Here is a 61593-nt window from a genome sequence, read left to right as displayed (position 1 = left end):
GCTGAAAATATGTTTGTGTCCAGGTATCTTAAAATTACATATAAAGCTTTCATAATTTTGAGTTCTGCTAAGCTCTCCAACCCTTTCTACTGTCTGCCCTTTTCTCTGGCATTCTGAACTGCTGGTGATGTCTTCCTCTTTGATTCCTGTATTTTAGACAGGTATTTACCCTGTTGTGTGCATCTCTCCCTTGTCTTACTATGGGCTTGTATACTCCCCCCATTTTCTGCCCTTTAGCCCCTTTGAATCTGTCTGACCTCAGTGTTGCTGTCTCAGTTCAGGCATTATCTCTACAAAATCCATTCCTGACACCTTTTATCTACATGCTTCTTTAAACCTGGGTACCTAGCACTTACTGGGTACTCAGTAAATAATTACTGAGTAAAATAAAGAGTGTTTACACAGAGATGATTTATGAGATTATCCCACACAGGGACTCCTGGGAGCTCAATCGGTTGAGTGTCCAACTCTTGATTTTGGCTTAGGTCATGATTTCAGAGTTGTGAGATCAAGCCCCATGTGGGGCTCAGTGCTGGGCATGGAACCTGGTCAAAATTCTTGCTCCTTCTTCTCCTCCTTCCCCCTTAAAAAAAGAGAAATAGAGAGATTGTCTCATACAGTTTAGTAACAAAAGGAATATATATACATAAAGAAGTATCTTACAGTTCATGTGGTGAAGATGCACTAGAAAAATCTGTATAGTACTAATGTAGCCCCAAAGAAAGTGATCTATCTATCTAAGGAAGGGTAGCCTTAATCAAGGATGACTTTACATAGCAGTCTGTGTCCTATAAGATGTGAAGAAATTTGTCAAGTAGTAGAGGAAAACATTTTAGGAATCTTTCCATTCATCAGGGAAATACACCCCTAGGAAGGTTGTACACTGATACAGGCATAAAAAATACTGGTAATTTTGGAAACCATGAATAATGTTGTAGTTGAAGCTTAGGGTGTTGTTTAAGAGATACTACAACAAGATAAAGAATAGTCTTTTGTGATTTTATATCTTTCTGCTGCATTTTTTAAAAATTTACTTGTTTGACAGAGAGAGAGAGATTACAAGTAGACAGAGAGGAGGGCAGGGAGAGGAAGGGAAGCAGGCTCCCTGCTGAGCAGAGAGCCTGTTGCGGGGCTTGATCCCAGAACCCTGGGATCATGACCTGAGCCAAAAGCAGAGGCTTAACCACTGGGCCACCCAGGTGCCCCTCATTCTGCTGCATTTTAAAAATTTGTTTCTGATTGTTTTGTTTCTTGATATTACGTGGGCGAATTTGTGAATGATTCTTTGAGATGTTTGTATGCCTTTAACCTAGTGACATTTAGTATTTCCCAAATGGTTTGCTGAAATTTTTTTAATTAATTTTTTATTTTTTATAAACATATATATTTTTTTTTCAGCATAACAGTATTCATTATTTTTCACCACACCCAGTGCTCCATGCAATTCGTGCCCTTTATAATACCCACCACCTAGTACCCCAAACTCCCACCCCCCACCCCTTCAAAATCCTCAGATTGTTTTATCCCCAGGGGTACAGGTCTGTGAATCACCAGGTTTATACACTTCACAGCACTCACCAAAGCACATACCCTCCCCAATGTCCATAATCTCACCCCTTTCTCCCAAACCCCCTCCCCCCAGCAACCCTCAGTTTGTTTGGTTTGCTGAAATTTTTGATAATTAAAAGTATTTCTTAAATATTCAGCTAAAGATTAAGTTTAATTTAAACTCTTAATTGATAAGATGTTGTTTTCTATCTTTATGAAAGTTAAAGTTTTTATCTAACCATTCTAATTTGTCCATTTTAATAAAATATATAGATTTTTCAGCAGAACTAGACTTAGAAATGACAACAGAAAAAGAGGAAGAATGTTTTAATGAAAGTGAAAATAAACACCTGCAGGTATATACAAATTTAAATTTAAATTTCCAATTTTATATTGTTTTCCCTGCTTTAAGAATGTAACATAGTTCAATTGAAATGATCTTCTGAACAGAATGTATTGAAGTTGATAGATTATAACCCAATATTTAGTTTTTGTAAAATTTTATAAGTTACCAAATTTAAAATATTGTTAGAATTTATCGTAGCTTATAGTTAAACTTTATCCTTGGAATTGGACCAAAAAAATTCCTGAATATTGTTTGCTTCTTCAATTTTTGTAAGTTTTTACATGCTAAAAAGGTAACATAAAATACTGAACCCTATGTTTAAGCAGTTGAAATTATGAGCAGTATAACAATGATGACTACTGACTTAGACTCATGTAGAAGGAGTGGTTCTTGGTCGTTCTTAATGTGCAGTTCTCAGTGGTTCAAAATGTGCAGTTCTGTATTGCCTGTCACTAATGCCAAGATTAAAGATTTATTTTGCCTTGTGATCTCTGTGTAGTTGACTTCAGAGAGTAGGGTCATAAAATCAACACAATTGCCCATTGTAGAATCACACCTTCCAGGATGGGACGTTTCTAGTTGGGTAATAAACAGGCACATTTTCAGTTATTTCATTTCAGTATAGGGAATCTGTAAATATTATTAACATTTTTTCTTATCTACTCTCTGTGGACGTAACAATAGCTGGATACAGGCAGATAATTTATAGTGATGTATAATACTATCATAGTATATAATTTGAATTAAAATTTAGGAATTTGTTTTTCTTTTCTGATTGATGCTTATTGATTTTGGCTCCTAATAATAAGTTTGCCTATTCTCGAGTTATTAATCTTTAAAAAACATCCTCAAAGGCATTATTGGGGCTCACTGTTTAAGGTATGGTAAGATAAAATGTTTTTAAGTTTGTAACATTGAAAATCATGTAATTCATTTTTTGGTAGATGTAACAAGTAATGAATTGTTTAGTTTAAAAAACTGACAAAGTTAAGTTTATGGATTTGTGTTTTTCTTCTGTTTCAGGCTAGGGCAAGTTATTTTTCGCTTCTTGGTTACAATCCAGTGATTTCTTTTTTTATTATCGTATGGTACTCACCATACAGTACATCATTAGTTTTTGATGTAGTATTCTGTGATTTGTTGTTTGTGTATAACACCCAGGGCTCCATGCAACACATGCCCTACTTAATACCCATCATTGGGCTCACTCAACTCCCCCACCTCATTCCCCTTTAAAATCCTCAGTTTGATTCCCAGAGTCCATAGTCTCTCATAGTTCATCTCCCCCTCTGATTTCCCCCCCCTTCATTTTCCCCTTCCTTCTAATTCCTCCATGATATTCCTTATGTTCCACAAATAAGTAAAACCATGTCATAATTGTCTCTGTTTGACTTATTTCACTCAGCATCATCTCCTTCAGTTCCATTATGTTGATGCAGATGTTGGTATTCACCATTTTTGATGGCTGAGGGATATTCCATTTTATATATGCATATTTCCATCACTATTATTTATAATATTACTTTGATTTAATGTATATTACTTAGGTATAAAATATATAAAAAATTTAGTTTTATGCTAATAGTAACTATGATATTTATAGCTAAAATCATTAATTTATTGGAATTCTTGGCTTCTCATATAAACCCTATGTATATTTTCTGAATGAAGGGATGGAGGGTAAATTGAGATAAATATGCATGTTGGCTATTTTTTTAAAGAATATTATTTTTAGAGAGAGAGAGCATGAGTAGGGGAATGTGTAGAGGGGGAGGGAAAAGGAAGGATAAGGATCTCAAGCAGACTCTGAGTGCAGAGCCTGACTCAGGGTTGGATCTTAAAACCTTGAGATCATGACTCGACCTGAAACCAAGAGTAGGACACTTAACCAACTGAGCTACCCAGGCATCCCAGTTTTGGATCTTTTATGTTAAAATAAGGGCTAAATCACCTTGAGACTATGATGGAATTAGTTAAGTGATTTGTAAAGAAAGTTTATTTCACATACTATATCTACCTGTATATCTATGACAAATTTTAACTGTTATTTAAATTAAAATTTGAGTTATTCATGTAGGAAAAAATCATTGTATTTAAAAAGGCCATTTCTTTTGAACATTTTTTTTAAGTTCTCTTAAGCTGTTGACGTTTTTTTTTTAACAGAGTCATCCAAAATCCTAATGAAAATATGTCTTTTGGTTGTGGAAGAACGGTATTATACTGAAAAACAACTTTGTCGAGAACAGGATGCCAGAATATTTTTCAGAGTCCATAGTCTGTCATGATTCACCTCCCCTTCCAATTTACCCCAACTCCCTTCTCCTCTCTAACACCCCTTGTCCTCCATGATATTTGTTATGCTCCACAAATAAGTGAAACCATATGATAGTTGACTCTCTCTGCTTGACATTTTTCACTCAGCATAATCTCTCTCAGTCCCGTCCATGTTACTACAAAGGTTGGGTATTCATCCTTTCTGATTGAGGCATAATACTCCATAGTGTATATGGACCACATCTTCCTTATCCATTCATCCATTGAAGGGCATCTTGTTCTTTCCACAGTTTGGTGACCTTGGCCATTGCTGCTATAAACATTGGGATATAGATGGCCCTTCTTTTCACTACATACCCAGGAGTGCAATTGCAGGGTCATAGGGAAGTTCTATTTTTAATTTCCTGAGGAATCTCCACACTGTTCTCCAAAGAGGCTGTACCAACTTGCATTCCCCCCCACCAACAGTGGAAGAGGGTTCCCCTTTCTCCAATCCTCTCCAACACATGTTGTTTCCTGTTTTGTTAATTTTGGCCATTCTAACTGGTGTAAGGTGATATCTCAATGTGGTTTTAATTTGAATCTCCCTGAGGGCTAATGATGATGAACATTTTTTCATGTGTCTGATAGCCATTTGTATGTCTTCATTGGAGAAGTGTCTGTTCATATCTTCTGCCCATTTTTTGACATGTTTGCCTGTTTTGTGTGTGTTGAGTTTCAGGAGTTTTTTATAGATCCTGGATATCAACCTTTTTTTTTTTTCTTTTTCTTTTTTAAAGATTTTATTTTCCATTGGACAGACAGTAGTAGTAGAAACAAGTAGGCAGAGAGGCATGCAGAGAGAGAGGAAGGGAATCAGGCTCCCCACTGAGCAGAGAGCCCGACATGGGGCTCCATCCCAGGATCCTGGGATCATGACTTGAGCCGAAGGCAGAGGCTTTAACCCACTGAGCCACCCAGGCGCCCCTGGATATCAACCTTTTGTCTGTATTGTCATTTGCAAATATCTTCTCCCATTCCGTGGGTTGCCGCTTTGTTTTTTTGACTGTTTCCTTTGCTGTGCAGAAGATTTTGATTTTGATGAAGTCCCAAAAGTTTATTTTTGTTTTTGTTTCCTTTGCCTTTGGAGACATATCTTGAAAGAAGTTGCTGTGGCCGATATCGAAGAGATTACTGCCTCTGTTCTCCTCTAGGATTTTGATGAATTCCTGTCTCACGTTTAGGGCTTTTATCCATTTTGAGTTTATCTTTGTGTACGGTGTAAGAGAATGGTCGAGTTTCATTCTTCTACTTATAGCTGTCCAGTTTTCCCAGCACCATTTATTGAAGAGACTGTCTTTTTTCCACTGGATATTTTTTTCCTGTTTTGTCGAAGATTAATTGACCATAGAGTTGGGGATCCATATCTGGGCTCTCTACTCTTTTCCACTGGTCTATGTGTCTGTTTTTATGCCAGTACCATGCTGTCTTGGCGATCACAGCTTTGTAATAAAGCTTGAAATCAGGTAACGTGATGCCCCCAGCTTTATTTTTCTTATTGTTATAGTTAATTTTTATATTTTGTTTTATATTTCCTTAGTGATTCAGGATCTTTTCTGATTCCATACAAATTTTTGGATTATTTGCTCCAGCTCTTTGAAGAATACTGGTAGAATTTTGATCAGAATGACATTAAAAGTATAGATTGCTCTAGGCAGTATAGACATTTTAACAATGTTTATTCTTCTGATCCAAGAGCATGGAATGGTCTTCCATCTTTTTGTGTCTTCTTCAGTTTCTTTCATGAGTGTTCTGTAGTTCCTCGAGTACAGATCCTTTACCTCTTTGGTTAGGTTTATTCCCAGGTTTCTTATGGTTCTTGGTGCTATAGTAAATGGAATCGATTCTCTAATTTCCCTTTCTTTATTTTCATTATTAGTGTATAAGAAAGCCACTGATTTCTGTACATTGACTTTGTATCCTGCCACGTTGCTGAATTGCTGTATGAGTTCTAGTAGTTTGGGGTGGAGTCTTTCGTGTTTTCCATATAAAGAATTATGTCATCTGCCAAGAGAGTGTTTGACTTCTTCATTGCCAATTTGGATACCTTTTATTTCTCTATGTTGTCTGATTGCTGTTGCTAGGACTTCTAATACTATGTTGAACAAGAGTGGTGAAAGTGGACATCCTTGTCTTGTTCCTGATCTCAACGGGAAGGCTGCCAGCTTTTTCCCATTGAGGATGATATTTGCTGTGGGTCTTTCATAGATAAATTTGATGAAGTTCAGGAATGTTCCCTCTATCCCTATACTTTGAAGCACTTTAATCAGGAACGGATGCTGGATTTTGTCAGATGCTTTTTCTGCATCAATTGAGAGGACCATGTGGTTCTTCTCTCTTCTCATATTAATTTGTTGTATCACATTGATTGATTTGCAAGATGGAATTCTAAAGAATCACCTTTGCAAACAAAAGGAGATAGAAGTGGGTAACAAAAGGAGTTCTGGGATATTTTCTGTAGTTATTTTGAAGTACACTTGTGTATGTTTTTGTACACATATATATTTTATTTTCTGAAATTATTGTTTTATTTATGTGTATGTACATATATCTGTGTGTATGTGTGTATATATATCTATACTTCATGTGTGTGTATATATATATGTATACATATGTATGTATATATATATATATCTGTGTGTGTGTTTGTATATATATATTTTCTCCATGTATATATGTATATATATTTTAAAAGCCAACACTGCAAGCATAGAGGATTTTTAAAGCATAAATATTTTGAAATTGAGATTCAATTAAGTGAATTAACTTGACAGTTAGCTCCAGATTTCCCAAGTGAATTGAATAAAAAGTACAGTATCTCAGTACTTTTTATACATATATATAAGTATATATTTATAAGTAAAAATATATATGTTTATACATATATACTTTTATATATTTATACATTTATGCAAACTACACATAGTAGCTTTATATACATTTTAGGTTGGCATAATTTTATTCTTATTTATATAAATTTGAATTTTTAGTCTGAAATCATGTATCCTTATGACCTTTTAATCCTTTGCAGGCCCTTCCTTTTCATTAAATCATAATTTGGGCCAATTGTGATGAGCTTTAGCAAAACTATATTTGATTTAATCTTCCCACTGCTATTTATAATTTTGTAAGCAATTTTACAAATAATTTGCTCATTTTAAATCTCAGTTGCTATCATTTGGGCCTAAGTTTATCGAACACAAAGAGAGTTGTATCTCTGTAATTTATTAATTGGGCATTGGATCTCCATTTTCATATTAATGAGGGGTGGCAGGATTCTTGTGTAGCAGGAATGGAGGTCAGGGAGAGAGGTGAAAGCCAGGTCATCTAGGGTCTTGAAGGCCCTTAGAATGACCTCACTTACGTTCTGAGTTAGTTATCTATTAAAAGGATTTGAGCAGAGGATTGAACATGTGGGGAATTCTGACATTAATTGAAGCCTATAATGAAAAAGAAGGAAAACATTTCATACTGTAGAATTTACCAATGTTAGTCCCACCTATATACCCATTTCTTTTTGAGACTTCAGTCGATTGGGAAGCTTTGGGAAAATTCACCCACAAGGAAAGGATAGTGGGGCTGAATTAATTAACTAAGTAACATAATACTGACTAGGCAGAGAACATCTTTTTGTGTCTTTAGCCAAATTCATTAAACAGCCATAATGTGTACATGTTAGGAAAAGGAGATGAATTGATGTTTGTAGTGAAATTTTCCAAATACATAGGTTCAAGTTATATATTGTTAACATAATTTAATAGTAAGATGATTTTATAAATCCAGTAACAGAAATGTCTCATTAGGTTGCTGTGAGACAACTTCAAGAAGAACTGGCCAATACCCTAAAGAAACTATCTATGTCAGAGGCTTCACTGGAGGTGACATCACATTGTCGTATGAATTTAGAAGATGAGGTAAAAGACTTAAAGGAAAAACTGACTCAGAGTAGGAGTCAGGTATGTATGAAATGTCACATGTCAAGTTGATCTGTAGGTGGTTAAATAATATGAAGTGTTTTAGGATACTTATTTCCATGGATCACTTCCTTCCCTTTTTCATTATAATTAATTTAGTATAATTTTAGTATCTTCACAATGTACTTATTTCTTAAACTTTGACTTTCATTCTGTTATTTGTTTTATATATTTTTTTCTTATAGTAGTTACCCTTAGGAAAGGTGAAACTTATACATCATTCTTCACAGAAATTGGGACTTTTTTCCTACTAAATAGTTTTTTTAAAAGACTTACTTATTTATTTGTGGTGGGGGTGGTTGGAGAGGCAGAGGGAGATGGAGAGAATTTCAAGCAGACCCCTGCCCAGCAGAGAGCCCCATCCTGGCTTGATTCCATGACCCATAAGATCATGACCTGAGCTAAAATCCTGAGTTGGATGCTTAACCAGCTGAGCCACCCAGGTGTGCTAATAATGTTTTTTAATGATCCCTCTGTTACCATCATGAGCTAAGCCATGTAAAAGCAGAAGATAATGTTTAATAGAATGTTTAAGAAAATTGTCTTATTTTTCATCTTCACTCTTTTGAATGGATACAGAATCTGTACTGATTTCAGGATAACTTGTACAGAAAAGTGATTTCACAAACCAGTTGAACTTTGGCATTTCCTTCATTTTCTTTTCCTCTTCAGTATATAATAAATGCACAGAAGTATTTAGTTCATGTATACTATATACACCCAAAAGAGAGAATTAAGAAAATTATCTAGGCCTTGCCATTGGATTTTTTTAAAGCTGTATTGAGATGGAATGCACATTCCATACAATTCACCCATTTAATATTTGTAGTTCAGTGTTTGGGCATATTGATAGAGTTGTGCAACCATTACTGCCATCAAGTAGAACATTTTAATTACCCTGAAAAGAAACTCTTAATCCTTGCCCCCAGGCTCAGGCAACCACAAGTCTACTTTCTGCCTCTATAGAGTTGCCCATTCTGAATATTTCATATATGGGGAATCACACAATGCGTGGTCCTGACTAGCTTCCCTCGCTTAATGTTTTTGGGGTTCATCTGTGTCATAGCATATATCAGTGCTTCATTCCTTATTATCAAACAGTACTCCATTGTGGGCTAAAACCATTGTTCATTTATCATTTGATGCACCTTTGGGTTGTTTCCACTTTTTAGCCATTAATAATGCTGCTGTGAACGTTCAATTAGTTATTGTCTGGGCATATCTTTTTATTTCCCTGGCATCACATTTTATCCTCTCAGTTAATTGTGTTGATTTCACCATCTCTTAGTCTTTTTTTTTTTTTAATTGACTTTCACAGAAACCACACTCTAGGAACAAAGGAACCAGCTGGTACCATTTCCCTCCAGTGCCCCTCAGCACAAGCACAGAGCCATCTGCGGGATGCAGTACAGCTCTGACACTGGCTGCCTAATCTGCTTACACCAAGCACCATCCCCTCGCACTCCATTGGAACTGCCCTGCTCAATCATTCTTGCCTCAGTTCCACCACAGCAGGCCTTTACCCCAGAAAATCAGCACAGGCCCCTGCCCACACCTCATCTAACCAGATTCAGGAAGGCATGAGTTCCAGTGGAGGTGGTGACAGGTCTCATTTCACAAGCACACCAGGGCACACCTAGTTAAAAGTTGCTACATTCAGGCCAGGTACCAAACACTGCCCACAGCAGTGAGGGAGTGCCTTTGCAGATGTCTGGCCTGAAGGATAGAGCAGCCAGAACTCAACGGCAGAGTGCATGCTGCACACACTAGACATACCCCCCTAAGCACGAGACCCTGGGTGCTACATCACGTCTTTTCTCATAAGTCCATTACTTTTGGGAGAAGATGACATAACTGGCTTTTCTAACACAGAGAAGCTGGCAGAGACTTAGATAAAATGAGAAAACAGAGGATTTTATCTCAAATGAGAGAACAGGATAAAGCCACGGGTCCAGAGATTGAAGTGAGACAGATGTAAATATCATGGCTGATGGAGGATTTAAGCAGTGACCATAGGGACACGCACTGGACTTTAGAAAAGAACGACAACATCAGTGAGACCCTTACAACAGAGATAAAAGAGTTAAAAAAGAATCAGAGTTGAAGAGTGGAATAAATGAGTTAAGAAACACACCTAATGCAATGAACAGTAGGCTGGAAAAGACAGAGGAACAAATTAACAACTAAGAAGTCAAAGTAATGGAATGCAATGAAGCCAAAGAAGGGGGAGAAAGAAGAATTATGCAAAATGAGACCAGACCTAGGGAACTCAGTGACTCCATCAAATGTAATAACATTCAAGTTATAGGAGTCCCAGTAGAAGAAGACAGAAAAAAGGTGTAAGAAAACTTGTTTCTAGAAATATAGCTGAAAATGTCCCTAATCTAGGGAAAGCAACAGACATCAAGATCCAGGAGACACAGAAAACTATCCAAATCAACAATAGTAGGCTAACACCAAGACCTATTGTAATTGAATTTGCAAAATACACTGATAAAGGAAACATCTTAAAAGCAGGAGAGCAAGTCAGTAACTTTCAGGGGAAACCCCTTAAGGCTAGCAGGAACTTTTTCAGCAGAAACTTGGCAAGCCAGAAGGGAGTGGTATTATCTATTCAACGTGATGAATGAGAAAAATCTGTAGCCAAGAATAGTCTATCCAGCAAGCCTATTACTCAGAATAGGAGAGATAGAGTTTCCCAGATAAAAACTAAAGGAGTTTGGACTACTAAACTAGCACCATAAGAAATATTAAAGGGTACTCTTTGAGTGGAAAGAAGAGACCAAATGTGACAGTATAAAGGCAGGAAACACAAAAGTAGCAAAAATGAACAATTTATATAAAAAATAAGTTAAGGAACTCAGGAAAAAAGGATATAAAATATAATACTTTACCTAAAGCATGGGGAGAAGAGAAAAGAATGGGCTCAAACTTAAAGACCAGCAGCTTAATATAGACTTCTATATGCAGAAGAGGTTATACACAAATTATATATCAAAACCCACTAATAGTGGTGCCTGTGTGGCTTAGTTGGTTAAACATCTGACTTGATTTCAGCTCAGGTCATAATCTCAGGGTTGTGAGATTGAGCCCTGCACTGTACTTTATTCCGGCCATGGAGTCTGCTTAAGCTTCTCTTTCCCTCTCCCCACTCCACTCATGCCCTCTCTAAAAAGAAAACAAAGCCACCGATAAACACTCAAAGAGGAGAAAGAAATGAAATATATCACTAAAGAAAACCAGTAAAATATCAAAGACACAAAAAATGATCAGAGAACATCTCTAGAAACAACCACAAAGCAAGTAGTAAAATGACATATACATGACTATCAATAATTACTTTGGATATAAATGGGGTAAGTGTTCCATTCAAAATACATAGGATGTCAGAGTGGATTAGAAAGAAGAAGAAAAAGAAGAAGACCCATGTATAAGCCACTTGCAAGAGTTTCATTTTTGTCATAAGGACACCTGCAGATTGGAAGTCAGTTGATGGAAAAAACATGTATCCTGCAAATGGATATAAAAAGAAAGCCAGTATAGTAATACTTACATTGGACAAAACAGAGTTTAAAAGAACGACTGCAGTAAGAGACAAAAGCACTATATCATAATGAAGAGGACAATCTGACAGGAAGAAGAACTAACTATTGTAAGTATTTATGCACCCAACATGGGATCACCCAAGTATATAAAACAATTAATGACTAACATAAAAGAAATAATTGATAATAATACAGTAATACTAGGGTCCTTTAATTTTATTATATATGTTTTCAATGAAATTTATTTCTTTTATTCCCAATTGCAAAAGTATCCATGAAGTCAATGTACAATTCAGATATTTTAGGAAGGAATAGAAATAATCAATAGTTGGGTACTTTAACTCACCTCTTACATCAAAAGACAGGTCAGAAAGTCAACAAAGAAACAGTGGCTTTATATGATGCACTGGACTAGATGGACTAAGGAGATATATTCAAAATATTCCATTCTTAAACAACAGAATACACATTCTGGAAAATTCTGTAGAATAGATCACATATTAGGCAACAAAACAAGTCTTTTTTTGAATTTAATTTTTTTTCAGTGTTCCCAAATTCAATGTTTATGCACCACACCCAGTGCTCCATGCAATATGTGCCCTCCATAATACCCACAAAACCTGTCTTAATAAATACAAGAATATTGAAGTCACACCATGCACCTTTTCTGATCACAATACTATTAAATTAGAAGTCAGCCACAGGAAACAGTCTGAAAGACCACAAATACATGTTGGTTAAGTAACATTCTACTAAACAGTGAATGGACCAATGAGGAAATAAGAGAATAAAATTTTTAAAATACATGGAAGCAAATGAAAATGAAAACACAATTGCCCAAACTTTTGAGATACAGTAAATATGGTTCTAAGAGGGAAGTATATAGCAATGCAGGCCTAACTCAAGAAATAAGAAAAATCTACAACAACCTAACCATCACCTAAAGAATATAGAAAAAGAACAACAAATGAAGCCTAAAGGCAGCAGAAGGAAGGAGATAATATTAGAGCAGTAGTAGTAGTAGTAGGTAGCTCAGTTGGTTAAGCAGCAGACTCTTGATTTCAGCTCAGGTCATGACCTCAGAGTCCTGGGAATGAGCCCTGCTTCTGTCTCTTTGCTCAGCGGGGAGTCAACTGGAGGATTCTCTACTCCCTCTCCATTTGACCCTCTCCCCACCTTCTCTCTCTCTCAAATAAATTTTTAAAAAAATTAGAGCAGAAGTAAACACTATAGAAAATTTTAAAAGACAAAAATAGGAGAGACCAATGAAACCAGGAGCTGGTTCTTTGAAAAAATTAATAAAACCAATAAGGCTTTAGCCAGAGTTATCAGAAAGAAGAGAAAAAGGACCCCAATAAAATCACAGAAGAGAGAGTAGAAATAACAATCAACACCACAGAAATGCAGACAATTATAAAAGAATATTATGAATGACTGTATGCCAACAATTTGGACGATGTAGAATAATGGATAAATTCCTAGAAACATATAAATTACCAGAACTGAAACAAGAATAGAAAATTTGAAGAGACTGAAAACCAGCAAAGAAATGGAATCATTAATCTAAAAACTATGAACAAACACAAGTCCAGGACCAGGGGCAAATTCTACAGAGCATTTTAAAGGAAGAGTTAGTCCGATTCTCAAACTATTCCAAAAAACAGAAAAGGAAGGAAAAACTCCAAATTCACTCTATGAGGCCATTATTACCCTGATACCAAAACTAGACAAAGACACCACAAAAAGAACTCTAAGCCAGTATCTTTGGTGAACATGGTTGCAAATATCCTCAACAAAATACTCCAAACTGAATCCAACAATACATTAAAAAAATCATCACCATGATCAAATGGTATTTATTCCTAGGATATGGGGGTGTTTTAATATCTGCAAATCAATCATTGTGATACACCAAATTAATAAAAGGAGAAGAATCATCTGATAATTTCAAAAGATATAGTTAAAGCATTTGAGGGGCACCTGGGTGGCTCAGTGGGTTAAATCCTCTGCCTTTGGCTCAGGTCATGATTCTGGCATCCTGGGATCTAGCCCCGCATCAAGCTCCCTGATAATTGGGGGAGCTTCCCCCCCCCTCTCTCTGCCTGACTCTCTGTCTACTTGTGATCTCTGTCTGTCAAATAAATAAATAAAATCTTTTAAAAAAAGCATTTGACAAAGTGCAACATCTATTCATGATAAAAGAGTAAAAAATCCATTCATGATAAAAAGCTTCAAAAAGTAGGTTTAGAAGGAATATAGTTCAACATAATAAAGGTCATATATAAAAAATGCACAGGTAATGACACCCTAAATGGGAAAAAACAGAACAGAAATTTCTGTGAATACGACTGGATTTCATGCCATTAGAAAATCCATTCTCCCAGGTCTTTTGAGATAAGCTTTCACCTCAGGTTTCCTGTGCAGCTCTCATTTAACAATGCCTTTCAAATTCTCACACTCTTAAGATCCTTAAAGAAATTTGAGGCACACCTTAAGTCCTTCTCAAGGACTTATAAAGGGTTTATAGTTTTGGCTTCATCCATAGGCCATGTTGTCCTGGATTTGCTTTTAACCCAGAAGCCATTTCTTTATTTTAGCATTATTTGACAATACAGCATGTGGAGAAGCTTTAAATGAGGAACAGATAGGTGAACCCAGTAAGTCCTGGTTTCTTCATATTGAATCGTCTTTCTTTAGCTTATCTCTCCTACCAGATTTACTTTAATGTGGTTTGTGGCACGAGTTCCTTTTCCCTCTAGTGTCATTTTCTTCACTTGTCTAGAAACCTTTGCTGTAAGCCTCTCAAGGGCCATCAGGTTTCCACTCACAGTCTCTTGGAAGCCCTTTTGGTTTTCATTCTTACTCTTCTCTACTTCTCACTCTTACTCGTCTTTCAGGTTCCACCCACTTCCTGGTTCAAAGAAGGTTTAGTTTCAGTTTTTTGGTTTTCTTTTTTAATGGCAGCACCCCATTTTAATATCAGTATCTGTGCCAGTTATTTATTGCTGTATAATAAACAATCTCAAAACCTAGTGGCTCAAAACAGCATTCATCTTGTTCACAAATCTTCGGACAAGGTTGAGTCAGGCCAACTCATTTCTTCTTCATTTGGCATCACCTGGGATGACTGGAAACTGGGAACTAGAATCATCTAAAACCTTGTTCATGCACATGATTGGCTGTTGAGGCTGGCTTTTGGCTAGGATGTTAGCTAGGGCAGTCTCAGCTGGAATATTTGCATGAAGACTTAACTAGGTACCCTGGGCTTTCCCACAACAGCTGGATTCTAAGGGTGACGTTTCCTAGAAGAAGAAAGTCATATAGAAGCTATATCACATTTTCTAACCTTGCCTTAAAAATCACACCGCAGCTCTGCCATATTCTGTTCACTAGGAACCAGTTACTAAGACCAACACATATGAAGTGGAGGGATTGTCATGGGAGAAGTGTCAGTTTATAAAACCACCACATCCACTTGTCTTTCCAGTCATATCTAAAGGAAAGGAGATCTTCCCAACTCAGCATCACTGAGCTCCAGCAAGTTTTTTGGTTGCTTTCATTGCTTAGTATATTCTCTTATTTTGTGGGAAGTAACAAAGGATTGTAACACTGTCGAGTTAAAGAATTTTTTTTATCCAAAAATATATGGATAATCTCACTAAATTTTTCCCCACTATTTTTTTTTTTACTGAGAGATGTGATTTTTTAACCTTGTGAATCATTTCTCTTCAGAATGCAATTGAAATTAGCATAAAACAGTTGTAATTCAGAAAAAGGCTGATGGCAATAGAATCAGTATTTATAGATTCATTAATTAGAGTCTTATTTTCAATGTCTTATTTTGGTAAGCATTTATTGGCTCAGACCTACATAAGTCAATATGGGATTCCTAAAACGTCTTTAAAAATTATGGAGTACATGGGCACCTGGGTGGCTCAGTTAAGTGCCTTTGGCTTGGGTTGTAATCCTGGGATGCTGGGATTGAGCCCCATGCTGGGCTTCTTGATCAGTGGGGGGTCTGCTTCTCCCTCTCCCTGCTCTTGTGCTCTTGCTGTCTTGCTCTCTCTCCCTCTCAAATAAATAAAATCTTTAAAAAAATTATGGAGTGTTAAGACGAGGGAAGGGTTAAGAGACTTTCTACTAAGATGTGACTTACAGTTATTTTATGGAGGAAAAATCTGAAACAATCAGAAAAATAAAAGTATAAATATTAAATACAAATGTGTTGCAAAGAGGATGACAGCAGAGATCGATTTTAGTAACTCCTAGTGGTTTGAATTTTGTTCTTCATTTCTTAGTTATTTGAGGTTCTGCATTACAAGACTTTACTACAATATAGATAACATTTTATTGAAAATGAACTTATTTTAAAATCTGAGCACCTGCCCGGGGAGCAGTCAGTAACGTATGTGACTCTTGATCTTGGGGGTTTGAGTCAAGCCCCATCTTTGGTGCAGAGATTTAAAATCTTTGAAAAAAAATGTGGGGTCTTAGTTTTGCATTGGACTCTTTTCACTCTGCTTCCAACTATATATTATTTTATTCATGCAGGTTGATGATCTAACAGCAAAACTGGAAACTATGTCTTCAAGAAACCAGGTTCTTATTCAGGAGTTATCATCTATGAAAAAAATGCCGACAAAATGTGAAATTCTAGAGAAGAATAAAAAGAAGTTGGGGAACAACAGAAAGTAAACCTCAGAAGTTGTGTAGAAGTCAACGTGGTAGGATATAGTAAAATAGAACAATATAAATGGGATTTTGAAGACAGGACAAGATTGAATGTAGAAAAAAAATTAAAAGAAGTTGATCTATTTTTAGAGGTTAATTTATTTGTCTATAAAATGCTTTAATTCATTTTACTCCAAATTACATTTTGGTTATATGCAGTGTAGAGTTTTCCTCTACTTCCTTTATAACAACTTGGTAAATTTCTGAAAGCATTTGTTCCTTCCCTTTAAAAATTTCAGTTTTCATTATTATTCACACTAAATTGATCTTTCAGAATGATTCACAGTAGAAAGTCATTTTATTTTTTAAGACCAGTTAGTATAAAACAAGGCTATTGAGAGGAAAAGAAAAAACTGTGCTTTAAAAATTTTGACCATGGGGTCCATGGGTGGCTCAGTCAGTTGCTTGTTTGGGCTCCATTCTGGGCATTCCTATATAAAAGAAATGGTACCATACTTGGATTATTCCTTTTTTATATATATTTAATATCTTATTTATTTATTTGGAAAGAACGAGTGGGGGATGGACAGGTAGAGAGAAAATTCCAGGCATACTTCATGCTGAGTAGGACACAGGGCTTTCTCCCAGAACCCTGAGATCACTATCTGGGCAGAAACCAAGAGTCAGGCACTCAGATGACTGAGTCAGCCAGGCACCCCAGGTACCTCAATTATTCTGAAGTTGTATTGTTCACTTTTTAAAAAACTAAATGATATTATTATTCTTTGAATTATCAGATTGCATGCGTTCTAATGTAAGAATGAACATTATTCACATTTAATTCAGTTTCACATTAATGATAAATATTTTACATTTCAGCTTTTTTTTTTCCACTTTAAAAATTTCTCTCTGAATCATTGACACAAAACTAAAAGAAAGAAATATACTGTAATTACCCAGGTTGTAACAATTTTAAAACTATGCTTTTAATTTGCTTTAGACGCAAGCAGCATTTCAAGAAAGTGTAGCACAGTTAAGAGAAAATAATAATGCTTCAGGAAGAAGTCAAATGGAACTCAGAATTAAAGAGCTGGAATTTGAATTATCCAAAATGAAAAATTCTCAAGACGTTACTAAAGCAGAATTGGACAGATACAAGCACCTCTACCTAGAAGTAACACATCGAATGTCATTGACAAATGAACTGAACAAGTTAAAACAATCATAGAAAGTAGAGTTAGCTTATTAATTTGCATCTAAACCATAATTTTTTGGAGCCACGTTCATGAGATCAGTAGTAAGTGAAAGCCAACTAGATAATATAATTTTGAAAAATGATGTTTGTAAATGAACTTATTGTCAAAATGCTAGTTTAAGTTAGTTTGCATTTCTCTTTTTTGTTGTTGTTTTAAATGATTTTATTTTTTCCTTTGAATACTTTCAGTTAATCTGATCTCCTAGTCTTTAAACTAATTGTTTGAAGATTTATAATTTAGACAGCATATTATTATAAAATTGTCAAAATTACCCTAAATAGAAATGAGTTTATTAAAATTTATTTATTAAGGTTAGTTTATTTTTGGAAGAGTACATCTTTAACCCAAAAGGTCAAGATGGAAACGGTAGATTCCACGTTCAGTACCCTAGTATCTGTGTTATGACCTAATTGTTTCTGGAGCTGTTTCAGTTCTATCTGATCACAACTCTGCCATCTACTTGTCCTCTAGCAATTGTTCGTCTAAATTTTTCCTCAGTGCCAAATGCTCAATCTCTCTGAGGTAATGTGTGAAATATACAAGAGTGGTGAAAGCCAATGCTTGAAAAATGTCTTTGAGGGATTTTTTAAATTTTTATTTTCCTTTAAAGATTTTACATATTTATTTGACAGAGAGAGCGAGCAAGTGAGCACAAGCAGAGGGGAGCAGCAGGCAGAGGGTGAGGGTGAAGCAGGCTTCCCTCAAACAGGGAGCCCAGAATGGGGCTCAATCCCAGGACTGTGGGGTCCTGACCTGAGCTGAAGGCAGATGGTTAACCGACTGAGCCACCCAGACCCCAGGATGGTTTATTTTTGCAGCTCTAAACTGGTTTACTAAATATAAGTATGTATCATGGCGTCCCCAAGAATCTTTTAAGTACAACCATTCCAGAAGGCAGCAGGTATAACCTGTTAGGCCATGGACATCACTGATCACCATTTCTCTCCCTCTTTAATTTGAATTACTTGTTAGTTAGGAACCCTAGAGATATATGGACTTCTTTAGAACAGTTTTAAACCTATAATTATACATAATAGGTCTGCTCTGTCACATTTACCATGTTAAAACTCTATTTAATGGCACATTTTGTTTACTATTATGGAGACTTAAAAAAATGCAAGTAATTTAGGACTGATTTGGGGAGAAACGAAATAATAAGTATTGTGTTTTGTAATCCTAACAGGACTAGTGAGAGGCTGGCAGAGACCAGTGCCAAACTTCTGGTGGAGAAACAGCAAAAGCAAACTTTGCTTGACACTATTAATATGAGGCCATCCCTAGATCTGCCTTATGGTAGAAATGTTAATAATAGTTCACTATTCAATAGAAACGTTGCTCTAAGAGAAAACGTGGTGATTCCTACCTCAAACTCATGGCGTTCAAGTAATGACCTCGAGACTTTCTTGATCAAGGTTGGTTATATTATCTTACCTTTTTTTCCTTGGGTTTCAGATTTCTGAGATAATTTTTGTTTTTAATTTGGTAAGATTCTGAGTTGCTTAGCTAACTAATACACACTAAGTAAAAGTCATAATTATTTTTGCTGATAAAGAAATGAGACATAAATTTTGATTTTTTTTCTTTGTTCCTGGAGCTCTTATTTTCAAGAGGTACCTATTATTACCTTTATTCAATAATTATAACTAAACTGACATTTATTATTTTTCAATATTTTATTTATTTTAGAGAGAGAGTGTACAAGAGGGGGAGAGAGTGTGAGATTCTCAAGCAGACTTCCTGCTGAGTGTGGAACCCTACATGGGGCCCAGTCTCACAACCCTTAGATCATAACCTGAGCCAAAAACAAGAGTCAGACACTTGACTAAGTTACCCAGGCACCCCAAAACGAACACATTTTAAATTTCTTGAAAACCTACATCTAAATTCGATTTTAGAAAGTAAATATTATTGCTCACGAATGAAATCTATACTTAGATGCTTTGACTAATTTCCTGTTTGGCAGTTGTTCATAACAATTTTAAAGTTCGCTGTTACCCATTTTTCCCACCCCTATGTATAAGTCAACAATAAGAATCCAAACACTTACTCACATATGGATATTTATTATTTCAAGAATCCATGATAAGTCCTTTTTATGAATTAAATAAACTTGTAATGCTAAAAAGATTAATTTTCTTTTTAAGTTTGTAATTGTTGTCATTTTCTTACCTGAGAGTACATCCTTAATTTTTGTCTTATTTGGAGCATTTTTTAAAAACTTATAACACTTCTATTTCAATTTTTACAAAATGTCTTGCTGAGCAACTGTAGAACATTTTCTATTTTTTTTTTCAGCTTTTATTTATTTTTTTTTATTTTATTTTTTTTTTAATTTATTTTTTATTTTCAGCATAACAGTATTCATTATTTCTCACCACACCCAGTGCTCCATGCAATTCGTGCCCTTTATAATACCCACCACCTAGTACCCCAAACTCCCACCCCCCACCCCTTCAAAATCCTCAGATTGTTTTTCAGAGTCCATAGTCTCTCATGGTTCACCTCCCCTTCCAATTTCCCCCAACTCCCTTCTCCTCTCTAACTCCCCATGTCCTCCATGCTATTTGTTATGCTCCACAAATAAGTGAAACCATATGATAATTGACTCTCTCTGTTTGACTTATTTCACTCAGCATAATAATCTCTTCCAGTCCCGTCCATGCTGCTACAAAAGTTGGGTATTTGTCCTTTCTTTTTTTTTTTTTTTTATAAACATATATTTTTATCCCCAGGGGTACAGGTCTGTGAATCACCAGGTTTACACACTTCACAGCACTCACCAAAGCACATACCCTCCCCAATGTCCGTAATCCCACCCCCTTCTCCCAAACCCACTCCCCCCAGCAACCCTCAGTTTGTTTTGTGAGATTAAGAGTCACTTATGGTTTGTCTCCCTCCCAATCCCATCTTGTTTCATTTATTCTTCTCCTACCCACTTAAGCCTCCATGTTGCATCACCACTTCCTCATATCAGGGAGATCATATGATAGTTGTCTTTCTCTGCTTGACTTATTTCGCTAAGCATGATACGCTCTAGTTCCATCCATGTTGTCGCAAATGGCAAGATTTCATTTCTTTTGATGGCTGCATAGTATTCCATTGAGTATATATACCACATCTTCTTGATCCATTCATCTGTGGATGGACATCTAGGTTCTTTCCATAGTTTGGCTATTGTGGACATTGCTGCTATAAACATTCGGGTGCATGTGCCCCTTTGGATCACTACATTTGTATCTTTAGGGTAAATACCCAATAGTGCAATTGCTGGGTCATAGGGCAGTTCTATTTTCAACATTCTGAGGAACCTCCATGCTGTTTTCCAGAGTGGCTGCACCAGCTTGCATTCCCACCAACAGTTTAGGAGGGTTCCCCTTTCTCCACATCCTCGCCAGCATCTGTCATTTCCTGACTTGTTGATTTTAGCCATTCTGACTGGTGTGAGGTGATATCGCATTGTGGTTTTGATTTGTATTTCCCTGATGCCGAGTGATATGGAGCACTTTTTCATGTGTCTGTTGGCCATCTGGATGTCTTCTTTGCAGAAATGTCTGTTCATGTCCTCTGCCCATTTCTTGATTGGATTATTTGTTCTTTGGGTGTTGAGTTTGCTAAGTTCTTTATAGATTCTGGACACTAGTCCTTTATCTGATATGTCGTTTGCAAATATCTTCTCCCATTCTGTCAGTTGTCTTTTGATTTTGTTAACTGTTTCCTTTGCTGTGCAAAAGCTTTTGATCTTGATGAAATCCCAATAGTTCATTTTTTCCCTTGCTTCCCTTGCCTTTTGCGTTGTTCCTAGGAAGATGTTGCTGCGGCAGAGGTCGAAGAGGTTGCTGCCTGTGTTCTCAAGGATTTTGATGGATTCCTTTCGCACATTGAGGTCCTTCATCCATTTTGAGTCTATTTTTGTGTGTGGTGTAAGGAAATGGTCCAATTTCATTTTTCTGCATGTGGCTGTCCAATTTTCCCAGCACCATTTATTGAAGAGGCTGTCTTTTTTCCATTGGACATTCTTTCCTGCTTTGTCGAAGATGAGTTGACCATAGATTTGAGGGTCTATTTCTGGGCTCTCTATTCTGTTCCATTGATCTATGTGTCTGTTTTTGTGCCAGTACCATGCTGTCTTGATGAGGACAGCTTTGTAATAGAGCTTGAAGTCCGGAATTGTGATGCCACCAACGTTGGCTTTTTTTTTCAATATCCCTTTGGCTATTCGAGGTCTTTTCTGGTTCCATATAAATTTTAACATTATTTGTTCCATTTCTTTGAAAAAGATGGATGGTACTTTGATAGGAATTGCATTAAATGTGTAGATTGCTTTAGGTAGCATAGACATTTTCACAATATTTATTCTTCCAATCCAGGAGCATGGAACATTTTTCCATTTCTTTGTGTCTTCCTCAATTTCTTTCATGAGTACTTTATAGTTTTCTGAGTATAGATTCTGTGTCTCTTTGGTTAGGTTTATTCCTAGGTATCTTATGGTTTTGGATGCAATTGTAAATGGGATTGACTCCTTAATATCTCTTTCTTCTGTCTTGCTGTTGGTGTAGAGAAATGCAACTGATTTCTGTGCATTGATTTTATATCCTGACACTTTACTGAATTCCTGTATAAGTTCTAGCAGTTTTGGAGTGGAGTCTTTTGGGTTTTCCACATATAGTATCATATCATCTGCGAAGAGTGATAATTTGACTTCTTCTTTGCCGATTTGGATGCCTTTAATTTCCTTTTGTTGTCTGATTGCTGAGGCTAGGACCTCTAGTACTATGTTGAATAGCAGTGGTGATAATGGACATCCCTGCCGTGTTCCTGACCTTAGTGGAAAAGCTTTCAGTTTTTCTCCATTGAGAATGATATTTGCGGTGGGTTTTTCATAGATGGCTTTGATGATATTGAGGTATGTGCCCTCTATCCCTACACTTTGAAGAGTTTTGATCAGGAAGGGATGCTGTACTTTGTCAAATGCTTTTTCAGCATCTATTGAGAGTATCATATGGTTCTTGTTCTTTCTTTTATTGATGTGTTGTATCACATTGACTGATTTGCGGATGTTGAACCAACCTTGCAGCCCTGGAATAAATCCCACTTGGTCGTGGTGAATAATCTTTTTAATGTACTGTTGAATCCTATTGGCTAGTATTTTGTTGAGTATTTTCGCATCTGTGTTCATCAAGGATATCGGTCTATAGCTCTCTTTTTTGGTGGGATCCTTGTCTGGTTTTGGGATCAAGGTGATGCTGGCCTCATAAAATGAGTTTGGAAGTTTTCCTTCCATTTCTATTTTTTGGAACAGTTTCAGGAGAATAGGAATTAGTTCTTCTTTAAATGTTTGGTAGAATTCCCCCGGGACGCCGTCTGGCCCTGGGCTTTTGTTTGTTTGGAGATTTTTAATGACTGTTTCAATCTCCTTACTGGTTATGGGTCTGTTCAGGCTTTCTATTTCTTCCTGGTTCAGTTGTGGTAGTTTATATGTTTCTAGGAATGCATCCATTTCTTCCAGATTGTCAAATTTATTGCCGTAGAGTTGCTCATAGTATGTTCTTATAATAGTTTGTATTTCTTTGGTGTTAGTTGTGATCTCTCCTCTTTCATTCATGATTTTATTTATTTGGGTCCTTTCTCTTTTCTTTTTGATAAGTCGGGCCAGGGGTTTATCACTTTTATTAATTCTTTCAAAGAACCAGCTCCTACTTTCGTTGATTTGTTCTATTGTTTTTTTGGTTTCTATTTCATTGATTTCTGCTCTGATCTTTATGATTTCTCTTCTCCTGCTGGGCTTAGGGTTTCTTTCTTGTTCTTTCTCCAGCTCCTTTAGGTGTAGGGTTAGGTTGTGTACCTGAGACCTTTCTTGTTTCTTGAGAAAGGCTTGTACCGCTATATATTTTCCTCTAAGGACTGCCTTTATTGTGTCCCACAGATTTTGAACCGTTGTATTTTCATTATCATTTGTTTCCATGATTTTTTTCAATTCTTCTTTAATTTCCCGGTTGACCCATTCATTCTTTAGAAGGATACTGTTTAGTCTCCATGTATTTGGGTTCTTTCCAAACTTCCTTTTGTGGTTGAGTTCTAGCTTTAGAGCATTGTGGTCTGAAAATATGCAGGGAATGATCCCAATCTTTTGATACCGGTTGAGTCCTGATTTAGGACCGAGGATGTGATCTATTCTAGAGAATGTTCCATGTGCACTAGAGAAGAATGTGTATTCTGTTGCTTTGGGATGAAATGTTCTGAATATATCTGTGATGTCCATCTGGTCCAGTGTGTCGTTTAAGGCCTTTATTTCCTTGCTGATCTTTTGCTTGGATGACCTGTCCATTTCAGTGAGGGGAGTGTTAAAGTCCCCTACTATTATTGTATTGTTGTTGATGTGTTTCTTTGATTTTGTTATTAATTGGTTTATATAGTTGGCTGCTCCCACGTTGGGGGCATAGATATTTAAAATTGTTAAATCTTCTTGTTGGACAGACCCTTTGAGTATGATATAGTGTCCTTCCTCATCTCTTATTATAGTCTTTGGCTTAAAATCTAATTGATCTGATATAAGGATTGCCACTCCTGCTTTCTTCTGCTGTCCATTAGCATGGTAAATTCTTTTCCACCCCCTCACTTTAAATCTGGAGGTGTCTTCGGACTTAAAATGAGTTTCTTGGAGGCAACATATAGATGGGTTTTGTTTTCTTATCCATTCTGATACCCTGTGTCTTTTGACAGGGGCATTTAGCCCATTCACATTTAGGGTAACTATTGAGAGATATGAATTTAGTGCCATTGTATTGCCTGTAAGGTGACTGTTATTGTATATGGTCTCTGTTCCTTTCTGATCTACCACTTGTAGTCTCTCTCTTTGCTTAGAGGACCCCTTTCAATATTTCCTGTAGAGCTGGTTTGGTATTTGCAAATTCTTTCAGTTGTTGTTTGTCCTGGAAGCTTTTAATCTCTCCTTCTATTTTCAATGATAGCCTAGCTGGATATAGTATTCTGGGCTGCATGTTTTTCTCGTTTAGTGCTCTAAAAATATCATGCCAGCTCTTTCTGGCCTGCCAGGTCTCTGTGGATAAGTCAGCTGCCAATCTAATATTTTTACCATTGTATGTTACAGACTTCTTTTCCCGGGCTGCTTTCAGGATTTTCTCTTTGTCACTGAGACTTGTAAATTTTACTATTAGGTGACGGGGTGTGGGCCTATTCTTATTGATTTTGAGGGGCGTTCTCTGAACCTCCTGAATTTTGATGCTCGTTCCCTTTGCCATATTGGGGAAATTCTCCCCAATAATTCTCTCCAGTATACCTTCTGCTCCCCTCTCTCTTTCTTCTTCTTCTGGAATCCCAATTATTCTAATGTTGTTTCGTCTTATGGTGTCACTTAATTCTCGAATTCTCCCCTCGTGGTCCAGTAGCTGTTTGTCCCTCTTTTGCTCAGCTTCTTTATTCTCTGTCATTTGGTCTTCTATATCACTAATTCTTTCTTCTGCCTCATTTATCCTAGCAGTTAGAGCCTCCATTTTTGATTGCACCTCATTAATAGCTTTTTTGATTTCAACTTGGTTAGATTTTAGTTCTTTTATTTCTCCAGAAAGGGCTTTTATATCTCTCGAGAGGGTTTCTCTAATATCTTCCATGCCTTTTTCGAGCCCGGCTAGAACCTTGAGAATTGTCATTCTGAACTCTAGATCTGACATATTACCGATGTCTGTATTGATTAGGTCCCTAGCCTTTGGTACTGCCTCTTGTTCTTTTTTTTGCGTTGAATTTTTACGTCTTGTCATTTTGGCCAGATAAGAGTAAATGAAGGGGCAAGTAAAATACTAAAAGGGTGGCAACAACCCCAGGAAAATATGCTTTAACTAAATTAGAAGAGATCCAAAATCGTGAGTGGGGAGAAAGGGGATAAAAAGAGGTTCAAAAAGGAAGAAAGAAAAAAAAAGAAAAGGAAAAAATTTTTTTTAAAAAAAGAAAACACCTGAGAAAAATGTAAAAAAGAAAATATATATATATTAGATAAACTAGTAAAAAATCGTTAAAAAAGAAAAAGGTAACAGTTAAAAAAAAATTTTTTTACCCGAAGGCGAGAAGAAAAAGAAAAAAAGAAAAAAAAAATGAAAAAGAAAAAATTAAATTAACTGCAAGACTAAAAAAAAATCACAGGAAAAAAGCCATGAGTTCCGTGCTTTGCTTTCTCCTCCTCTGGAATTCTGCTGCTCTCCTTGGTATTGAAACCGCACTCCTTGGTAGGTGAACTTGGTCTCGGCTGGATTTCTTGTTGATCTTCTGGGGGAGGGGCCTGTTGTAGTGATTCTCAAGTGTCTTTGCCCCAGGCGGAATTACACCTCCCTTACCCGGGGCCGGGGTGAGTAATCCGCTCGGGTTTGCTTTCAGGAGCTTTTGTTCCCTGAGCGCTTTCCGTAGAGTTCCGGAGGACGGGAACACAAATGGCGGCCTCCTGGTCTCCGGCCCGGAGGAGCCGAGAGCCCAGGGCCCCACTCCTCAGTGCGCCCTCAGAGAACAGCGCCCAGTTACTCCCGTCTGCCTGACCTCTGGCCGCGCTCCGAGCTCACCGAGCCTGCGATCGGTTCAAGGTAACACTGAGCTGTGAGCTTACTGTCAGCTCTGTCTCTGTAGCCGGCTTTCCCGTTCCAATACCCGCAAGCTCTGCGACACTCAGACACCCCCGATCCTTCTGTGACCCTGCGGGACCTGAGGCCACGCTGAACCCGCATGGGCTTTGCCCCGGTTTAGCCTCTGGACTGATGTCCCTCAGCGGAACAGACTTTTAAAAGTCCTGATTTTGTGCACGGTTGCTCCGCCGCTTGCCGGGAGCCGGCCCCTCCCCCCGGGGTCTATCTTCCCGTCGCTTTGGATTCACTTCTCCGCCGGTCCTACCTTTCAGAAAGTGGTTGTTTTTCTGTTTCCAGAATTGCTGTTCTTCTTCTCTTCGGTCTGCCGATGGATTTTCAGGTGTTTGCAATCTTTAGATAAGCTATCTAGCTGATCTCCGGCTAGCTGAAGCAGTCTCAGCTTGCTACTTCTCCGCCATCTTGACTCCTCCCATTCCTGTAGAACATTTTCTAAATGGCTAAATCAAGCAAATACTGCATTTTTTTTTAAAGAGAGAGAGAGGGAGAGAGAGTGTGTGTGCAAGCTGGCGGTGGGGGGTGAGGTACAGAGGGTAAGCAGGCTCCATACTCAGTGCAGAGCCTGATGCAGGGCTCAGTCTCAACGATCCTGAGATCATGACCTGAACCAAAGTCAAGATCAGATCCTTAACTGACTGAGCCGTGCAAGTGCCCCACAATTGGAATTTTTTAAATGAAGTTCACATATATCTATCCTGCCATCACTTTAATGATTGATGACTAAGATGGGAATAATAGGGAGTCTTTAAGTAGCAGCTAGTTTCCATTGTATATCATTGTTATTAAAATATCCATTTCAATCAATGTACATAGGTTTATGGTTTTGAAGGTATATTCATGTTCTTACTAATGTAGAGAAAAGTAGCATAGACCCCTGGTAAATGAGGCCTCAATCTTGTTCTTTCATTTGGTTTCCTTATTGTCTTGCTCTCTTCCCTCCTAATTTGAGGACTTTCTTTAGTGTTATGCTTGGTTGCCTTTCTTTTTCTTTTTTGTATATTATAGATTTTTGTGATCACAGTGAAGTTCATATATAACATCCCATATATATAGAAGTCTTTTTAAAGTTGATGGCTACTTAAGTTCAAACACATTTTAAAAACACTACATTTTTCGACCCCCCCTTGTTTTATGTATTTGATGTCTTAGTTTACACCTTTTTATTTTGTGTATCCCTTTACTAATTACTGTAGACACAATTGTTGTTACTACTTTTGTCTTTTAACATTCATACTGGCTTTATAAAAGTGATTGATCTATTACTTTTATTGTATGTTTGCTTTTACCAATAAAACTCTTTCTTTCATAATTTTCTTATTTCTAGTTATGGCCTTGTCTGTCTGTCTTTCTTTCTTTGTTTCCTTCTTTCTTTCTCTTAATCTATTTTTGAGAGCAAGCAAGAGAGAACACAGATGGGAGGGGAGGGCCACAGAGAGAGGGAGAAGCAGACTCCTTGAGCACAGGGCGTGGTGTGGGGCTCGATCCTAGTAGGTCTCCTAACCTGTCCTCATTTTAAAAATTCTTTTATCTTTTTGTTTTTTGGCTTGGATGATTTCTGCTACCCTGTCTTGTAGATCACTGATCTGTTTATCTGCAGCTTTTAATGTGCTGTTGATCCCTCTGGAGTATTTTTCATTTCAGTTGTTTTATTTTTCAGCTCTGATTGGTTCTTCTTTATATTTTCTCTTTCTTGAAGTTCTCACTGAATCCATCCATTCTTCTCCCAAGTTTGCTGAGCATTTTTATGACCATTACTTTGAACTCTTATTCAGGTAGATTACTTATCTCTGTTTCATTTAGCTATTTTTCTGAAGTTTTGTATTGTTCTTTCATTTGGAACATATTCCTCTATCTCCTCATTTTGTCTGACTTTCTGTGTTTATTTCTGAAATTGTTTTCAACGTTTTCCCTCTTTAAAGTATGTCACTTTGAACAATGAATGTTAGGTATAAAGTCAAGGAAGAAGAAACCGTTTCTAAGTATTGTCTGATCATTTTTCTTGTTGGAGCTGTGGTGGAGTAGGTGGCAGATGACATTGCTCTTCTTTTTCTGAGTTGAGAACACAGGAGTCAGGCAGATGGAGATAAGCTTAGTAACTGTAATACATACTAACAGATTGGAGGATGTGGCTTAGTTATGTAGCCACTGCCAACTTCCTAATACTTTACTCCTTTACTCCAAATTAGGCACTTCCACACACAGTTGTAAATGGAAGGAAGAGATGTTTGATGCCCATCCCACAAAGATGAAAGCAGACCTCAATTCATGTTACTAGGGCAGGCATAGCTTTTCAAATAAGAGATCTGGAAGCATGTAGGCACTGCTTAGTGCCTTCTCCCAAATTCACCCATTAGGCGAATCTCTCTTCCTGTCATGAAGAAGGTAGAGAAATGTTCTCACATGGAAATGAAGGTTTACCTATAATTTCCGAGTGGATTTAATTTATAATTAAAGTTAATCGTGTCTTTTGTACATGTGAACTAATGGGAAGGCTAGATGGCAAAGAGAAATCTGTTCAGTGTTTTAGACTTTGCAATAAATAGCTCACAACATAGGTAACCATTTGTTGATTGAGTTTGATAAACCAAGTTTTATTTGAAGGAAATGAATAATTCTTTTAAGGAAGAATTTCCTCAGTTTCAGGTTCTTTGGTTCAACCAAAGATTTTCTCCTTCAAGTTCCCTGTCCTTTCAAGTTAAAAAAATTTTGCTTATAAATTGAGCATATTGACTGTTACTAATAGGAGTTAAGATAACTTCTCGTCCTTTATTTTTGTTCATGACTGTAAAAATTTATAGTTTAGTTAGAAAGCTGTTTTCTGTCTAATGCCTTAACTTTATGGAGCCACAGAACAAAGTTTTATGTATTCATTTTCTCTGATTTCTAGTTAAAAATGCATGTATTTCCTGAATATGAGGAAGTAACTAAAACACATTCCTGGCCTGCAAACTAGGTGGTTTTTTGACCTCAGGCAAACTACAATCTCTCTGAGGCCTTTTTGTCTCTTATGTGAAATTAGGGATGTTGACTAAGTTAGTGACTTTTATACCTCTGGGGAAAAATTGTTTTTTCCAAAGAATAGAACTTATCTTTTTTTTTTTTTTGCATTAAACTGTATTATATAAAACACAGACAAGTAGAGCTGTTTAGCTAAATGTGAGATAAGACTACACCTGTAGACTTCCTTGTCCCTCAGTCCTGCTGTGTCCCAGGAGACCCTTAGATTTCTATGAGCCATAGTTTGAAAACTAACATTTATGAGAAAATCCTTCGTTAATAATTCTTTGAATTAAAATTTGCTGATACATTGCATGTTGTTTTTCTGTTTATAATTTTTTATCCTCCTATTTTTTGGATAAATGGAAAAGTATAAATAAAATTGCAAATGGGTTCTCCTTATTAGTGGACTTGAAGCTATTTCCACCTTCTAAACACAGTTCTCACTTGGAAATAAAGGTCGCAGAAGTAAATATTTAGGAAAAGACAATAACATCACATTGGTAATTCCTTAAGTCATGTCATATAAAAAAGTGTCTTATATTTTACCTATTATTTATTAATGCTTTATAAAATTGCTTCAATAAAAGTTTCTCCCATCAAGTGGTATTGATTTATTAATTTTACAAGGCTGTCTAGTAATGTTGTCATATTATTAATTTTATAAGGCCTGAATATAATGTTATTGTCAAAAAGTGTTATGATTCCTCAAAAAATTAAAAATAGAAATGCAGTACCATTCAGCAATTCCACTACTGGGTATTTACCCAAAGAAAATGAAAACACTAATTTGAAAAGTTATGTGCACCCCTATGTCTTTTGAAACATTATTTACATTATTTACAATAACCAAAGTATGGAAGCAACCTCAGTGTCCATCAATAGATGAACAGATAAAGAAGATGTGTGATACATATACAATGAAATATTTATTCAGCTATAAAAAAGAATGGGATCTTGCCATTTGTGACAACATTGGTAGACCTAGTATTTTGCCAAGTGAAATAATGCAGAGAAAGGCATATACCATATGATTTCACTTCTGCATGGTATCTAAAAAACTAAACTACTAGTAGCCTACTAGTGACTGGAAGCCTTACTGATAACATAAATAGTTCTTTAACACAGTTTTTTTTTTACATTACATGTATTATATACTATATTCTCATAATAAAGCTATATTTAAAAATGTTATTGAGAAAATACACTAAAATACTGTATCAAAAAAAGTCCATGTGTAAGTAGAGTAGACCTGCACCCTTCAAACCCATGTTGGTCAAGGGTCAGCTGTATATTACAAGTATTCTCATCTAGAATTTTCTTACTTAGAGCTTTCTTATAAAAGGTACCCTCTCATTGAATGCTCAAAATGGGGTCTAATGTAGGGTACCGAGGGGTGCCTGGGTGGCTTAGTTGGTTAAGTGACTGCCTTCAGCTTAGCTCATGATTCCTCAGTCCTGGGATAGAGCCCCATTGCAGGTTGTCTGCTAAGTGGGGAATCTGCTGTTTCCTCTTCCTCTGCCTCTTCTCCCACTTGTGCTCTCTATATCTCATTCTGTCTCAAATAAATAAATAAATAAATTTGCTGATATAAACATTGGGCTGCAGATGCCTCTTTGGATCAATATATTTATATCTTTGGGGTAAATACATAGTGGTGCAATTGCTGGGTCATTGGGTAGCTCTATTTTCAGCTCTTTGAGGAACCACCATACTGTTTTCCAGAGTGCCTGCACCAGTTTACATTCCCACCAACAGTGTAAGAGGCTTCTGCTTTCTCTGCATGCCTGACAACATCTGTTGTTTCCTGACGTGTTCATTTTAGCCATTCTGACAGGTGTGAGGTGATATCTCATTGTGATTTTGATTTATATTTATTTCCCTGGTGCCAAGTGATGCTGAGCATTTTTTCATATCTGTTGCCCATTTGTGTGTCTTCTTTGAGAAATGTCTGTTCATTTCTTCTACCCATTTCTTGACTGGATTGTTCTTTGGGTGTTGAGTTTGATAAGTCTTTATAGATTTTGGATACTCGCCCCTTATCTGATATGTCAATTACAAATACCATGTTCCATTCTGTAGGTCATCTTTTAGTGTTGTCAGTTGTTTCCTTTGCTATGCAAAACCTTTTTATCTTGATGAAGTCTTTGTTTCCCTTGCTTTTGGAGACATGCCTAGCAAGAAGTTGCTTTGGCCAAAGCCAGAGAGAATACAACCTGTGTTCTCTTCTAGGGTTTTGATGGGTTCTTGTCTCACATTTACGTCTTACATCCATTTTGAATCTTATTTTTATGTGTAATGTAACAAGATGGTCCAGTTACATTCTCCTGTTTGTGGCTGTCCAGTTTTCCCAACACCATTTGTTGGAATGACTGGCTTTTGTTCCATTGGACATTCTTTTCTGCTTTGTCACAGATTAGTTGACCATAGAGTTGAGGGTCCATTTCTGGGCTCTTTGATCTATGCGTGTGTATTTGTGGCAATACCATACTGTCTTGTAGATGACAGCTTGGTCATAGAGCTTGAAGTCTGGAATTGTGATGCCACCAGCTTTGGTGAACTTTTTCAACATTCCTTTGGCCATTTGGGATCTTTTCTGGTTCCATACAAATTTTAGGAATATTTGTACCAGCTCTGAAAAAATGTTGATGGTATTTTGATAGGGATTGTGTTGAATGTATAAATTGCTCTGGGAAGCATAGACATTTTCACAGTATTTGTTCTTCCAGTCTATGAGCATGGAAGGTTTTTGCCATTTCTTTGGGTCTTCCTCAGTTTCTCTCATGAGTGTTCTATAGTTTTCAGAGTACCAATCCCTTGCCTCTTTGTTTGGGTTTATTCCTAGATATCTTAATGGTTTTTGGTGCAATTGTAAGTGGCTTTGACTCCTTAATTTCTCTTTCTTCTATCTCATTGTCGGTGTATAGAAATGCAACTGATTTCTGTGCATTGATTTTATATCCTGCCACTTTGCTGAATTCCTGTAGAACTTCTAACAATTTTTGGATGGAGTCTTTTGAGTTTTCCACGTAGAGTATCACATAATCTGTGAGGAGTGAGAGTTTGACTTCTTCCTGATTCAGATGCCTTTATTTCTTTTTGTTGTCTGATTGCTGAGGCTAGGGTTTCCAGTACTAGTTGAACAACAGTGGTGAGAGTGGTCATCCCTGCCATGTCCCTGACCTTAAGGGTAAAGCTCTCAGTTTTTCCCCATTGAAAATGATACTCACTGTGGGCTTTTTGTAGATGGCTTTTATGATATTGAGGTATGTTCCCTCTATCCCTGAACCATGAATAGTTTTAATCAAGAAGGGAAGCTGTACTTTGTCGGGTGGTTTTTCTGCATCTATTGAGAGTATCATATGGTTCTTATCCTTTCTTTTATTAATGTATTGTGTCACACTGATTGATTTGCAGATGTTGAACCACCCTTGCAGACCAGGAATAAATCCTACTTGGTCACGGTGAATAATCCTTTCAATGTACTGTTGGATCCTGTTGGCTAGTATCTTGGTGAGAATTTTTGCATCCGTGTTCATCAGCAATATTGGCCTGTAATTCTCCTTTTTGTTGGGGTTTTGTCTGGTTTGGGGATCAAGGTAATGCTGGCCTCATAGAAAGAGTTTGGAAGTTTTCCGTCGTTTTTATTTTTTGAGACAGCTTCAGAAGAATAGGTATTAATTCCTTTTTAAATGTTTGGTTGAACTGTCCAGGTTTTTCTCTTACCATTTCTTCCAGATTGTCTAATTTGTTGGCAAATAGTTGTTTATTATACATTCTTAAAATTGTTTGTGTTTCCTTGGTGTTGGTTGTGATCTCTCTTCTTTCATTCATGATTTTATTAATTTCGGTCCTTTCTCTTTTCTTTTTGCCAAGTCTTCTCAGGGGTTTATCGATCTTATTACTTCTTTCAAAGAGCCAGCTCCTAAATGTGTTGCTATATTCTACTGTACTTTTGGTTTCTATTTCTTTGCTTTCTGCTCTGGTCATTATTAATTCTCTTCTCCTGCCAGATTTAGGCTTTCTTTGCTGTTGTTTCTCCAGTTCCTGTAGGTGGAAGGTTAGGTTGTGTATTTAAGACCTTTCTTGTTTCTTGAGGAAGGCCTGTATTACTCTATACTTCCCTCTTCAGGACTGCCTTGGCTGCATCCCAAAGATTTTGAGCAGTTGTGTATTCATTTTCCTTTGTTTCCATGAATTCTTTTACTTGTTTGTTAATTTCCTGGTTGACCCATGAACATTCTTTAATAGGATGCTCTTTAGCGTCCATGTTTTTTAATTTTTCCCAAATTTCCTCTTGTGATTGAGTTCAAGTTTCAAGGACTGTGGTCTGGAAATATGCAGGGAATGATCACAGACTTTGGGTACTGGTTGAGACCTGATTTGTGACCCAGTATGTGATCTCTTTTGGAGAAAGCTCCATGTGCACTGGAGAAGAATGTGTATTCTGTGGCTTTAAGATGGAATGCTCTGAATATATCTGTGAAGTCCATCTGGTCCAGTGTGTCATTCAAAGCCCTTGTGCCCTTGTTGATCTGCTTAGATGACCTGTCTATTGCAGTGAGTGAGGTGTAAAAGTCCCCTACTATTTATTGTATCATGCTCGATGTGTTTCTTTAATTTTGTTATTAGTTGGCTTATGTAATTGGCTGCTCCCATGTTAGGTGCATAAATCTTGACAATTGTTAGATCTTCTTTTTGGAGAGACCCTTTAATTATGATAGCGTCCTTCCACCTCTCTTATGACGGCCTTTGGCTTAAAATCTAATTTGATAAAAGGATTGCCACCCCAGCTTTCTTTTGATGTCCATTAGCACAGTAAATGGTTTTCCACACCCTCACTCTCAATCTGGAGGTGTTATTGTGTCTAAAATGAGTCTCTTGCAGACACCATATTGATGGGTCTTTGCTTTTTTATCCAATCTGATACCTTGTGTCTTTTGATTGGGGAATGTGGCCCATTCACTTTCAGGCTAACTATCGAAAGATATGAATTGAGTGCCATTGTATTACCTGTAATGTCATTGTTTCTGTATATTGTCTCTATTCCTTTCTGGTCTATGACACTTTGGGTCTCTCTCTTTGCTTGCAGGATTCCCTTTAGTATTTCTTGAAGGGCTGGTGTGGTGGTCACAATTTTTTTAATTTCTGTCTGTCCTGGGAACTCTTTATCTCTCCTTCTACTTTGAATGACAGCCTTGCTGGTAACATATTCTTGGCTGCATATTCTTCTGGTTTAGCACCCTGACTATACCATGCCAGTCCTTTCTGGCATGTCCTGAGCTGCTTTCTGGATTTTCTCTTTGTCTCTGAAATTTGCAAACTTCACTACTATATATCAAGGTGTTGGCCTATTCTTATTGAAATTGAAGGGGGTTCTCTGTGCCTCCTGGATTTGAATGACTGTTTTCTTCCCCGGATTATGGAGGTTCTCTGCTGTAATTTCTCAGGTACACCTTCTTCCACACCCACTTTCCTCCTCTTCTGGGATCCCTGTTATTCTAATATTGTTTTGCTTTATAGTATCACTTATCTCTTGAATTCTCCCCTCCCCTTGAATTACTGATCCAGTAATTGTTTACCTCTCTTCTTTTCTCAACTTCTTTATTCTCCATCATTTTGTCTTCTTTGTCACTACTTCTCCTTTCTGTGTCATTTATCCTAGCAGTTAGAGCCTCCAATTTTTAAAATTTGAAATAGCTAATATTTATTAGTTAATTATAGCTCAGTAAGTCTGTAAAAGATAAGTAGGGTTTTATTTCTCCATTACCCATTATGTACGTGATGAATTTTTTAGAATTTCTATTCAATTAGCTGATATATGATATATGTTTCAGATATAGTGTTCAGTTAACCATCTGTTGTATATAATACCCAGTGCTCTACACATCGCATGCCCTCCTTCATGCCCATCACCCAATTACCCCTACCCCCATCCCACCTCCCCTTCAGCAAACGTCTGTTTCCAATAGTTAAGAGTCTCTCATGATTTGTCTCCCTCTTTGATTTCTTCCATTTAGTTTTCCCACCCTTCCACTATGATTCTATGCACTTTTTCTTATATTCCCCCTATGTATGAAACAATATGATAATTGTCGTTCTGTGATTGACTTATTTCACTCAGTATAATACCCTCCGTTTCCATCCACATCAATGTAAATTGTTGAGTTTATCCTTTTTGATGGCTTTGTAATATTCCATTTGCAATATCCCACATCTTCTTAACCCACTGAGCCACCCAGGCGCCTGGTAGCCACATCTTATTTATCCATTCATCTGTTGATGGACATTTGGGCTGTTTCCCCAGTTAGTCTATTGTGGAGATTGCTTCTATAAACCCTGGTGTCCAGGTGCCCCTTCACATCAGTATGTTTGCATCTTTGGGGAAAATACCTTGCAGTACAATTACTGGGTCATATTTTTAACTTCTTGGAGAACCTCCATATTGTTTCCAGAAGTAGAGCTTCCATTTTTTTTATTGCATCCCCTTAATAACCTTTTGATTTCAACTTGGTAATATTTTTGTTCTTTTATTTCTCCAGAAGGGGATCCTCCAGTGTCCTTTGTGCTTTGTTCAAGCCCAGCGAGTATTTTTATACTTGCTATCCTAAACTCTAATTCTGCCATCTTAGTTATATCCATACTGATTAGGTCACTGACAGTCAGTAGTACCTCCTGTTCTCTTATTTCAGGTGAGTTTTTCCATCTAGTCATTCTGTCTAGAGAAGAATAGAAAATGAAGAGAACAAAATACTAAAATAACAACAACAACCCCAGAGAAATATAATCTCTATCAACCAAATCTCTATAATCTCTATAAACCAAAATAAATAAATAAATAAAATAAAAATTTAAAAAGTGAGAATATAATCAGATGATGAGAACAGAGCAATACACTAGATTTGGGTATATTTTGGTCTGTTTCTTAGAGGAAACTACATCCCAAAATTGTAAAGAAAGAAAAAATATATATATGCGAAAATAAAGTTAAGCACTATGAAAGGATAGAATGTAACTATAAAAATTACAATTAAAAATGTTTAAAAAACCTGAGTTGATAAAATGAGAAATTTGTTGAAATGGAAAAAGATAAAGAAAATTAAACTTGAAAGTTTAAGGAGCCATGGATTCTATATAGTATTTTCCCCCAGCACTAGAGTTTTGCAGTTGTCTGTGATTCCTTAAACTTGATCTTAGCGGGAAGTTCTTGCTGATTTTCTGGGGGAGGGGCCTGTTGTGCTAATTCTCAGAGGTCCTTGCCCTGATGGTATTGCACTGCCCTTGCCAGGGGTCCAGGCTAATTTAGGGCCTCCAGATTCCTCTTTGTGGCTTTCGTTCCCTGACGGTTTTCCACACTGCTTGAGAGGATTAGAATGAAAATGTGAGCCTCCCAGTGTCCAGCCCTAGAGCTGAAAGCAGGCACCCTCCACTCTTCAGTGTGCCCTCACAGAGGAGCTGTCAATCACTCTCGTCTCCCTGGTTTCTGTATGCACTCTGTGTACACCCAGGCTTTGAACATTTTTATCTCAGCCATGCAACCCCCTTTGGAGTTTCTAAACTTTGCAGTCTCCTGTGGCTGCATTCATGCCAGTCCTCTGGGGGAAGGAGGAGGTCTTGCCCTGGTTCTTCTGCATGTTTGGCCCTGTTCTGAGAGTGGTTACCCAATGGGCTGGGGTTTGTGATTAATGGAAACACTGAGCTGAAAGCCCCCTCCTCTGCTCTTTGATTGCAGCTGGCTTCCCTGCTGAAACTCCTGGGAACTCTCCCATACTCAGGCACCCCATTCTGTGTGACCCTGGGGATCCTGAGATCAGGCAGTTCTACCTAGGATTCTACCCCACTTCTCCACCTGAGTGCTTTTCAAGCAGGGATGTCCCTCACCGGATTAGACTTATAAAAGTTCCTGTTTCACACCACTGCTGTATCACTTTCTGATAAGCAGTTTATGCATCCCCCCCAACAGTTTATCTTCCCATGTATCCCCTTCGATTCATTTCTCCATCCCACACCTCCTACCTTGCAGAATGTGGTCACTTTTCTATTTGTAGAATTAGAACAGTTCTTTTCTCAGATCTCAGGTTGAGTTCACAGGTGTTCAGAATGATTTGAAAGCTATCTAGCTGAATTCCAGGGACTGGACAAAACTATGGCCCCCTATGCCTCTGCCATATTCCTCTTCTCCCAGAAATTATATATATTTAATAGACCAATATTACTTGTACTTTTTATCAGATTTCTCTAAATAGTGTTACATCTCTTTCTTCCGTTACCTAAGATTAAAATAAGTAGGGATTTATTTTATTTATGTGATTATCTTTCTATTTAAGCAATCCCTAACTTAATTTTAGTCTCTAATAGTGCTATTTTAAGTTCACATTTCATAAGCTATATATAATTCCTACAATTATGTGTCTTGTTTAACTTGAACATTATAAATATTTGACTTATTTCAGATGCAGCAGGAGTTGGAAAAAAATATAACTAGAGAACTAGAAGAAGGTATGTTGCCAAATTTCCGAATTAAGATGGTCATTGATTTCTGAAATATCCTATGAATGGTAAATCCATTGTTTTCTATTGTTTGGATAACAATAGGTACTATATTAATTTTTTAAATATATATCTAATAAAAATATAAAACATAAACATAATGAGGAACATACTTATTCCTCATTTAGTCATCGTTTTTCAGACTTAAAAAAAAATCTCCAAATGTCTATTTATCTGTTATTTCAAGCTGTAATCTTCCTTCACTTCTGCCATCCCTCTGGAACTGTCAACCTGAATATGCGGGCTTTCTTAAATCCTTGTTTCTGCTAATGATATAAAACCAAAATTAAAAAAAGAAAAAAAGAAAAAAGCAGTCTTGTCTTAGGTGATACTTAGTTAAGCAATTATGGTTCAAATGACCTTTACTTGACAGGTGACATTTAAACATCCAGCCGTTGATTTTGTCATTGATTTACCTTTTGCCATTGGGTAAAATTCCAAGCTCCATACATGGAATAAAAACACCCAAATCAGTTTGGTTCTTGTCAGCTTTTTCAGCCTTCTTTACTGCTAACATTTACCCTACTCTGCTGCTTTGCTCTTGCACCTCTTCAGCATTGACTACTTGCAATGCCACAAGTGTTCTTCCTCACTCTCTGTATATGTTCTTTGTATATGCGTCTTCCCTCCACCTGGCATGCTTCTTCCCTGTCCTTCAGATATCAGCTTACATATCCCCTCCACCAAAAAGCAGACAATATTCATAGAAAACTAGGATTTTCCTTCTGTGTGTTCTTCTGTTCAACTCTGAAAATTGCCTGTTTGATTTTTCAGTCTGTTGTACATGATTGTTCACGGGTGGGCTCTGTTATCATCTTGTAATGAGAAAAACAGAAGCTCTGAAATTCATCCACAATAGCAATTACCTCAGTGGGCAACTGTGAGCAAAATATATTTAAAAGTAATCTTGTATTTTATATTGTAGCTGTATTAGATGTTTTCCATTCTTCATAACACTCATAAGGCTTCAACTTTGTTTTTTTTACTAACATTTAGTTAAGAATGAAGTATTTTAGATAAAGACTGTAATTCTTTTTCTTTTTAGGTTTTGCTGTATTGGAATCAGGCTCATCTGGTGGGGCCACCTCTTTAGAATCTACTTTTGAAAGACATATAAATTGTGATGACGTACTGAAATCACACAGAGAGTACTCAGAGTTTCTGAAGAAAAAGTATAGCATCTGAAACATAAATAGTAGAAATTTATTTTCTGGATGGTTATAAAACATTTTAATAGTTTCCTATTAAATGGATGATATGCACAAATCTTTCTTAAAGGAAAATATTTTTGGATCATGTGTGTAATGAAAGTTTATATAATATTTTAAGCTATATTTCTTGGTAGCTAATTAACTTTTAAACATTTTTTTTAATATGGAAATCAGCATTATTGGGTTTTACATGCTTCAGGCTGCCCAAATGCCAGCTTTCTAAACAGCACCCAACCAACCAAGTTTTCATGAATACTTCAGTCATGTTAATTGATAACTTCTTGGTATTTTCCAATTTTTATTACTACATATGAACCTAGAGATTTAGACAGACATTAATTTTAAGACAGAGAGTCTTAAAATTAGAGGAAAAAAATAACTTTTATCCCAGAACCATTTGCAAGACAATTGTTAAATTATGCCTGATTCCCATAGCATTTATATCCTACAAATCAGTACATTCCACATAACTACTGTACAACCTTGTCAATCAGGCAATTCTCGTACAGTTGACCCTTGAACAATTGCAGGGGTTAAGGGCACTGACCATTTGCAGTCAGTAATATGTGAATAACTTTCGACTCCCCAGGCACTTGAGTACTAATCTGCTATTGACGAGAAAACTAACTTTTACAAAAACAGTTAATTAGCCTGTGTTTTGTTTGTTATATGTATTCCATATTATATTTTTATAATAAGCTAGAAAAGAAAGTGTTATTAAAATCACAAGGAAGAGGGGGACAAAATGGCGGGGAAGTAGGAAGAGGTGTCTTTTCAGCCTGTACCCCAAAGTGAGCTGATTACCTACCATAGAACTCTGATCACCCATGAAATCAGCCTGAGATCAGAATTATACACGTCTGGATCTCTACAGGGGCAGAAGACGCCAGTGGGCAGATAAAGCTGAGTGGGAAAGTTGGACTGATATGGGAAGAGAAACAAAAGGGGGAGGGAGCCACCAGAGGCGACTGGTTGGAAAGTAATACCCCAATCAAGCAAGAGTGCCCTGCGTCTGGGGTCCAGCATTAACTTAGAGACTGGTTGAAAGCACTCCAAAAGAGCAAAGAATTGTGGGGGGAAATTGTCTGAATCGGGGTTGCTAGGGACAGGGGCTTAAGTCCCCAGTCCCAAGACTGCCTCCACTGGTTCTAAGGCAGAGAGAGTGGGGAGGAGAAACCAGCTCTTGGTCCCTAAAACGCCAGGGCACCTGAGAACCCTGGGGTCCATTTCCTGTGAGGGGATGGGAGCCACACTGGGAGGCAGAATGCTGAAACCCTGCTATAGAGTCTGAGATACTCCCCTGAGAGAGATACAAAGGCCCAGCCAGTGCTCTTTGATACCCACCATTGTTTCAGACCAAACTCCCCCCAGAGAGGTTCAGGGAGGGCCCAGCCAGTGCTCTTTGATATGCGCCATTGTTTCAGACCAAACTCTCCCCCCAGAGAGGTTTGTGGAGGGCCCAGCCTGGTGCTTTAGGACCTGCACCCCATTCTCAGAGCCTGAGACCCATGGGCGACCCACAGTCTCCCCGGAAATTGGTGTGTGCAAGCAAGCCGGGCGCTCTTAGATGCAGAAAGACCAGGCACTCCCAGCCTGGGCCAGCGGGAAAATCTCAGTGTGCTATTGCTGCTTGGAACCTCTCTGGTGGTCTGGAGCTGCCCAGACAGCTGCCACTGCCTTGGCTTTGGGTACAAGCAAAAGATCTTATATCCCCAGGGACCGCAACTTAGAACCTGCTCTGCCAGCAGCCAAGGGGGAACTTATTTAGGCTCTGCAGCCAGACTGAGGCTTCTCTCTGAGAGGGAGATCAGGGTACGGTTTGCTTTCCTGTAAAACTACAAAAACCATCAAAAGCAGTCAAAGTGAGAGAAAAAAAAAGTGCACAAACATAAGAACCGCCAGAGAACAAAAGCCTGAAAAAAAAAAAAAAAAAACCAGTTTCCTCAGAGCCCACCCCCTTGAGGGCAAAGGGAGGACTTAACACAAGGAACAACATTGACTGAAAACCCACTTGGCAGACCCTTCCCCCAGAAAACCAAGAAAGAAAAAAAGAGGGGAGGAAATAATACAAGAGAACAACCACTAACTCATAGGAAAACTTTTATTTTTCACTTGTTCCCACTATTCTGGTTCATTTTTGTATACATAGGTAATTTTTTTAAACCTATTTACCATCACAGCGAGCTGTACATCAAATTTCATAATAACCTTCTAACCTGAACTTTTTGATACATACACCTATGTTTTCCTTTTGCATTTCTATTTTTTGAATTCTTTTTTTTTTAATTTTAGTTTAGCTTAGTCTAGCTTATTCCTTTTTACTTTTATCTTCTAATATTCATACAGAGTTAAACTTCAAAGTAAGTTTGAATCAATACTGCCTTTCCCCAATCAATACTACCCCTATAGGTAAACCAATTTTTAATTCCCCTTTATCTTAGGAAAGTTGAGTCCTTTAACAAAGATATCAGGATACATCCAGGAAGAATCAAAACAAACTTCCTCACACACACTGAGAATTTATAACCACTCTCCCATCTTTTTCTTCCACCAGTGTTTCTGTGTTTTTGTGTTTGTCCTGATAGCATATAAATCTTACACTTGGGGTTCCTTTTGATGAGGTTCTTCCTTTATTTGCATATATATTTTTTTCTCTTGTCATATACTTGTATCAGTCTTTTTGTTTGTCTGTTTTTGTTTGTCTACTTCATAATTCTTACCTTGGGGCCCATTTGTGCTGAACCTTCTCTTTCATCTTCCCTTTCTTTTCTGTCTCTCTCTCTCTCTTTTTTTGCTTTTCTTCTTCTTTTTTTTCTTTTCTTTTGTCTCTCGTTTGGGTGGGGAATCTTGATTACTCAGAAGTGTTCCAGGGTGCACCTTGACTGCACCACAGTCGATACATCCAGCTACATCTGTTCAGTCATCTCCCACCAAAATAATGAGGAGGAATGCCCAATAGAAGAAAAATACAGAGGATGGACCTTCTGCAACAGAGCCAACGGCTATCAACATAGACAATATGTCGGAAAGAGAATTGAGGCTAACAATTATCCAGGCAATAGCTAGGTTGGAGAAAGCCATGGATGACCAAACGGAATTGATTAGGGCCAAGCTGAAAGCGATGGGAGATGATGTTCACAATGTTAGGGTGGAGCTTAAAGCTACCAGGGAGGAGGTTCACAATGCTCTCAATGAGTTCCAATCTAATCTAAATTCTCTCAAAACTAGGGTAACTGAGACAGAAGATAGAATTAGTGATCTGGAGTACAAACAGAGAGAAAGGATCAGGAGGAAGCCTGGAACAAACAGCTTAGAAACCATGAAAACTTCATCAGGGAAATAAATGATGCCATGAAGCGTTCCAACGTCAGAATTATTGGAATCCCTGAAGGGAAGGAGAAAGAAATCTAGAAGATATAGTGGAACAAGTCCTTCGTGAAAATTTTCCCAATTTCACGAATGGAACCAGCATTCATGTACTAGACGCTGAACAGTCTCCACCCAAGATTATACATTCCCAAAAAAATCACGACACCTGATACTCAAATTGAGTAATTATAATTGTAGGTATAATCTCTTGAAAGCTGCTAGGTCAAAGAGGCTCCTTACTTACAGAGGGAAACCCATCAGAATAACGTCAGACCTGTCCACCGAGACCTGGCAAGCCAGAAAAGGCTGGCAAGATATATACAGGGCACTAAATGAGAAAAACATGCAGCCAAGAATACTTTATCCAGAAAGACTGACATTCAAAATAGATGGAAAGATAAAGAGTTTCCAAGACCGGCAATGCTTAAAAGACTATGCAACCACCAAGCCGACACTGCAGAAAATATTAAGGGGGGTTTAATAAAAGAGTAAAAATACTAAGAATAGCATTGAACAGAAATATAGAGACAGTCTACAGAAAGAAAGACTTCAAAGGTAACACAATGTCAATAAAAACGTATCTATCAATAATCACTCTCAATGTGAATGGCCTAAAGTGCCCCTAAAACGGCACAGGGTTGCAGATTGGATAAAACGACAGGACCCATCTATATGTTCTCTACAAGAGACCCATTTTGAACCTAAAGATATACCCAGACTGAAAGTGAAGGGATGGAGAAGCATTTTTCATGCCAATGGGCCTCAAAAGAAGGCTGGGGTAGCGATTCTCATATCAGAGAAATTAGACTTCAAACTAAAGACTGTAGTCAGAGATAAAGAAGTACACTACATAATCTTTAAAGGGACTATCCACCAGGATGATCTAACAATTGTAAATATCTATGCTTCCAATATGGGAGCAGCCAATTACTTAAGAAAACTGTTAATCAAGATAGTCATATTGATATGAATACACTAATCATAGGAAATCTTTTTTTCTTTTTTTTAAAGATTTTATTTAATTATTTGACAGAGAGAGATCACAAGTAGGCAGAGAGGCAGGCAGAGAGAGGAGGAAGCATGCTCCCTGCTGAGCAGAGGGCCCGACGCGGGACTCGATCCCAGGACCCTGAGATCACGACCCGAGCCGAAGGCAGCGGCTCAACCCACTGAGCCACCCTGGCGCCCTAATCGTCGGAAATCTTAACATGCCTCTCTCAGAAATAGATCATCGAAGCAGAAAATCAATAAAGAAACAAGAGCATTGAATGACACATTGGACCAAATGGACCTCACAGATATATGCAGAACATTCCACCCTAAAACAACAGACTACTCATTCTTCTCAAGTGCACATGGAACCTTCTCCAGAATAGACCACATACTGGGTCACAAATCAGGACTCAACTGATACCAAAAGACTGAGATGATTCCCTGCGTATTCTCAGATCACAATGCTTTGAAACTGCAGCTCAATCACAAGGAAAAAGTTCAGAAGGAACTCAAACACCTGGAAGCTAAAGGCTACCTTGCTTAAGAATGCTTGCATCAACCAGGAGATCAAAGAAGAACTGAAACAATTCATGGAAACCAATGACAATGAAGACACTTTAGTCCAAAACCTATGGGATACAGCAAAGGCAGTCCTAAGGGGGAAATACATAGCCATCCAAGCCTCCCTCAAAAAAATAGAAAATCTAGAATACACCAGCTGTCTCTACACCTTAAAGAATTGAAGAATCAACAACAAATCAAACCAACTCCACACATAAGAGGGGAAATCATCAAGATTAGAGCTGAGTTTGATGAGGTAGAAACCAGAGATACAGTAGAACATATCAATGAAACTAGAAGCTGGTTTTTTGAAAGAATCAATAAGATCGATAAACCATTGGCCACACTAATCCAAAAGAAAAGAGAGAAAGCCCAAATTCATAAAATTATGAATGAAAAGGGAGAGATCACTACTAAAATCAAGGAAGTAGGAACAACCATCAGAAGTTATTATCAACAGTTATATGCCAATAAGCTTAGCAACCTAGATGAAATGGATGCATTCCTGGAAAACTATAAACTCCCAAAATTGAACCAGGAAGAAATCGACAACCTGAATAGACCGATATCTAGTAACGAGATTGAAGCAGTGATCAAAAACCTCCCAAAGAAAAAGAGCCCAGGACCTGACGGATTCCCTGGGGAATTCTACCAAACTTTCAAAGAAGAAATAACACCTATTCTCCTGAAGCTGTTTCAAAAAATTGAAGCAGAAGGAAAACTTCCAGACTCTTTCTATGAAGCCAGCATTACCTTGATCCCCAAACCAGGCAAAGACCCTACCAAAAAGGAGAATTTCAGACCAATATCACTGATGAATATGGATGCTAAGATTCTCAACAAGATCCTAGCCAACAGAATCCAACAGCACATTAAAAAGAGTATGCACCATGACCAGGTGGGATTCATCCCTGGGCTACAAGTATGGTTCAACATTCGCAAATCAATCATGTGATAGAACAAATTAATATGAGAAGAGAGAAGAACCACATGGTCCTCTCAATTGATGCAGAAAAAAGCATTTGACAAAATCCAGCATCCGTTCCTGATTAAAACGCTTCAAAGCATAGGAATAGAGGGAACATTCCTGAACCTCATCAAATCTATCTATGAAAGACCCACAGCAAATATCATCCTCAAAGGGAAAAAGCTTGCAGCCGTCCCGTTGAGATCAGGAACAAGACAAGGATGCCCACTTTCACCACTCTTGTTCAACATAGTATTAGAAGTCCTCGCAAAAGCAATCAGACAACAAAGAGAAATAAAAGGTATCCAAATTGGCAATGAAGAAGTCAAACTCTCTCTCTTCACAGATGACAGGATTCTTTATATGGAAAACCCAAAAGACTCCACCCACAAACTACTAGAACTCATACAGCAATTCAGCAACGTGGCAGGATACAAAGTCAATGTGCAGAAATTAGTGGCTTTCTTATACACTAACAATGAAAATATAAAAAGGGAAATTAGAAAATCTATTCCATTTCCTATAGCACAAAGAACCATAATATACCTGGGAATAAACCTAACCAAAGAGGTAAAGGATCTGTACTTGAGGAACTACAGAACACTCATGAAAGAAATTGAAGACACAAAAAGATGGAAGACCATTCCATGCTCTTGGGTCAGAAGAATAAACATTGTTAAAATGTCTATCCTGCCTAGAGCAATCTATACTTTTAATGTCATTCTGATCAAAATTCTACCCGTATTCTTCAAAGAGCTGGAGCAAATAATCCTAAAAATTTGTATGGAATCAGAAGAGACCCCGAATCACTAAGGAAATGTTGAAAAACAAAAATAAAGCTGAGGGCATCATGTTACCTGATTTCAAGCTTTACTACACAGCTGTGATCACCAAGACAGCATGGTACTAGCATAAAAACAGACAGACAGACCAGTGGAACAGAGTAGAGAGCCCAGCTATGGACCCTCAACTCTATGGTCAATTAATCTTCGACAAAGCAGGAAAAAATATACAGTGGAAAAAAGACAGTCTCTTCAATAAATGGTGCTGGGAAAACAGGACAGCTATATGTAGAAGAATGAAACTCGACCATTCTCTTACACCGTACACAAAGATAAACTCAAAATGGATAAAAGACCTCAATGTGAGACAGGAATCCATCAGAATCCTAGAGGAGAATAGAGGCTGTAATCTCTTCTTTATCAGCCACAGTAACTTCTTTCAAGATATGTCTCCAAAGGCAAAGAAAACAAAAGCGAAAATAAACTTTTGGGACTTCATCAAAATCAAAAGCTTCTGCACAGCAAAGGAAACAGTCAACAAAACAAAGAGGCAACCCACGGAATGGGAGAAGATATTTGCAAATGACATTACAGACAAAAGTTTGATATCCAGGATCTATAATGAACTACTCAAACTCAACACACCTGAAACAGGCAAACATATCAAAAAATGGGCAGAAGATATGAGCAGACACTTCTCCAGTCAAGACATACAAATGGCTATCAGACACATGAAAAAGGGTTCATCATCACCAGCCCTCAGGGAGATCCAAATTAAAACCACATTGGAATTTCACCTTACACCAGTTAGAATGGTCAAAATTAACAAAACAGGAAATAACATGTGTTGGAGAGGATGTGGAGAAAGGGAAACCCTCTTCCACTGTTGGTGGGAATGCAAGTTGGTGCAGCCTCTTTGGAGAACAGTGTGGAGATTCCTCAAGAAATTAAAAATAGAACTTCCCTATGACCCTGCAATTGCACTCCTTGGTATTTACCCCAAAGATACAGATGTCGTGAAAAGAAGGGCCATCTGTACCCCAATGTGTATAGCAGCAATGGCCATGGTCGCCAAACTGTGGAAAGAACCAAGATGCCCTTCAACGGATGAATGGATAAGGAAGATGTGGTCCATATACACTATGGAGTATTATGCTTCCATCAGAAAGGATGAATACCCAACTTTTGTAGCAACATGGACGGGACTGGAAGAGATGATGCTGAGTGAAATAAGTCAAGCAGAGAGAGTCAATTATCATATGGTTTCACTTATTTGTGGAGCATAACAAATATCATGGAGGACAAGGGGTGTTAGAGAGGAGAAGGGAGTTGGGGTAAATCGGAAGGGGAGGTGAATCATGAGAGACTATGGACTCTGAAAAACAATTTGAGGGGTTTGAAGTGACGGGGGTGTGGGAGGTTGGGTTACCAGGTGGTGGGTATTATAGAGGACACGGATTGCATGGAGCACTGGGTGTGGTGAAAAAATTATGAATACTGTTTTTCTTAAAATAAATAATTTAATAAAAAAAGAAAAAATCATAAGGAAGAGAAAATACACTGACAGTACTGTCATGTATTTATTGAAAAAATCTGCATATAGCTCCACCCATTCAAACTGTGTTAACTATACAATTTTTAAGATTTTATTTATTTATTTGACAGAGAGAGAGACAGAGTGCAAGTAGGCAGAGTGGCAGGCAAAGGGAGATGGAGAAGCGAGCTCCTTGCTGAAAACAGAGACTGATACAGAACACCATCCCAGGACCCTGGGATCATGACGTGAGCCCAAGGAAGTTGCTTAACCGACTGAGCCACCTAAGCATTCTATATGTTCTATCATTTAATCATTTAATTCTCATGCTCTTTTAACTTTTGTCACTTGTCTGTAATATCCTTTACAGCAAGGAAGGTCCCGTTCAGAGCCATGTATTTAATTCCGATGTTGTGTCTCTTAGTCTCTTTTAGTTTTGAACAGTTCCTTAGTCAGTCTTTCCCAGATTTTCATGACATTTAATTTTTTGAAGAGTTAATTTCAGTAATGTAGAATGTCTTTCAGTGCAGGTTTTTCTTATGTTTCCTTATGATAAAATTGAGATTAGGGATGCCTGGGTGGTTCAGATCATGATCCCAGGGTTCTGAGATTGAGTCTTGCATCGAGCTCTGAGCTCACTGGGGAGCCTGCTTCTCCCTCTGCCTGCTGCTCCCCCTGCTTGTGTTTTCTCTCTAATAATACTGAGTTTTCCAAATACTATTTTAATTGATTAACTCTCAATGTTTAAAATATTTCCTATAAGGATCTTGCAGATATTTTTTAGATTTATTCCCAGTTATTTAATACTTTTGATCCTATTATAAATATTATTTTAAAAAGTCTATTTCATTTCCTGTTGCTAGGTTATAGAAATAAAATTATTTTGCATATTGAGCTTAGATTCACCTATCTTGCTAAACTATCTTATTACATTGTTTCTCACAGTTCTGGAGGCTGGGAAGTCCAAATTCAAGGCAGTAGCAGATTCAGTGTCCAGTGAGGGCCTGTTTCCTGGTTCATGGATGGTGGCCTTCCTCCTGTTTCTTCGTACTGCACAGGGCCGAGGGAGCTCTCTCAGGACTCCTTTATGCGTACACTAATCCCATTCATGAGGGTTCCACCTTCACGAGTAATCATTTCCCAAAGTCTCCACCTCTAAATACAATTACATTGAACACTAAGATTTAACACACTAATTTGGGAGCTGGGGGGACAGAAATATTCAGTCTGTAGCAAGGCTGTTCCTTGTTCTTTGCCAGGTAGACCTCTCCAATATGGCTTTTTAACTCATGAGGCCAGTAATGAGAATTTCCCTGCAGAGAGGGCTCAGTGGTCTTTTAAGGATTTCACCTGATTCAATCAGGCTTACATAGAATAATCCCTTTTTGATTAACTCAAAATTAACAATTAATTATATCTGCAAGATTTCTTTACAGTTGCCATGTTCTGATGACTAGAGTCAAGTCACAGATCTTGGCTACACTTAAGGGAAAAGGATTATAAAAGGTGAGAACACCAAAGAACATTTATTATGGGGTCACCGAGGGTCTTTATTTTATAATTATATTAACAGATCCCTTATACTACTAGTTTTCTAAGTTTTATAATGGATGAATGTTGAATGAATGTTTCTTTTGCATATATTGAGATAATTGTTTTAATTTGTCAATGTGTTGAATTACATTATGTGCTCATGTTAAACCAACCTTGCATTTCTCAGGGAAACTGAATTTCATTCATTTCCTTGTGATTTCATTCATTTGTTTCATATATTGCTACTATTGATATGCTAATATCCTAGTGAGGAATTTCTCCTGTCCATGGATAATGTTAATACAAGGAATTTTGAATACATTTAACTCAATTTACTTGGCTTCAAACTTATGTGTATTGTTGCTTTGTGTTTTCTGTCTTGTATCTTTAAAAAATAATTGACCATTTTTATAACTTTTATATGATACTCTCAATGTTCATTTAAGTTGAACTATGTATTTAGTTTTTTTCTTCTTTCTTACATCTCAGAATTTCTATTTGGGATTATATACATACTTTATGTACATACGTTAGGTACATACATCATATACATACTTTAAAATTTTCATAATGAGAACTGCCAGGTAATGAACCTCTGCTTAAAAATGTCTTTATTGGGCATCTGGATGGCTCAGTTGATTAAATGTCTGGCTTTGGCTCAAGTCATGATCCCAGTGTCCTGGGATTGAGCCCCACTTCAGGCTCACTGCTCAGCCTGGAGTCTTCTTCCTCTGACTACCCCTCCCCACCACTTGTGCTCCCTCTTTCTCTTTTCTTCTCTCATTCTCTTACAAATGAATAAAATATTTTTAAAAATAAGTATATGTCTTTATTTCCTCTTACTTTCGATATACATTTTCACTGCATAGAAAATCCTAGGTGAATAGTTATTTTCTTTAATCATACAGAAAATGTCATTACACTGCCCTTTGTCTTTCATAATTGCTCTTTAGAAATCAGGTGTCTACCTGTTTCTCCTTTGAACATAATCTATTCCCCACTCTGCTCCTTTTTCCCACAATTTTTGGTTACTTTAAAGATTTTACTTATGGGGAAATTTTTTTTGTTTTGTTTTGTTTACTGCAGGTATGCTCTTATGTGTCTAGATTTGGGTGTCTTATTATTTATCTTAATAATGATCCATAATTAGAATTTCATTTAAAACAGCTCCAAAAACCATGATATAACTAGGAATAAGCCTAACCAAAGAGGCAAAGGATCTATACTCTAGAAACTACAGAACATTTTTGAAGGAAATTGAGGAGATGAAATCACATCCTATACTCATGGATTGGAAGAACAAACATCTTTAAAATGTTTGTGCTGCCCAGAGCACAATTTACACTTTCAATACAATCCCTATCAAAATATCATACACATTTTTCACAGAGCTAAAACAAATAATTCTAAAATCTGTGTGGAACCAGAAAAAAACCCAAATAGTCAAAGGAATGTTGAAAAAGAAAACCAAAACTGAGGCATCACAATGCCTGACTTCAAGCTATATTACAAAGCCATTGTCATCAAGACAGTATGGTATTGGAACAAAAGCAGACACACAGCTCAAAAGAGCAGAATAGAGAGCCAAGAAATGGACTTTATGATCAACTAATCTTCGACAAAGCAAGAAAGAACATCCAATGGAAAAAAGATATTTTCTTCAATAAATGGTGCTGGGAAAACTCTACAACCACATGCAGAAGAATGAAATTAGACCATTCTCTTACAGCGTACACAAGGATAAAATGGATGAAAGACCTCAACATGAGACAGGAATCCACCAAAATCCTAGAGGAGAACATAGGCAGTAACCTCTTTGACACTGGCCACAACTTCTTTCAAGATGCCTCTCTAAAGGTAGGGGAAACAGAAGCAAAATGCACTTTTGGAACTTGCACCAAGATGAGTTTTTGCACAGCAAAGGAAACAGTCAACAAGACTAAGAGACAATCCACAGAATGGGAGAAGATCTTTGCAAATGGCATTTTAGATTAAGGGCTGATATCCTAGATCTATAAAGAACTTCTCAAATTCAACACCCAAAAACCAAACAATCCAGTCAAGAAATGAGCAAAAGACATAAACAGACACTTCTGCAAAGAAGACATCCAAATGGCTAACAGACACATGGAAAAAATATTCAACTTCACTAGCCATCAGGGAAATTCATATCAAAAACCACAATGAGATGCCACCTTACACCGGTTAGAATGGCCAGAATTAACAAGATAGGAAACAAGTGTTGGTGAGGTTATGGAGAAAGGGGAATGCTCTTGTGCTGTTGGTGGAAATGCAAGCTGGTACAGCCACTCTGGAAAACAGTGTGGGGGTTCCTCAAGACGTTTAAAGTAGAGCTACCCTGTGACCTACCAATTGCACCACCAGGTCTTTACCCCAAAGATAAGGATGTAGTAAAAAGAAGGGGCACAGCACCCCAATGTTCATAACTGCAATGTCCATAAGAGCCAAACAGTGGAAGGAACCATGATGCCCTTCAACAGATGAATGGATAAAGATGTGGTTTATATATACAATGGACTATTACTCAGCCATCAGAAAGGATGAATACCTACTTTTGCATTGACATGGAACTGGAGGGGATTGTGCTAAGTGAAATGAGTCAGGCAGAGAAAGACAATTACCATATGGTTTCACTCATATGTGGAAGATAAAGAATAGAGTTGAGGACCGCAGGGAAGGGAGGGAAAATAGAATGGGATGAAATCAGAGAGGGAAACAAACCATGAGAGACTCTGGACTCCGGGAAACAAACGAGGGAAAAACTGGGTGATTGGTATTAAGGCAGGCATGTGTTGGGATGAGCACTGGCTGTTATGTGCAACTAATAAATCATTGAACAGTACAACAAAAACTTATGATATACTGTATCCTGTCTAACAACATGATAAATTTCATTTGGCTTTTTGAATCTATGATTTGGTGTCTCAAAAGATATTTAGACTTAATCTAAACTTCATATCTCTTAACCTCTTTTTCATGTTTCCATGGTTGTTTTTTGGTCTTTCTCCTTATATTCTCAATTATTTCTTCCATTTTCCTAGTTGTCACTCTGATGTATCCAGGCTACTGTCTGACCTATGAATAGGAATTTAAATTGGGGTAATTGTATTTTAAAATACATTTTCTTTGGGTTTTTAAAAAATCTATTAAAATAATTAGTTTTTCATTATTTGAGAATATGTTTTTTTTTAATTCATTAACGGAGGTTTTTTTTTTAAGATTTTATATATTTATTTGACAGAGACACAGTGAGAGAGGGAACACAGCAGGAGGAGTGGGAGAAGAAGTGGGGCTTCCCACAGAGTACAGAGCCTGTTGTGGGACTTGATCCCAGGACCCTGGGATCATAACCTGAGCTGAAGGCAGGTGCTCAAGACTAGCCACCCAGGTGCCCGGGGATCTGCTTTTAAAAAGAAATAAAGGTTAAGGGTAGGGACCACTAAACAGACAATAGGAATGACTACATTTTTGTTCTTTTTAAAAAAAATTTAAGCTTTAAAATGTACAACGTGAAAGCCAAACACCCCACTAAAAAGGAGAACTACAGTCCAGTGTCTCTGATGAACATGACTAGCAAATCAAATTGAATAATACATTAAAAGAAGTATTCACCATAATCAAGTGGGTTTATTCCTGTGTTGCAGGAATGGTTCAATATTCACAAATCAATATAATACACCACATTAATAAAAGGATAAGAACCACATGATTCTCTGAATGGAGGCAGAAAAAAAAAAAACACTTGACAAAATACAGCATCTGTTCTTTCTTTTTTAAAAGATTTTTTTAATTTATTTGACAGACAGAGATCACAAGCAGGCAGAGAGGCAGGCAGAGAGAGAGGGGGAAGCAGGCTCCCTGCTGAGTGGAAAGCCCGATGCGGGGCTCGATCCCAGGACCCTGGGATCATGACCTGAGCCAAAAGCAGAGGCTTTAACCCACTGAGCCACTCAGGCACCCCCAGCATCTGTTCTTGATAAAAACCCTCAACAAAGTAGATATAGATGGATCATACCACAATATCATAGTAGTCATATAAGAAAGACCCTCAGCTAATATCAACCTGAACTGGGAAAAACTGAGAGCTTTCCCCCTATGGTCAGGAACAAGATGGATATTCACTCTCACCATTACTATTTGACATAGTACTGGCAGTCTTAGCCTCAGCAATCAGACAACAAAAAGAAATATAATGCATCCAAATTGTCAAGGAAGAAATCAAGCTTTCACTATTTGCAGATTACATGATACCCTATGTAGAAAACCTAAAAGAGGGGCGCCTGGGTGGCTCAGTGGGTTAAAGCCTCTGCCTTTGACTCAGGTCATGATCCCAGAGTCCTGGGATCGAGCCCCACATCAGGCTCTCTGCTCAGCAGGGAGCTTGCTTCCTCCTCTCTCTCTGCCTGCCTCTCTGTCTACTTGTGATCTCTGTCTGTCAAATAAATAAATAAAATCTGAAAAAAAAGAAAACCTGAAAGACCACCAAAAAAATTTGCTATAACTAATACATGAATTCAGCAAAGTCACAGGACATAAAATCAATATACAGAAATCTGTTATATTTCTATATACCAATAAAGCAGCAGAAAAAGAAATTAAGGAATTGATAGCATTTGCAATTGCATAAAAAATAGATACTTAGGAATAAACCTAAACAAAGAGGTAAAAGGTCTGTATTCAGAAAACTACAGACTGTATACAGAAAACTAGAGCCTGTACACAGGAAATTACAGAAAACTTATGAATTAAATTGAAGAAGACAGAAATAATTGGAAAAACATTCCATGCTCATGGATTGGAACCAATGTTGTTAAAATGTCTATGCTACCAAAAGCAATCTACACATTTAACACAATCCCTATCAAAATACCACCTGGGTTTTTCATAGAACTAGAACAAATAATCCTAAAATTCATATGAAACTACAAAAGACCTTGAGTAGCAAAAGCACTCCTGAACAAGGAAAAGCAAAACTGAAGGCACTGTGATTCTAGATATCAAGCTACATTACAGAGCTGTAGTCTTCAAGACCGTATACTACGGGCAAAAAAACAGATATGTAGATCAATAGAACAGAAGAGATAACCTGGAAATGGATCCCCAACTACATGGTGAACTAATTTTAAATAATGCCAGAAAGAATATCCAATGGATATTTAACAAATGGTTTGGAAAAACTGGATAACAACATGCAGAAGAATGAAACTGGAGCACTTTCTTACACCATACATAAAAGTTAATTCAAAATGGTTGAAGGACTGAAATGTGAAATAGGAAACCATCAAACTCCTGGAGGAGAACATAGGCAGGAATCTCTTTGACCTTGGCACCAGAGGCAAGGTAAACAAAACCAAAAATGAACTATTGGGACTTCACCAAGATAAAAAGCTTGTGCACAGTGAAGGAAACAATGAAACTAAAAGGCAGCCTATGGAATGGGAGAAGATATTTGCAAATGGCATATCTGATACTGGGGTAGTATCTAAAATCTATAAGGAACTTACCAAACTCAACACCCAGAAAACAAATAATCCAGCTAAGAAATGGGAGGAAGATATGAATAGACACCTTTACAAAGAAGACATCTGGATGACTAACAGACACATGAAAAGATATTCAAGATCATTTTCCATCAGGGAATTGCGAATCAAAACCATATTGAGATACCACCTCATGCCTGCCAGAATGGCTAAAATTAACAATGGACAAAATAACAGGTGTTGGCAAGGATGTGGAGAATGGGGAAACCCCTTACACTTTTGGTGGGAAAGAAAACTGGTGCAGCTACTCTGGAAAACAGTATGGAGTTTCTTCAGAAAGTTAAAAATAGAGCTACCCTATAATCTAGCAATTGTACTACTTGTTATTTACCCAAAGGATACAAAACTACAGATTCAAAGAGGTAGAGTTCTCCTGATGTTTATAGCAGCTTTATCAACAATAGTCAAACTATGGAAAGAACCCAAATGTCCATTGACTGATGAATGGATAGAGAAGATGTAGTATATATGTATAATGGAATATTACTCAGCCATCAAATAGAATAAAATCTTACCATTTGCACAGATGCGGTTGGAACTACAGTGTATTATGCTAATCAAAATACATCAGTCAGAAAAAGACATACCATATGATTTCACTCATATGTGGAATTTAGGAAACAAAACAGATGAACATATGGGAGGGGAAAGAAGAGAGGGAACCAAACCATAAGAGACTCTATTTTTTTTTTAAAGATTTTATTTATTTCTTTGAGAGAGAGAGACAGAGCATGAGCAGGGGGGAGGAGGCAAGGGGACAAGGAGAAGCAGGCTCCCAGCTGGGCAGGGAGCCCAATGTGGGGCTCCATCCCAGGACCCTGAGATCATGACTGGAGCTAAAGGCAGGTGCTTAACCAACTGAGCCACCCAGGTGTGCCTCAAACAATAAGATACTCTTAACTATAGAGAACAAACACAGTGGTGATGGAGGGAGGTGCATAGAGGATGAGCTAGATGGATGGTGGGTATTAAAGAGAGCACTTGTTGTGATGAGCGCTGGGTGTTTTATGTAAGTGATAAATCACTGAATTCTACTCCTGAAATCAATATTGCACTGCATGTTAACTGACTAGAATTCAAACAAAAACTCTAAAAAACAAAAAATAAAATGAGCAGTGTGACAGATTGATATATGTATACTATTGAAAGGATTCTCACAATCTAATTAATACATTCTGCCCCCCCACATATTTACTTATTTATTTATTTATTTAGTGAGAACAGTTGTTTTAGTTTCTTAGCAAATTTCAATTAAACAACACAGAATTATCAACTATAGCCACCATGTTACACATTAGATCTTCAAACCGCATTTATGTTACAACTAAAAGCTTATGTCCTTCTCTCAAACCTCTACACATTTTCCCCACTCTCCAGCCCCTTCAACCACCATTCTGCTCTTTTTATATGAGTTCAACTTAAAAAAAAAAAAACTTTTGTAGGTTCCACATATACATGGTATCATGCAGTATTTGTCTTCCTCTCACTTGCTTTATTTAGCATAATGCCTTCGAATCTATTCATGTTCTTGCAAATGGTAGGATTTCCTTTCTCCAAAGGCCAATATTCCATATATATATATATATATATATATATATATATATATATATATATATATAATCCATTCATCCATTAATGAAAACAGGCTTTTTCCTGTACCTTGGCTGTTGTGAATACTGCTGTGAACATAGGAGAATAGATATCTTTTTGAGATAATTGAATTTTCTTTGGGTACATATACCAGAAGTGGGACTCATGGATCCTATGGTAGTTCTGTTTTTAATTTCTTGAGGAACCTCCGTATGGTTTCCAGTGGTAACTGTAACAGTTTACATTCCCACCAACAATAAATTAGGGTTCCTTTCCGCCACATTCTCAGCAGCATTTGGTACCTCTTGGGGTTTTTTTGTTTTTTGGTTTTGTTTTTTGTTTTTGTTTTGGTACTAGACATTCTAGCAAGTATAAAGTTATTTCTCACTATAGTTTTGATTTCATTGCCCTGGTGATTAGTGATGTTGAACATGTTTTCATGTATGTGTTTTTATCTTGGAAAAATGTTCAGGTCTTTTGACCAGATTTCAATGAGGTTATCTAGCTATCTATTGAATTGTATGAGTTCCTTGTATTTTTTAGATATTAACAACTTACTGATTATGGTTTGGAAATATTGTCTCCCCATTTCATAGGTTGCCTTTTTTAAATTAAATTTATTTATTTTCAGCATAACAGTATTTATTATTTTTTCACCACACCCAGTGCTCCATGCAATCCATGCCCTCTATAATACCCACCACCTGGTACCCCAACTTTCCATCCCCCCACCACTTCAAACCCCTCAGATTGTTTTTCAGAGTCCATAGTCTCTCATGATTCACCTCCCCTTCCGATTTACCCCAACTCCCTTCTCCTCTCTAACACCCCTTGTCCTCCATGATATTTGTTATGCTCCACAAATAAGTGAAACCATATGATAATTGACTCTCTCGGCTTGACTTATTTCACTCAGCATAATCTCTTCCAGTCCCATCCATGTTGCTACAAAAGTTGGGTATTCATCCTTTCTGATGGAGGCATAATACTCCATAGTGTATATGGACCACATCTTCCTTATCCATTCGTCCGTTGAAGGGCATCTTGGTTCTTTCCACAGTTTGGTGACCGTGGCCATTGCTGCTATACACATTGGGATACAGATGGCCCTTCTTTTCACATCGGTATCTTTGGGGTAAATACCCAGTAGTGCAATTGCAGGGTCATAGGGAAGCTCCATTTTTAATTTCTTGAGGAATCTCCACACTGTTTTCCAAAGTGGCTGCACCCACTTGCATTCCCACCAATAGTGGAAGAGGATTCCCCTTTCTCCACATCCTTTCCAACACATGTTGTTTCCTGTCTTACTAATTTTGGCCATTCTAACTGGTGAAAGGTGATATCTTAATGTGGTTTTAATTTGAATCTCCCTGATGGCTAGTGATGATGAACAAGGGCCCTCTTTAATTCCCATCACCTATTTCTCCCACTTCCCCACCTACCTCCCCTCTGGTAATGATCAGATTCTTTTCTATATTTAGGAGTCTGTTTCTTGGTTTGTCTGTCTCTCTTTTTTTCCCTCTTTGTTCATTTGTTTTGTTTCTTAAGTTCCAAAAATCATATGGTATTTGTCTTTCTTTGACTGACTTAATTCACTTAGCCTTATACTCTCTAGGGTTTTTTTTTTTTTCTGTTTGTTTTTGTTTGTGTTTTTCTTTTTTACATATAATATAGTATTTGCTTCAGGGGTACAGGTCTGTGAATCATCAGTCTTATGTAATTCACAGCACTCACCATAGGACATACCCTCACCCATGTCCATAACTAAGCTACTCTATCTCTCCCCTCCACCCCCCAGCGAACCTCAATTTGTTTCCTGAGATTAAGTCTCTTATGTTTTGTCTTCCTCCGAGTCCCATCTTGTTTCCTTTTTTTCCCTTCCTACCCCCCATAAACCCCTGCCCTGCCTCTCAAATTTCTCATATCAGATAGATCATATAATAATTCTTTCTCTGATGGGCTAATTTTGCTTAACCTAAACTCTCTAGTTCCATCCACAACATTGTAAATGGCAGGATTTGGGGCTTTTGATGGTTGCATTGTATTCCATTGTATATACCTCATCTTCTTTATCCATTCGTCTGTTGATGGACATCTAGTCTCTTCCCGTAGTTTGGCTATTTTGGACATTGCTGCTATAAATATTTGGGTGCGTGTGCCTCTTCAGATCACTACACTTGTACCTTTAGGGTAAATACCCAGTAGTGCAATTGCTGGGTCATAGTATAGCTCTATTTTCAACTTTTTGAGGAATCTCCATGCTGTTTTCCAGAGTGGTTGCACCAGCTTGCATTCCCACCAATAGTGTAGGAGGGTTCCCCTTTCTCCACATCCTCCCAACGTCTGTCATTTCTTGACTTGTTAATTTTAGCCATTCTGACTAAATGAGGTGGTACCTCATTGTGGTTTTGATATGTATTTCCCTGATGCTGAGCATCTAAAAAAAAAAAGATAATTGATAAGACAAGTTGGTTAAAAAAAAAAAATAGGAAAGAATGTGAGCAGGCTGGAGACTAAAAAAAAGCCATGCACTAGATTTAAGGTATATTTTGATCTATTAGAAGAAACTGTATCCCTGAAGAAAGAAAAGCCTATATGTATACAAAAAGTAAGGTTAAATACAACGAAGGGATAGAATATAACAATGAAAATTTAAAAAGATTTTTAAAAAAGGTATAGATAAGATAGAATAGTTAAAAAGTTTAAAATAGGAAAGAGGAACAATTTTACAACCTGAATAAGAAGAAAATAAAATGAAAAATATTTAACTTTGAAAGATTAAAGAATCATGGAGGAAAATCCATGAATTCTATGTGTTGCATTCCAGAGTTCTGCAGTTCTCAGTGATCTGTTAACATGGTCTTGGCTGGATTTTCTTGCTGATCTTCTGGGGGAGGGGCCTGTAGCCAGGATTCTCAAATATCTTTGCCCAAGCCGGAATTGCACTGCCTTTGCCAGGGGCCAGGCTAACTAATCTGCACAATTTTGGTCTCGGGAGATTTTGTTCCCCGAATGCTTTCTGTAGAGCTCTGGAGGACAGGAATAATGATACCAGTCTCCCAATCTCTGGCTGGAGGAACCAAGAGCTCAGGGTCCCACTCCTCAGTGCGCCCTGCGAGAAAAGCAGTCAATCTCTCATATCTCTCTGGTCTCCAACCTGTGTCCAAGCATTTCTATCTCTGGCGCAGGGCTTTGTTTGGAGTCTCCAAACCCAGCAGATTCCTGCCATCCTGTTCCTCCCAGAAGAGGAAGGTGAGTCTCTCTGGGTCAGCGACTTGTGGGGTCCATGCTCTTTGAGATCACAGTTTAAGGTAACCCCAAGCTGAGAGCCCCCTCCTTGGCTTCATCTCTGCTGCCAGCTTCCCTGCTCTGATACCTTGGAGCTCTGCCACACTCAGACACCCCTGTTCTTTCTGTGACCACACTGTTCCTGCGAGGGCTCTAACTCCTGCTTAACCTCTGGAGTGAGGTCCCTCAGTGGAGCCAACTTCTAAAAGTTCTGATTTTGTGCTCTGTTGCTCCACCGTTTGTTGGGAGCCAGCCCCTCCCCCCACAGTCTATCTTCCTGTATATTGCCTCAGATTCACTTCTCCATACATCCTAACTTGCAGAAAGTGGTTGCTCTTCTGTTCCTAGAATTGTTGCTCTTCTTCTCTTCGATCTCCTGTTGAGTTTGTAGGTGTTCAGAATGGTATGATAACTATCTAACTGAACTCCTGGGACCTGATGATTTTAGGTCTCCTCCTCCTCTGTCATCTTGTTTCTTCTCCCTCTATACACCCTTATACTCTCTAGTTTTAATCACGTTTGTTCTTTTTTTTAATGGCTGAAAAATATTCCATTTTATATATACCACATCTTCTTTATCCATTCTTCTATCAATGGTCACTTGGGTTGCTTCCATATCTTGGCTATTGTTAAGTAATTCTGCAGTAAATATAAGGGTGCATGGTCCCTTTGAATTAGTGTTTTTGTAATCTTTGGTTAAAAACTCAGTAGTGCAAAAACAAAAACAAGAACAACCCCCACCCCCACCCCCACCCCCACCCCCCAAAAAAAAACCCCAGTAGCGCAATTACTAGATTGTGGGGTATTTCTATTTTTCACTTTTTGAGGAACCTCCATAGTGTTTTCCACAGTGGCTGTACCAGTTTGAATTCCTACCACCCACATTGCAAGACTTCCTTTTTTTCCACATCCTCACCACTCCTGATATCTGGTGTTTTTTATTTTAGCCATTCTGACAGGTATGAGGTGATATCTCATTGTAGTTTTGATTCACATTTCCCTGATGATATATGATAATGAGCATCTTTTCAAATGTGTGTGTTGATCATCTGTAAGTCTTCTTTGGACAAATGTCTGTGTCTTCTGCACATTTTAAAATTGGATTATTCATTTTGTGTGTGTTCAGCTTTGTAATTTCTTTATAGATTTTGGATTCTAACTCTTTATTACATATGTCAACCCTTTATCAGGTGTGTTATTTGTAAATTTCTCCTATTCCATAGTTTGCCATTTAGTTTTGTTGATTGTTTCTGTCACTGCACAAATGCTTTTTCTTTTGATGTAGTTTATTTTTGCTTTTGTTTCCTTTGTTTCAGGGACCTATCTAGAAAAAACGTTGCTATAGCCAATGCCAGAGGAATTATTGTCTTTGTTCTTTTCTATGATTTTTGTGGTTTCGGGTCTCACATTTAGGTCTTTAATCCATTTTGAATTTGAATTTATTTTGTGTATGTTGAAAGAAAGTAGTCTAATTTCATTCTTTTGCATGTTGCTGTCCAGTTTTGGACACCATTTGTTGAAAGGACTTTTACCCATGGGTATTCTTTCCTGATTTGTCAGAGATAATTTAATTGGCCATATAATTGTGGGTTTATTTCTGTGTTTTCTACTCTGTTCAGTTGATCTCTGGGTCTATTTTTGTGCCAATACCATACTGTTTGGATTACTACAGCTTTGTAATATAACTTGCATTTCAGAATTGTGATGCCTCCAGATTGGCTTTCCTTTTTCAAGATTGCTTTAGCTATTTGAGGTCTTTTGTGATCCCATACAATTTGTAAACCTGTTTGTTCTGGTTCTGTGAAAAATCATATTGTGGGTTTTTTTGATAGGATCGTATTAAATGTGTAGATTGTTTTGGGTATCAAAGGAATTTTAACAATATTTCTTTTTCCAATCCATGAGCATGGACTGTCTTTCCATTTCTTTGTGTCATCCTCAATTTCTTTCATCAGTTTTTTTTATAGTTTTCAGAGTACAAGCTTTTCATCTCGTTGGTTTATTACTAGGTATCTTATTATTTTCATTGCATTCATGAATGGAATGTTTTTTAAAAAATTTCTCTTTCTGTTGCTTCTTTTTTGGTATATAGAGATAGAACAGATTATTTTGCATTAATTTTGTATCCTGCAACTTTACTGAATTTGTTTATCAGTGCTAGCAGCTTTGTGGGGAGTCTTTTTGTTTTTCTTTTTTCTTTTTTTTTTTTTGTTATTGTTGTTACAATAAGCTTGTTGAAGATTTAATGAAACAGGGAAATACAGTATATGACATTGTTTAAATAAATAACATGTAAAATACATACAGATTATTTGTTTTTGTTTTTTTGTTTTTTTTTTTGTTTTTTTTTGTTTGTTTGTTT

General features: G+C 37.4%; 1 long non-coding RNA gene across 2 annotated transcripts; it reads left to right on the top strand.

Annotated features, from left to right (window-relative positions):
- The first annotated feature begins 1635 nt into the window (after nt 1-1635).
- Nucleotides 1636-39108, top strand: LOC309857824. Of its 2 annotated transcripts, XR_014307928.1 has the most exons (8): nt 1636-1904; nt 8011-8163; nt 16278-16450; nt 17398-17609; nt 18837-19065; nt 32710-32805; nt 37746-37791; nt 38888-39108. It is a non-coding gene; the product is annotated as an uncharacterized lncRNA (long non-coding RNA). The 2 variants fall into 2 exon arrangements; XR_014307929.1 differs by lacking the exon at nt 1636-1904 and having other exon boundaries at nt 7938-8163.
- Nucleotides 39109-61593: the final 22485 nt, after the last annotated feature.

Source organism: Mustela nivalis (assembly GCF_964662115.1).
Source record: "Mustela nivalis genome assembly, contig: HAP1_SCAFFOLD_1323, whole genome shotgun sequence".
NCBI classification, from domain to species: Eukaryota; Metazoa; Chordata; class Mammalia; order Carnivora; family Mustelidae; genus Mustela; species Mustela nivalis.
The sequence above is the reverse complement of the archived record's forward strand: the minus strand, read 5'-3'. Positions and strand labels throughout refer to the sequence as shown.